We start from the raw sequence: 71,182 nt of genomic DNA on the forward strand, positions 1-71,182 counted from the left end.
CCACGAGATCTTGTTTGATTACTGAAGTTTCCCAGGGGACTTCTGTGATTTGGGAAAAGTTGTACAAGACTGTTCAGAGCCTCGCAATCCTCCACAAAACATAGCTCTGTAGTCACCTAATAACTTGGCATCCAGGAGTGGATAGTGCTTCCCATCTTTTAACTGTGTTTGAGGTTCTTTGGATTCCTTGCAGTTGCTGGGCAGCCCAGAGCATCCCTTGTGTGCTGGCTGGCCTGTGGCTTCTCTTTTGATTAGGATTACTAATTAATATTACAGCTCTTGAAGAAAACCTACCTCCTCTGAGCTTGTGCATGCAAATGCAGTTATGGGATTGATCCTGTCTATCTGACGCTAAGTGCAGGAGGCTGCAAGGTTGGACTGCAAGGAACACGACCTCTGAAGATGCATCAGGTGGCAGTTGCATATGCCTGTGCCTACGTCCTCATAAATCTGGATCCAAACCTTTACAATATATGGATGGATGTTATCAATACATGGTGTTGAAGTGGAGCATATTGCAAGTGTGAAATACTCTGAAATCCTTATTTACCAGAAAGGTATTTGATGTTTAAACAGAGACTAGTAAAATATAGAAAATTACTCAAAAACATATTCAACTAATTCAAGAACTTTCATTCCATGATAAAGTATATGTAGCTATTACAAGGTATTCATGTTACCCATACGTAGAATTATTTCATTATAGATCTGGTGTCTGGCTAACGCTGACTCCAGTAGTTCCTCTGAGAGAAGTTTATCTAATGAAAAATTGTGTATTTTTAGCTGATATCCAACCAATTTGCTGAACTCATTTTGACTACTACCCAGAGGTTCTGAGAGTAAATTGATAAGTGAGAATCCATTTGGATTTGAACAATTAGGAAAGAAGCATGCAAAAACTCAGAAACCCAGAGGCAGTAAAGACCATGAGGCTCCTACAAATCGGGAAGCTCAGATCATGGAGTTAAGAAAACAGGCTGACAGACTTTTCCTGGTGGGTCTCTTCTGCTTGGCTTTTCAGTATAGTCCTTGTTTTCCAGCAGCTGCTCAAAGCAGTAGAACTTATTTCCTCAAATGCACGTAGAAATTGCAACTGCTGCTGCTGCTCAGGGCCAAGCGATGGATTAAATATTGTGAAGAACAGTTTTGAAACTGCACACAATCCAATGTCTGCTCTGCTCCCAAGAGCTAACTGGTCAGAATGGTGGAAGCCCTGAACTTTGAAATGAATCACACAGAAATGTGAGGCTTTCATGTAAGTTAATCCACTAATAAATCAAAAAAAGACTTCTTATAAAGGTACTCCTTCATTGAATTATCTTCTTATTTGAATTTAATAATCTCATGGGGGCATGATTAACTGTATCAATAGGTACATAACTTGTACATTCGGAGAGAGATCTAATGTCTTCCAAAGAAAAAAATATAAATCATTTAGACCTGGAACAGTGATCACAATGGAAGTTTCATTTGCAAAGGATTTATTGAGACTTGAAGTGAGTATTATGTTTTGAATAAATGCACCATTGACCAGTATCAGATTTCCCTATGCTTTATCTTGTTTTTTCTAAGCAACTGCTCATAAACTTTTTTAATATCTTGATTAGCATGATGGTGCTACTTGCAAATCTGTTCGTAGAGCTATTAAACTATGATAGTGCAATCTAGAGAAAGGAATCACACTTGCTTGGTTGTTCCTTTCATTATTTCATTTTAAAAAAAACATAAATAACAAGGTAACAGGGTTTCTTTGTGCTTCTTTCTTTCTGCTAACATGTTAAGTATTTCAGGAAAGGTTTGTCAAGACATGACAAAAGTAGGCCTTAGTTCTGGTCTGAACTTTATTGAACCCTGCTTTCATGTAATAGGAAGGAAAAACAAGTGGTAGATTTGATCAGCCTGAGACTATGACTCAATGGCTACAGCAGACTCCCAGTGTGTTTAATTCCTGTGTCGTAGCAGTACTCAGATGAATTTAGCGGAATCAAACATATATAAAATCTGAAGGGAAAGGAATCTCCTGTTCTCATGAAGAAGAAAATCGACTTCTGGGGCAAGTTCAACACATGGCTCACTCCCTCACATGTGCTCCCTCCCTCCTTTCTTCCCCCACCTCTCCCTGCAAGCTTCATGTCTAGCTGTCCCTGCATAGCTCGCTCTCAGCATGAGCTTTGCGGACAGGTCTGTGGGTGGCAGTAGGGTCAGCAGAGGCTGCTGCTGAACAGTGACAGTCACCAATGTGAAAACAGCAGAGTCCTGCAGTGACATGCCGATGAGAACCGCGCAGGCATCTGCACAGCCCAGTTAGGCTGTACTCCATTCTGTGGAGGGCACCAGGGCTTCTCTCCCTGCTTGCAGCAGACATCTCTTGAGCTGAGGCCCTGAAGCCATGGAGTTTTCAGATGACCGTTCACCCTCGTGGCCAGACCAGACATCCCATGCAGTAGCATGTGATACATACACAAGGGAGAGACTGGCTGTAAAGCTTTGGTTTTGGTAAAAAAAAATATATTGAGTGGGAAGCCTCAGAATAAAGAACTGGGAAAGCTCATGTTTTGGTTGGAGCTACATTTTTTTTCTGCCTGTTGCTTCCAGCCAACTAGATGAGAAAAATGAACTTGCTTGCCTTTTGTGTATTGCTGCAATCCACACGTATCAGTACATATAGTCCAGAGGGAGGAGAGACACGTACCTTTATGTAGCTGCAGTTAAACGAAGGACTGGGTATGCTCAGTTACCAATGAAGCTGAAAGGCTGGGCCAGGGGCTGAGGGCAGTGGAATCTCTTCCCAGGCTGTGGAGGAGCTATTGCGTGTGCTGTGCTAATGGGGCTGGGAGCAGGGACTCGTCGTGTTGCAACAGCTCTCCAGCTCCAGCCCTGCCACCCCCTCACAGGTCACACCACTGGCAGATCACACGGAGCTGCGCTGCATAACGCAACAACCATCTGCTTTTCTTTGCTTACCCAAGGTCTCCAAATACTCCACAAATACTGCTGGAGTCCCCCAGTGTTCTGGCAAAACTACTGGCACTTCTTCCAGTCCTCCAGAGTGTGCAGAGGGCATTAAGCAGAACCCAGAAGCTTTTGTTCCTCATCTGCTTTAGGCACCAGGCATGTTGTTTTCATTTCTAGTCCGCTGAACTCACTGAACATCCATAGGCAAAGAGGATGTGCTTAGGTTTCCCCACTGCGTGGTACAAGGCGTTAGACCCTGGTGGACTGAAGTCCTTAAGCACTGATTTTGGTGGGACCACTCTTGCTTTAAAGCACCCTTAGTCAGGTCCTCACATGCATGAATCCCCCTGAAGTGTGTAGGATGAGAATAAAATCCCGTGAAAAGGGGTTTAGATCCTCAGCTGAGCATCAGACCAGCCTCATTGGAGCCCCCCTATTTGCCCACTGAGGAGTGCTGGTCAAGAGAGTATCTTTGCAGAGCGCTGCAAAAGGGCTTTGCAAGAACGGAGTGAGATTTGGACTTTGCTTGCATTGTTGAAGTGTTTTTCTTCAAGAATGAAGTTGAAAGATAAAGGCACGGATGCTTAGTGTTTAGGAAAACACGTTCATGGCCACTCTACTGGAGAAATGGGTAAAGGAGAATTCATCTTCTGTCCCTGTCCCGTAACATCCAACAGTTAGCGAGACCTGAGGCTGCTGGTGGCATCAGTTTCAAACTGCCTTTCCTTACCCCTCAGGTACCAAAAATCCTGCAGTGCATGGCTGGGGACAGCAGGTCCACTTCAGCTGGAGTTTTCCTAACGCTTTTGCATGTGTAAATATTTGGTTTACATTTGCGATGCGCACCCGTATTCAGAGATGGCATTGCAAGTGGCTCAAAGAATTATTTGGATTTGTGTCTGTGACATGTACTGTTACTCATCTGTTTCTATATTATTATATTTCGAGTTCAGTGTGCCTTTATAGTGGGATCTGGAGTCTACAACCGGGGAGAAATTAATTCCTTAGATCTCAGTTACCATACATACATTTATAATGTACTAAGTTTTAGAATCTTTTTTTTATTTCCCCCTCCTGAAATAATAATTTTATTACTTTCAAAACCATTAGAGATAATGCCAAGAACTGAGCATATTACCTAAGATCTTCCCCACCCCTCAATTTCTTTTGTATGTAAGTACCAAAATACCTATAAAAATCCTATATAACCATTTTAGGTGCTCCATAAGTATATCCCATTGTATATCTGGGGCTTTTAAAACGTCACATATGCCAGATCTGAAAGATGTTACTGGTACCCAGCTGTCTCCGACCTCCTGTTCCCCACCCGGCCGGCCAGGGCCCTGTGCAGCGCCGGGGTTTATGCTGAGCCTCGCCTCAGCACCGCGCTCACAAATTCAGCGGCCCAGGGGCGGCGCGGCAGGGTCCCGCAGGTGCGGGAAGGGGGGGCGGGGTCCCGCAAGTGCGGGAATGGGGAGGCGGCGCCGCGGGGGTCCCCAGGTGCGGGAAGGGGGGCGGCGCGGCGGGGTCCCACAGGTGCCGGGGGGGGGAGGGGGGCGAAGGGCGCCGCCGCCGGCCGGGTTGAGCGCGGGGTCAGGCCCGCAGTCCCGGCGGGTGCGGGGCGGGGCTCATCAATTTCCCGAGCTCGGTGCCCGCGTCCCGGCGCGGCGCTAATGCGGAACAAATTGAGACATATCCTCTCCGTAATTAGTTCCAGCGTTTTAAAGATTTACGGTAAAATGATGGCCTGAGCCCCGGCGGCCGGGTCCGGCCCTCCGCGGTCCGCCGCCGCCCGGGGCGGGGGGCCGGGAGCTCGCCCCGCCGCGGCTCCCCGCCCCGGTGCCCGGCCGGGGACGCGCTGGGAGCGGGGACCCTTCAGCCGGCGGAGCCCCGCTCCCGCAGTGGCGGGGCCAGAGGAGGAGACGGGGCGAACTACGGCCCCCCCCGATGCCGAGGGGCTTGTCCGCCGCGCAGCCCCGGCGCGGCTGTTCCCGAGCCCCGGCGCTGGCCGGGGGGTCGGCCCGGGGCCGGCGTTCCTGGGCCCGGAGGGACCTCAGCGCCCGCCCCGCGTGTGCCCTGTCCCACTCCGCGGAGCGCCGGGGAGAGGGCACGCTCCTTTCCTCCTCGTGCCATCGAAAAAGGCTTTTTTCCCCCTCAGCGGATAAACCAAATCTCCTCTCCCCGGCTCGAAAGCGTGCCAGTGCCCCCCTCAGCCCAGGCAGGGAAAGCCGGGCCCGCCGTGCCGGGGGCTCCCGCAGCGCTCGGCGGGGCGCGGGGAGGCAACGAGGAACGCGGGACGGGGCCCGCCGCGATGGGTTCCTGCCCCCTGCGCCCCTGCGGGTGCTTCGCAGCTTTGTTTCGGCTGCTTCGTGGCACTTAAATAATCAAACTCTGATCGGCTCTGTGAGTGAAAGGAGACAGATCCCCCTGTGTGCTGTGAGCAGCATTGGAAGGGCTGGGTTTTTTATCTCTGTTTAAGTCAAGTCTCCCAGACCTCCGATCGGCGAGGGGGTCATTTATCATTTATGGGTTTAGTAAAGTGCAGAATTACCGGGCCCTTAATCGGCTAGCACGGCAGGGGAGAAAGCGGAACGGGGAAACGCCGGCTGGGGAGGTGCTTCAGCGCTGCTCAGGTGGGAGCAGGTTCCCGAGCCCGTTTTGCCCGGGATCGAGCCGTGCTCTCAGTAGAATAATCCTCGCCCAGGAAATATCTGTTGTTTAATCTTGCAGAGTACGCCTTCGGGCACAATCGACGTGACAACATTATCAAGAATCGCCATAGCTTTGGAGTAGCGGGCAAAATAACAAAGCCTGCTTGCTGCCTGGCGGAGATTGGGTCGGGGAGAGGGCAACGAGTTCTGGGTCTGCCCACCGGCGGAGGAGGTGCTGGCCCTGACCCCCCATCTCCCCTTTCAGCTGGGCACCCAGGGTCGGGCGCCCGGTTTGCCGGGCGTGGGGTGGTTTACGCCCGAGTGCGACTGGTGTCGGGGTCGGCATCTCCAGGGAAGAGGCCAGCAAACGTCCCAGCACGAGGGAGCAGCTCCTCTCGGCACGCCGTGGTGTCCCGAGGGGACCTGCTGCCAGCGCTGCCGCCGGGGCTGGAAAGGGGGTGGGGAATTTTTCTCTCTCCCTGGTGCTGGCTGGAAGGGAGCGGCTGCGGAAAGTGGCGCTGGCCGCTTCCCAAAAGTGCCTAGCCCGTCCCGGGGTAGAAGCGTCCGGGCTTCTCTTCTCCTCCTGGGGCTGCACCGCGGAGGGTTTCTCCTGGGTCACCCCCTCCCTGTTTGCGGGGAGGCCGCTTCGTGCCCCGCACGGCTGGGGTGGCGGGGGGGGCGCGGGGCCAGTGCAGGGCGCTGCGGAGGGGCGGGCGAGCCGCCCCGAGCCCCCCGGCCGAGCGGGGCCGACCCCGGCCTGGCTGCGGGCGCTGCCCACCCGCGGGGCGGGGGGATGCCGGGGGGGGGCAATGGTCTTCTCATGTCGCCGCGGGAAAGGCGAGAGAGGCGAAGGTTTGGAAGGACCTCGGCAGTTTCTCCTCCCAGGTGGAATAACGCAGACCTAGGCGATCAAGAAAATATCCTTCCCGTTCAAGAAGATTGTCAAGCTAGGTTATTTCAAGAAAAGAAAAGGGGGGAAAAAAACCCAAAAAAAAAAAAAAAAAAAAAAAACCCAGCACACTGGTTCGGAAAATAGTCTGTTGTGGGAAAGGTTTTTTCTGTTTGTACCAAGGGAGGTCTAGTTTTCACGGGATATTAGATGCCCCCCCGCCCCTTAGCCAGAGAGCCCTGCGTCTGTTCGTACGGTGTCGATGCCAGGGCAGGAGGTGCAAGGGACCAAGCTCAGGTGTGAGTCCGTCCCCGAAATGAGCAAACCCAGCTCCCTATTCTGCACCATCCCGCGGCCCGGCCCGGCCCCCGGCGGTGCGGGGTGGCCGCGGGGAGCCCCGGGGCTTCCCCCGGAGAAGGGGAACAGGGCGGGAGCGAGCCTGGGGGGCCGTCGGTGGCAGCAAGGGTGCGTTGGTTTTGCGTGCGCTCATCGAGCGGCGGGTCCTGCGGGTTTGGCCGGGCTCTGATGTCGGCGGAGAGAATCGGCAAATCTTTCGCTCTTACGTTACACGTAGATTTCCGTAACAAATAGATCTACGCATCAAAGGAGAGATTTTAAAAGGGGAATTCTCCGAAGGCAGTTTGTGAAAATTAAAGCCGTTTCACTAGTAACAAAACCCGACAGTTCTGGTTAAAGAGTTTAAAGATAAAATGAAATTATACTTAGCCACTCTAATAACGAACTATTTTAATTTCTTTAGTTGTACCATTTACCCTTTGAATTTTAAAACATCGTTTCAAGATTGGCGATGCTTGCGGTAACCTTTCATGCCGCGGGGGGGGGGGGAAGGAAATTTTCCGAGGTGTTAATTGTCCCCAGGAAGACAACGGGCTCGGTCTTTCCAGCCGCAGGTAAATGTTGATGGCGTTTCTTTTATTATTTTCACTGCAAAGGGAGGGCGAGGCGGGCGGGGAGGCTGCGGCTGCCGGGGAGGGCGCCGAGCGGGGGTCCAGGTGCTGCGGGGTGAGATGCGGGGGGCAGAAGGCGCGGGGTTCCCCGCGTCCTCGGCCTTCACCAGCATGCTGCAGTGGGGCGCAGCCCCCCGCAGCTGTCCCACGCGTGCTCGTAGAAGCAAATCCCCCCTCCCAGCCCCGAGATTAATAATCTCGGGGTGATTATTAATTAGGAGTTTGGAAGGAAGACGGCAGGATCCCCCTTCTTGCGGTCGGTGAGAGCGTGTCCCGCGAAGGAGGCTGCGGGCTCGCCGCTGCCCCGGGGCCCGGCAGGCGCCACGTCCCGCGGGGCTCTGCCGCCCGCCCGGGACTTCTTGCCGGCCCCGCAGCGCCGAGACCATGGCATCCCTCGCTGCCAGGGCCGACCCCAAACCCGCCGTGCCGCCCCGAAGGACCGTCCAGGGTTAACGTGTAAGGTGCCATGGGGGTTGTCCCGCCGCCGCCCCCGGGCTGCATGCTGAGGAGTTGCCGTGCGGGGGGCTGGGGAGGGAAGGGAGAGTCCGGGGCTTCCCAGGAGCAGCGCCAGGTGAATCTCCCCAAAGCAGGTTATTCACGGCGCTGCGGTCCGTGTGTGTCGACCCCTCATCCCTCCCCGGTCCCGTCCCCACCGCCCCTGCCTGCCCAGCCGCTTCCTTCCCTCTCAGAGACGGGCAGCTCGGAGGGACGGGGCTGGGACGGGGCGAAGGGCGCTCACCCCTCCCCGTCGCCGGCGGAGCCCTCGGTGCCCTGTCACCGCCGGCTCAGCGCGGCGGGCCGCTGCCTGACGCCCCCTGAGGCCCCGCCGCACCGGGACGGGCAGCGCCGGTGCGGGCAGGGGTAGGAGCCCGGGCAGGCGGCCGGGACCCCGCGGGAGCTCGGGGACACGCGGGTTCCTCCCACAGCGGGAGAGGCACCTGGAAAAGCACTTTCCCCTGGCAGGGACGGGGTCCGCCCGCCCCAGGCCGGGTCAGTTCCCCGGCTGCTGCAAGGGCGGGGGCCTCTCCGCGCCGCCCCCGGGGCCTGCGGCCCCACCGCCCCCGAAAGTCCCCACGGACATGCACGGAGCTGGCGGGAAAGCCGTCCGGCACGTACTTACTGGCCACCTGGATCCCTCTAACAGCCTCGCAAGTCTCTTAAAGCGAAGGGACGTTAGGGTGAGATTTAGTGGCGCTTGCACCAGAAGAAGGGTGGGAGTGATGCGCAGGGGAGATATATTCTCCCACAGTAACCTCTCCTCCTCCATCCCCGGCTCTCCCTGTCGCCCCCCTCCCCCCCGTGTCTGCTCCGTCCAGGCTCGGCAGAGCGGGCTGTGGGCAGCCCCTCGGCAGAGGTTGTGTGAATGGAGGATCGGCGTGGCTGACTCCTCCTCCCCTGCAAGCGCCTCTATTTGAGCTTTGCAAAGTTGCGGGTGAGCAGGCATCCGAGGTGAGGCGTGCGAGACGGCTGTGCCCCCCTAGCACGGAGAGACGGACACCCGCACAGACCGACAGATACAGACGGACAGGCAGACACAGGCGCACCGCGCCCTGCCCTACCCTGCGCTGCGAGAGGGTGCAACCCCAGAGGCGATCCTGGAGAACAACCTTTCCCTGTCGCTGTTGCCGGCTCCCGCAGGGCTGGACCCGGGGAGCTGCGTGGCGGAGCAAACTTCCCCCAAAGGGCTGAGCTCGCCAGCCTGGTGCCTGCAGCCGGAGCCGGCCTCCGGCTTGGCGGGCAGGAGCCAGGTGTCCTGGAACAAGTGCGGCCCGGGGGGAGACTGGCTGCCCGGCGGCAGGCAGAAGGTCTGCGAGCAGATGGGCTCCGACGTCCGGGACCTGAACGCGCTGCTGCCCTCCGTGCCCTCCCTGCCGGGCAACAGCAACTGCACCATGCCCGTGAGCAGCGCGGCGCAGTGGGCTCCCGTCCTGGACTTCCCCCCGGGGGCCTCCTACGGCTCGCTGGGGCCGCACTCCTTCATCAAGCAGGAGCCGAGCTGGAACGGGTCGGACCCGCACGAGGAGCAATACCTGAGCGCCTTCACCGTCCACTTCTCCGGCCAGTTCACGGGCACGGCCGGGGCTTGCCGCTACGGGCCCTTCGGCGCTCCGCCGCCCAGCCAGCCGCCCTCCGGCCAGGCTCGGATGTTCCCCAACGGGCCCTACCTGCCCAACTGCTTGGAGAGCCAACAAGCCATCCGCAACCAGGGTAAGGGCAGCGCTGCCGGGCGCCCCGGGCCCGGGGACGGCCCCCGCAGGCCCCGCTTAGCCTTGCCGGGCTGTGCTCGTTGTAAGCGCCGAGCCCTGCCTTTCTCTCCGCAGCGGCCGGGCACGGTTAGGCGAGCCCGGCCGGACAGGGTTAGGCGAGCCGGCCCTTCCCTGCCGCCTTTCCCTCCCTCTGCGGCGGCCACGTCGCTCCAGGGAGTTTTAGGAGCCATGGGTCACTCGCCCCCAGCCCTCCTGCGGGGCAGTGGGGGCTCTGCCGGGCGGGCGGGAGCCCCCCGCTCCCGCCCCGCCTCGGAGCGGCCTCTGGCCTCGCAAAGGTTCCTTCGGGCCGGGGACGCCGCAAGCCCCGCGACGGAGACGGGGCCGGTGCCCCCGGACAGCTCCCTCTACAAATTTTGGGGGGCGGAGGGTGTTTGTGTGTGTTTACCTCCAAACCTCCTCCCGAATCCGAAAACCGCTCTCCGCACGTTTGTGTTTTCAGGCCCCTTGCCGCGTTAAGCTCGGGGCGCTGAATGCCCCCAAGCCGGGGTACACAAACGGGGGCGCCTCGTAGTTTCTTTCCAGCCTCTCGGTGGCCGGGACGGGCTGCTGTTTGCACCGCCCTGAAAAATTCCCGTGGGCTGCATGGCCGGGCGGTGGGTCATCCCCCGCGCGTGGCATCGGGATCACCATCTAATCGTTTTTCTTCCAGTGGCTGCCGTATAAACATCTGCCGGTGCAAAGGCGAGGAAGGAGGGAGAGGGGGCGAGCGTGCGGAGACCTCGCCCGAGACCTTTCGGGTCTCGTTCCACCCCCCAGCAGCCGGCCCCGTAGGCGCGGGTTGTGGAGCGCCTGTCCCGCAATCCCCGGCCCCGTGCGAGGCCCCGGGGGTGTCCGGCCGAAGGGGGGGTCGGGCCGCGGCGGCCCCGGGTCTCGGACGGGGGAGCGGTGGAGGGTGCGGGGCCGCTCGCCGGGGTCTCGCCGCTCTTGGCGCGGGGTGGCGCGGTCCCAGCCCGCAGCTCGGGCTCGCTGTGCGCCGCGGGGGCACCCATGTCCCCACCGAGAGGAGCTGGGGTGGGCCGCCCCGGGAGGCGATGGGGCTGCCCCGGCGGCTGGCGAAGGGAGGCAGGGCGGGGGGCAGACCGGAGGCCGAGGCCGAGCCGGGCGGGCGCGGGCTGTGCTGGCGGCTAGGGGCGGCCCGGGGCGATGCTTGCCGTGAGGAGAGGCGATGGCGGCGGCGGTGAGGTGGTTGTTCAGCAGCGGAACCGCGCAGGGGCCTCCGCCGGGCAGCGCCGGGTCGCAGTCCCGGGCCATCGCTCTTGCTGCCGCCGTCTCTAGGTCCCTGCCCCCCCGCTGTCCGCTCAGCGCCGGGAAGCGCGGAGCGGGGGGACGAGGCCGGGCCGCCGAGCCCGGCTGGGAAAGATGGGCAGCATCCTCGGAGATCGGGGGGAGGCTCGGCCGCGCCGGGCCGGGCTGGCGGCGAGGGCCCGGGGCCCCGGCACCGAGCGGCGGGGCTCGGTGGGGAGCGGCCCGCGGTCGGCCCAGCACAAAGCACGGCGGAGCGGGGAGCTCTGCCGGGCATTGCTCTTCAGGCGTCTGAAAGGATTTTAGACATTGGAGCGGATTTGCAATCGCTGGGCCGAAATAGCGACGGGAAGGTGAGGAGGAGGATGGGGGAAATACTCTCGGCCCCGGGTGGGTGAGCGGGTGGGCGAGGGACAACGCCCCTGCGCCGTCCTGTCCTCTGGCTTTAACCACCCCGAAGAGAAACGGAGCATTTAACGCACCGAAACACGGACCCCGTCTTGGGCTTCGCTCGGCCTGCGGCGCCGCAAGCCCCGCACACACACCTGTGCGGGCCCGGAGAGCCGGGGCCCGGAGAGCCGGCGCCCAGCCGCCTCACACCCCTGCATCCCCCGGCCCCGCCGGGGTGGATCGGGGCCCCGCAGGGGCCCGGAGGCAGGCGCCTTCCCGGGAAGCAGGGCCGTGTCCCGGGTCCTGCCGCGCTCCGCAGGCCGAGCAAGGCGCGGGGGTCCCCCCGCAGCGGCAGCGCCGCGCTTCAGCCGCAAATGGTGTCGGTGACACGCAGCGAGCTCCTCCGGCCAGGAGGAATTCGGCAAGCGTGTTTGCTTTCTTTCTTTTTTATTTTTTTTTTTTTTTCTTTCGTGGATGGATAAAATGTTCTCGCTTTGGCTCTCCTCAAGGTTGAACTCCTATCTTTTTTCAGCCGGTTCCTCCGACCGTGGGAAAGACGCTACCTTGGCTCCGCGATGACATTTCTGCCAAGTCTGGGATGGGGTGGGGGTTAGGGAGCTAAGGCTTTGAAACCTCTGCCCAATTTTCCTCTTCTCGTTCGCTTGCCTCTTTCATCCAGCTGGGCTCCTCCAACAACTGGATGCCTCCAGCGGGCCCCGTTCTCCAGCAGATGTACAACTTTCAATTATTTTCAGCACATTTTAATCAGGCCTGGCTCTGATAACGCCCTAATTAAAGAGACCTCGCTATCGGCAGCTCGGTTCAGAACTCAGCTTTCTTATCACATTCCTGAAGCTTTGGGTCAGGCAACACCGGAAAATGCGGCCAAAACCTCGTTCTGCTCCGAGCTGAGTTTTGAAGGTCACCGAAAGTCTGCGCCGGGCCAAAAGTAGCGTAGAAAGTGTCAGTGTTTTCCGAAAGTTAAAAAAGAGGCAGTGGAAAAATGGGGGAAAAGGGAGTTGAAGGTTGAGCCTCTACCCTGAGGGCTGAGGGAGGAGATAAGGAGCGAGCAACAGCTGTGGGCTGGGAGCCGTGAGGCACCGGCCTGTCAGCGCCGCTCGCCCGGCCGGGAGAGGGGCTCAGCTCCTGGGGCCGGGGAGAGGAGAGGGGCTTGGCCGGGGAAGAGTCGGCCCCGCTTCCATCCCAGCATCGCGGTCTCTGGGCCGGCTTAAAATGATCGCGATTTTCAAAGTCTTCTGGATTTTTTTCCCCCCTCCCCGTTGATCCCTTCATTCCTCCCATGCAACCCCGCAGGTCGATTAAGCCCTGTCATGTCGCTAGATCCAGGCTGTCTGCAGAGACAATAAGATGGAGAAGCAACACCCGGATCCCTTTGTTGCCGCTCCATTTCATTCTCTCTGCAACCCCCCTGTGATTATCGATCGGCCGTGGAGAAGCAGCCAGCGCCGAGCACTCGGTCCCGAAGGGAACTGAGAGAGGAGCCTGGAAGCAGCCCCCAGCGCTCCCTCTCGCGTATCAAAACCACCCTCCGGCCACAGCCGCGTCCAGAGGGGCTGTGGAGGATGCCCGTGCTGGAATAAGCGGGTTAAGGGAGCGGGGTGTGAGGGGGGGAGCGCTCGGCCTCTGGCTGGGGTCTTTTCCCAGCCTGCGTCGGACTTTTTATGTTTTGTTTTGGTTTTTGGAAGAGTGACTCTCGGAGGAGCTCGGTCCTCGGGGTAAACGCTGATGAGCCGAGAAGCCTCTGAGATAATATTACTTTGTAATTACTTTTTTAGCTGAAGTTGTTTAGCCAGCTCCAAGTCATTAATGAAAGTTGGTGTCCAAGCACCTGATTTACGATTTCGTGTCGGCCCGGGGTCAGCAGAGGTGGTCTCTTTCCATCTGAATCTGCTCGGCGTAGGAAACAAAATAGGCTGTTTATTATTTTGGAGAGCAATTTTCGCTGAAAGGAGGAGTTTTATTTTTGCATGTAACATTCCGCCTCTTTATTGCAGAAAGCTGCTCTTAAAAAAAAGAGAGATTAAAGGGTAACTTCTAAATTGGAAACGGCAGAGGAGTACACTGAGCAGATGGGAATCTTCCTCTTTAATATGAGCAACAATTAATGAAAACATCCTTTTTATTACCGAAGCCGATCTGTTCTCTTTAAACACGAACGAGACTTCCGACTTTCCGCCCCTCGGAGCGGGCTGCCCGCTCGCCTCTCCCCGGGGCGGGGGCGTCCCGCGGGGGTCCCGCCGCACCGCCGTGCGCCCGCAGCCTTGCGAGGGGCGCGTGCCGAGGAGGGGGCTGCCGTGGGAGGCTGAAGGAAGGGACACAACCTTGCAGTGGCTTTTTCCCCACCGTGGGCAGCAGCACCCGGGGGTTGGGGGGGGGGGGGGTGGGGAAAGACGAACCCGGTGCAATGAATGCCACGGATTTGGGCAGCCCGCGGCGGTGCCGTGGGTACGCGGCGGTGGGAGCCTGCGCTCTCGGCCGGGCGTGGGCTCCTCTCGCTCGACGGCTGCTCGGAGAGGCTTCACGAGAAGCTGGTGGCCGAGGGGGCTCCAGGCTCCTCCTAACCCCTCTGTGGTCTCTTCGGCAGGTTACAGCACCGTGGCATTTGACGGGACCCCGAGCTATGGCCACACGCCCTCTCACCACGCCGCCCAGTTTACAAACCACTCCTTCAAACACGAGGACCCCATCAGCCAGCAGCCCTCCCTAGGTAATTTCAACCTCCGCGGGTGCGGACGGCGCTTCCGGCCGAGAGGGCCCGTCTCAAAGGGCGCTGGCGGCCGGCTGGCAATCCGGAGCGGCTCCGGAGTGGCGCCGCTGCCCGCCTGCAGGCCTGGCGCAGAGCTGGAGCTGCCCGAAGGCGGGAGGACGGGTCCCCGCCGCGGCACGGGGCGGGGGGGAACGGCCGGGGGCCGCAGGGATTAACTCTCCGCCGCTCTCTCCGCAGGGGACCAGCAGTACTCGGTGCCTCCCCCGGTGTACGGCTGCCACACGCCCACCGACAGCTGCACGAGCAGTCAGGCCCTGCTCCTCCGGACTCCCTACAACAGGTACCTCCGCCGGCAAGGAGCTTCGCCTTGCCGCCTCCTGCGCGGGTTGCTGCTCGGACGTGGCCTCTCCCCCGCGTGTCGTTCAAACAGCTCTCTACTTTATACGGGGAGACAGGTTTATTTGTAACTTTCTCAAAAGCAAAAAGTTTCATACGTTAAAAAAAAAAAAAATCAAAACGAAACCCACCCACACCCAAACCCAAAAAGGCGCCGTGCCCTCGGCCCTGCTGTGCCCGGAGCTTTCCGGGCCGCTCGCCCTCCGGGCCGGGGAGGCGGTGGCGGAGCCCGGGGCGCTGGCCGAGCATCCCTCGCGGGGATCGGGCGCTCCGCAGCCGCCTCGGAGAACCGCTCCCCGGCGGCAGGTGCCGGCCGCCTCCGGGATGCGGGACCGGGCTGCCCGGCCGCCTGGAGCATGCCTGTCCCAGGCGGGATCGGGGATTTGCCCGGCAGGGATTCACGGGTCGGCAGAGCCCCAGGCTGCAGGCCTCCGCCGGCCCAAACCCTGCTCCGGAGCATCCCCTCGCTGCCCGAGGCGAGCGCGGTCCCCGCCACCCCCGGCCTGTCCCCGTCCCCGTCCCGGCCGCCTTCCCGCCGCTGGGAGACGCCGCAGCCGCCCTTCCAGAGGCCGGGAAGGTGCGGGAGCGCTCTCTCCCCGCAGCGCTGGGCAGAGCATGGCACGGGGGTCGGGCAGCGACTACACCTCAGCTCCGTCCAGGGCCTTCCTCTAGCAGACCGAGAGCCCTCCCTGCGGCTCCCAGGAGCGGCGGGGACCGGCCTGCAGGGAGGTTGGTTGCTGTAAACGGGGCAATAAACCCATCGGATTTCCGTGCTAGGAGAAAGGTGCACCTGGAGCTTCTCCCCGACCCTCGTTGCCAACAGAGGGGTTCGCTGCGAGCGCGGCTTCCCGTTTCCTTCGGTCCGGCGTGGGGGCTGGGCGTGTCTCTTGCAGTTTTACAACGTGTTTAGTGAGCAAAGTAGTTCCCCAAAATTTATTCTTCAACTTTTTGTGAACTTGGAGCCAGTCCCGTACCTTGGAGTTGCTAAGTAACTCTCGCACACAAAACATGCCCCCGCGAAGGAAGCCGCGAGCGGCTCCTCTTGTAGGCCGGTTATATCATCTCTGATTAATCAACACTGGACGTGGGACAACAAAATTCTGTCACTTCCAGAAGTCACTTCGCTAATGAACGTGAGTTGACGTCAAGGGAAGGAGGGAATGAGGTAATGAAGGAAGGAAAGAAGCCTATCCAGAGAGATTAGCTCGCAGAATAATTGGCGGGGCGAACTCCTGCGCTGAAGTGACAGAGATTGCTCGCCTCGCAAGGAAATCTATAAATATGATTTGCGGTGAGGCTTGAGAAGCGCAGCTCCGAGTCGCCGCCGCTCCGCCCAGCCCCGCCGGGCCTCGGGGCTCGCCCTCGCCGCCCCTCGCCCCGCCACGGGCCGGGGCTCCCGCCGGCACCGCGGGCGCTCCCTCCTGCAGCGTCTGTACCCGGTTGTACATTTAGTGGAGGGAGCCCAGCCCTGGGAGGTGTGATTCCGGTACGAATCCGCTGCCTGTGCCCAGAGGTCTCTCCTCCAGGTGCTTTCACCGAGGGAGCCCCGGAGAGGGGGGAGCGCAGCGTGGCACCGCTTCGGGACCGGACCCCGGCGCGAGTGGGCAGCGCTGCGCGACCGGGCCGGTTTCTTCCCGACCTTAGCGTCGGTCCTACTCCGCTTCCCGGGAGGTTTAGTCCTTACTTGGGTAGGATCAGTATTTAAGCCCTTAAACCTCACGCGAGCCACACTGCCGTGTGTGTGTGGGGTGTAATTCAGGGAGGGCAGAACTGGTTCCACGTGGAGGCAGCTCCGTGGCACAAAGCCCCTGGGCCCGGACGGGCGGTGAGCTCGATACGGCCGCCCCCTGTCCCCTCCCGCCCGTGTTCAACAGCGTCTGGAAAAAACGATTTTCCTACTACGCCAGTGTCCTTCCTAGGAAGTGTTGTCAAGAAAGTGGGTGACTAGTTACGGTGCAAAACCGGGCGTAACTCATTAGCCACATTTCTAACGGCCTGAAGACAGACCGCGCTGTCCTAGTCAACATTCATATTGATCTGGCGGCATCTTTATTTAACCGTATTTATTCCGTACCTCCTTTGCGAAGATTTATTCTGCTTTTCGCAGTTCAGGTCAAGCTTGCCAGCTCTGACAGCTGATGGCCGGGCCGCCGCACCCGGGCGCCGGGACTGGCAGGGACGGGGCGCTGGGGCTGTCCGCGGCCATCCCCGCCCCCACTGGGCGCCTCTGTGCGCGCCTGGGGAGCGTTGCGCGGAGCGCGCAGGGGCGGCGCTCATCCCCGACGTGACCGGGTTCGTGGCGTCTCTCGGCCCTCTCACGGGCTGAGGACAGCAGGCGCTCCCGTTCGCCCGTAGCAGCGGAGAGTGAGCACCGCGGCCGGAGGAACGGGAGGTGTTGCCTCCTTCCCCGGCGGGTTGGGGCGGCCGGTGCTTGCCTCGCACCGCCTCTGCTTTGAGCCTGCCCGGGGCGTCCGAGTGGCCCCTCGCCCACCCGCCCCGGCCGGGGCTTCGGCTCCCCTCGGCCTCGCACCCTCCCGCCGGGTCCCGCCGGGCTCCATCCCGCCGCCCGGGATCTCCGGCTCGCCGCCAGCGCCCCCGGCCGGGATTCCCGCTGCGCCCGGAGTAATTCCCCCGCGAGCAGAGGCGGAGCAGGAGAGCAGCCGCAGGAGATGCCGGAGTGAGCCGGCTCCAGCCGGTGCTCTCCCTTCTCCCTCCTCCCATCCGTCGCACCGGCTGGGTGCAAGAGACCGTCGCGAAGCCGCTCTCGGCTTCCCGGCTCTCGGCGGGGCGCGGCCGTAGCCCTCGGCCCGGTCCGCGGGTGGCGAGCGGGCTCACGGCAGGGCCCTGCGGCCGGGGGAGCCCCCGGGCTGGCCGGTGCCAGCCCCTCTGCAGGCCGGCGGGCCCGGGGCTCCGGAGCGTTCCCTTCCCTCCCGTACCCAGGCAAAGCAGCCGGGAAGTCGGCGGCTTGAAGGAAACGGCTAAAAGGTCGTAATTCTTATACTGGAAGCAAAAGTATCTCTGAAATCTCCGCCTCGGCAACCGCTTGGCCCCTGCCAAGGAGCCCTGCGCCGCCGTTGTCACCCGCTGGACACGGGTGACAAACCCGCGCGGGCTGCAGGCGCGCCTGGGATCACCAGCGTTTGCGGGTCCATTAAAACGGCGAGGTGAACTTTTCTACCTCGCGCTCTTGAATGTAGTAAACATGCTCCATGTTGAAAATTTACTGTGAGTCACACTTACAAAGCCTTTAGAAGCGGAGGAGTCTCGGTTCAGATTATAGCTGTTTCTGTGCAGAGGTCAAGAACTCGGTAATACCGCGGCACAGGCCAAAACAAACTATATGATCTACTACTGGTTTCCTTTTAAGTTCCCTTTTTGCTCAGCGTTGACTTCCTTTTATTTCACTCCAACTTACATTAATCCCCGTTGTATAAATGTTCCCCCCCCCCCCCCCCTTCCTCTCGTTTCTCTCTAAAAGCATCTCTGTAATGAAAATAAGTTATTTTTAGTGTCTTCTTCGCGGCCGGTTGGAGGGCCAAGGATTCAGATCGGAATCAGCGCAGGCGTGTCCCGGGAGACCCCGCTTTCCTCCCCATCGGTCAAACCCCATCCGAAGCCGAGATTTTGAGAGGAGCTCTTAAATCCGTGACCTCGCCTCGTGGTACTGTCGATGCGAAGCCACGGCGAGGCGTACCTGGGGCTAGGCACATGCCAGGTGCGAGGTGCTCCATCCCGTGGCGATGCCCGGTGCCCCTCCCGCCTCCGGGCTTGCCGGGGCCCGCGGAGCCCACGGCCTCCCGCCCCTGCGCGCGGTTTGGCCAAAGCTTGGGCAATCCCCGTTTTGGGGATATAAACCTGGCAGGTCGTGGGCTCAGCATCCCCTTTTGGCAGAGCTCACACAGCCGCCCTCCGCAGCCCGTGCCATAGGGGTGGGGGTGCCCCTCCGTGGGCACGCCGGTGCCAGGGCATAGCCCACCCGAGGCGTGCCGTGAGCGCGCAGCGCATCCCGCGGGGACCCACTCAGGGCCTCAAGTCAAACGCCTCCTTCTCCCCAAGTCGCGCAGCTGAAACGCGCCCCCGCTCGGCTCCGGCGCCGGCCGGGGCTGGTGTAGGGTCCGAGCCCTGGCGTGGGGTCCGAGCCCGGGCTGGCGTGGGGTGCCGATCCCTGGCATGGGGTCCGAGTCGGGCTGGCGTGGGATGCTGAGCCCTGGCGTGGGGTGCTGAGCCCGGGCTGCCGTGGGGCGCCGGTCCTGGGCGCCTCCTCCCCCCGGCCGTCCCTCCCCCGCTCTTGCCCCAGCGCAGCCGTAGCGGGAGGAGAAGTGGGGAGCGGGAGGAGAAGTGGGGGGCGGGAGGGGAGGCAGGGCAGCGGGTCCCCCTTGGGGCCGCCCCGAGCCAGGGGTACCGGCCGCGGCAGAGCGGGATGGAGCGGGGGGAGAGGAGTTTCCCTCGCCCGCTCTCTCCGGGAGCTTTGCGCGACGCCCAGCCCGCCCGAAAGCCACTCCGGGCTCCCTTCAACGGGAGACGCCAGCTCGGGCTCCGCCGTTCCGCTCTTGCCGGAGCCGCAAAGCCAGGAGTGAGGCGCGGCTGTAAATCGGGGGGCAGGAGGGAGCGTTCTCGGGGAGCTGCCGCTTCGCCCCGCCGCTGGGCACTGCGCCGTTTTCCGAGGGGTTTGTTTTGGGCACTGTCACCCAAAGGCGGCATGAAATACAGTGGCTGCGAGCTAGTGACAAGATGAATAAGTGTATTGCTTTATGAAAAAGCAAAGGAGGGGAAAAAGTGGATATTGTGGGGGAGGCTCTTATAAATGAACTGTCAAGCGAAAGAAAGTTAAAGGGAAATCTCCTGCTGTAAATGCATCGGGCGGGCACTTCTAATAAAAATCAGGGTCCTGGAGGAATTAATTACAGCAGCATTACAGGAAGAATTCGTGGAATTGCAAAACGTAGTTGGCACAGACCAGCACGGACCGCTGTTGCAAATGGGGAAACTGCAGGAGAGTTTAACAATTCCTGAGCTGATATGCAGGACATTGTAGTAGCATAATAGCGCTTCAGACACACTAATGAATAATAGTGTCCAGTGATACTGACAAATGATATTACGCATACCTCGAGATTGAAGTCACTTAATTTGTTTTTATATGCAAAAGCTTCCCACTGGAATCTGACTTTTTTAGGTCGCTTCTACCTGCCACGAAGAAAAAAAAAAAAACAAAACACCCGCTTTAACAACAGAATGGTCTAAATTCAGTGCATAAGCCCAGCGAATTTAGGTGTAATTAATCAAAGGGGAGACTCGCGTTTATTGTGAGCGGCTGTTCCCCGGCATCGATCAGAGCCCGGCCGAAAGGCCCGGGGGCTCCCGCCTCCCCCCCACGCCCCGGCGCGGCGGCGGGAGCTGCGCGGTGGGGAGCGGAGCCCGGAGCGGGGGAGCCGCGCAGCCCCTGCGGCCAGCGGGGGGGGAGAGAGGGGTGGGGGGGCACGACGGCACGTCCTCGCCGGCGGGGCCGGGGTGGGGGGCACGGCCGGGAGAGCCGCTCCGCGGGGCTCCGCCGTCCTTCGGTTTCCCGCGGCCGCGCAGCGCCTTCACCGCCAGCCACGCCGCTCCTCTCCCGCTTGTCAAGCCCCGCCGTGTAGCGACATCCATCACGGGTCACCGTAGCTGCTCCAGTCCATTAACCACGTGGTCCCTCACCCTCCTGGTTAAAATAGTTACCAGATTTGCCTTTTTAAAACAAATAATCTGCTTCGTTAGCCCGCCCGGTTGCCTATATTCGTTTCATTAATTTCAATGTGTCAATATCAATATCGGATATTGCTTTTCTGTAAGGAAAAAGTTTTATGTCTCCACTTCCAGCTATTTACAAATCCACTGGCTTGCGGATTCAGAGACTTTTCAACCCGCAGCTTCTTTTCTCTTTTCTCTTTTTTCTTTTCTTTTCTTTTCCTTTCTTTTCTTTTCTTTTCTTTTCTTTTCTTTTCTTTTCTTTTCTTTTCTTTTCTTTTCTTTTCTTTTCTTTTCTTTTCTTTTCTTTTCTTTTCTTTTCTTTTCTTTTCTTTTCTTTTCTTTTCTTTTCTTTTCTTTCCTTTTCTTTCCTTTTCTTTCCTTTTCTTTCCTTTTCTTTCCTTTTCTTTCCTTTTCTTTTCTTTTCCCCTTTCCTTTCCTTTTCCCCTTTCCTTTCCTTTCCTTTCCTTTCCTTTCCTTTCCTTTCCTTTCCTTTCCTTTCCTTTCCTTTCCTTTCCTTTCCTTTCCTTTCCTTTCCTTTCCTTTCCTTTCCTTTCCTTTCCTTTCCTTTCATTTCCTTTCCTTTCCTTATTTTCTTTTAATTTCATAATACATCGATAAAAGGGATTATACAAAACAAATGCACTTTCTGCCGTTATATATCTAAAAACAATAACAGACAATGTTGCTATCTTGACGTATCGGTTTTTATTTGATCACAGTAACTTGGTTCTAATTCCACATGTTTTCACAACAGTGACAATTTATACCAAATGACCTCACAGCTTGAATGCATGACATGGAATCAAATGAACCTGGGATCCACACTGAAGGGGTAAGGCGCTTTATTCTTTTCTAATCTTTTGCCCTAGTGAAGTGGTATTACGGAAATAACGTTATCTCGTATTTCACGTCACGAACTGACGGGTTCCGACAGCGGCTTGTCACCTGGCTATCGCTTGCCGCGTTCGTAACGGCGCTGGTCACGCCGCCAGCCAAGCGCCCACGGCTGGCTCAGGCCGAAGGAGCCGGGCACCGGGCAGGTCCCGGGCGCAGCCCCCGGCGGCAGCCCGCGGCCCCCTGCCCGCCCCGCGGGGCTCCGCCGGGAACGGGCCGGGGGCTCCGCCGGGGCCGGGCCGGGGGCCGGACTCCGGGGGGCGGCCGCGGCCCCTCGGCGCTCTCCTCCTCAAGTCGTCGCCCCTTCCTACCATCCCTCTTCCCCTTCCCTCCCTTCGCCGGGCCCTGCGTCCTGTGTCCCGGCCCTGCCGCCTCCCGGCTTCCTTCCTCCCGGCCATTGTCGCCCTCCCACCTGCCGGGAAGAGGCTCCGGCCCGCCTCCCCCGCGGGGCTTCCTGCTGCCGGGCGGGCAGGAAGGCCCCGAGGCGCCGCGGGGCCCCGCCGGGGTGGCGGCCGCTGGGGGCGGCAGCGCTCCCGGCCCCCGGCCTGGGCGGCCATCGCCCCCGCCGGGCCTCCCTCCCGCCGGCCCCGGCCTCCCGCTGCCCCGGGCCCGGCCCCTGGGGGCGAGGGCGGGCGGCCGGGGCGGCGGGGCAGAGGGAGCGAGCGGCGCGGAGCTCGCGGGGCCGGGGCCGGGGCCGGGGCCGGGGCGCTGGGCAGGCTCTGCCCGCTGCCCCAGTAGCCCCGCTGCGGGCTGACAGGCCTCGGGGGGGCCGCGGGAGCACGAGGTAGGACCGAGACACGCTGGCTCGGCGCCCTGCCGTAACTTCCCCTTGTTGCATTCACAATCGCTGCCCTGAGCAAAAGAGCCACCTTTTGCCCTTGGCCAAGATAAAGCCTGAGATGGCCCACTCTGCTCTGAGTAGGCAACTGGCTATGAAAGCTCCCCTACCGAAGGTAGGTATCACCAGCTTGCTTTGAGACGTTCTAGGCGTCGACGCATGTGCTAACAGTCTCAAGTGAACAACCGGAGAAAGCTAGAAAAGCCCACGTAGATCTATGCTAACATGTAGTTGACTGTAAATGTGAAAACCTTGCTCAGTATGGACTTTGTGTACAGTGCTGTAGCGAGATAAAGCAAAAAAATATTATGGGTCTACTTCTAGTTCATTCACAAATGGTGTTTGAAGGTTAGAGGGGCAAGGTAGTAGTGTAGTAAACTATCTGTATTGGAATGAATGAGAGAATTGAGCCTGAAGAGATCTGTCGAGGAGCTCTCCTGTGGTTAGAGAAGATCCCCAAATCCTACAGTTGTGTACAGTTCAGCGTCTTCTCTGCCAATCCTCTTTTTAAAGGTTATTTCCTACTTTTATCTTCCATAAGTGTTTTTGATTTCCTCTTTAAACTGTACCCTTTAAAGATCAGTCATTGCAATATTAGACACTGTTTTGTCTCCTCTGAAGAAAATATCCTGCAAAATGGAGAAACACATCAACCTTGACCGAGGTCCAAGTTATTAAAGCAAGGAAGAGGTTATTCTTTGGGGAACTCGGTGAAAAAAAAAAGAAGACACAATAGAAATATTAAAGGAGTACTGAGCAAAATAAATGGCTTCTTACTTGTCCAGGAGTCAGACTGTTAGCAGTGTAAAGTATGTGACCTAGGATGCATGAAAGGGGTGGGAAAAGAAATCAAGATGAATGATCTATGGTAAAAATAAGCTGAAAGTTTTGGTATAGGCCAAGATTGTAGAATCTGTGGAAAATCAGTGCTAGACATAGCCTCATCACTGGTAATATGAGCCAAAATAGTTATCTGTCTTTTCTGGCCGAGAGTTACAATACACAGTACCTCCAATCTCAGTTGCCATGAACATAAGGTATTCTTCCCAAGATTTACATCTTTAAAATATATGAACTGTTCATAAGTGATTCCCAGGCGTTTAGTATTTCAGATGCTTTTCTCAATCTTGTAATTTAAGAACTTTGGAATCAACCTTTCTGCTGAAATATGGAGCTTCTAGATTCTGTCCAACGATGACAGTCCTTGTTTAGCTCCTTGCCTTGAGTTCTCCCCAGCCCTTCATCCTGGCTTCAGTAAGACTTTTGCACATTATAAGAAGGAAGAAAACATTACCAGTAAGTTCTGCAATAAGTTAGAGGACTCTGCAGTTATATAAAACTTATGGGCCATGCACTTTATACTTGACAGTAGACCAGTTCAGTACCTTGTTTTCTGGGTTCATGTTCAGTGTAAGTTTAGAATACTGAAATGAAGCTGTTGCCGTGCGTTTCAGGTAGAGTTAGTTAGCAGCCTCTATGCTTAAGTTATCTAGTGGTTTATCTGAGACCATTCTGGTTTTAGCTGTTTACATTCTTGCCAATATTGGACTGATCACCTCCAGAATCTCCTCACTTCAGATTAGAAGTTTGAAATTTGGCAAGGAATGCTGTCAGGTGGCCAAAGCTGTGTCCTTTTCAGTCACTGTGAAAATCATTCTCTCTGAGTTGCAAGCTTATGAACAGTCCTGTTCATGTGTGATCAGCAGCAGGGGCCTGGCATCTAAACTGTCGAATGATTTTATCTGCCCAGAGCCTGCCTCAGCCTATAGCTTTAAGGCCTTAGCAGATGTTTTTTCCTGGATGTTTTTTCCTTCACTGGGTATTTTATTGTCAGATATTGGAACTGAGAGGAAGAATTTTCTTCATCACGGTGGGTTTTAGTCTTTGAGTGCTTTCAGTAGGTGTAAGTGTTGGGGAACTGCAGAAGCATGACCTGAGCATCAAGCAGAGGTGGACAGTAAAAGGTATGGAACAGAGTGCCTGGCCAGTCTTTGCTGAGTGATGGAGAGAGTCATGTAAGGTGAACAGAGGTGTCTTCTGGTGGAGCACAACAACATGATAGACTGGCAGGGGAAGGGGAGAGAGGTGTAAATGGGGAAGCAGATAGAAAAGGTTGCAGCCAGACTACTCCAGAACATGGAGTAGGTCCTAAAAGTCTGTTTCTAGACATCTGTACTTGCTGGCAAACCACAAGGAGGTCTAATGGCCCAAAATGAGCTTCTCTCTGCAAGGAGTTGTCTCTGGAAGAAGACAAGAACCCCTACTGCTACTGTATAGTCTGAGCGACTTGAATCTGTAGATTTTCACTTAGGTTCTGAATGACAAAGATTGAGCTCAAGTTGTGCTTATAACTCATCTGAGGGAATAACAGCCCACAGCTGGTGCCTTGTGAGTGTTGATTATGTGTTGCCTGTTTGTCCAGGGACTTCTCTGTCACTTTCTGAACTTTGGGTAGACAAGAGGGAGGGCTGGCTTGTTGTCTGCGAGAGTTGTCACACAAACTGTCAGCTTTGAGGATCTGGAAGGAAAACTTCATGGTTAAGGCAGTGAACATCACTGTGGGACTGCATTTTATCTCTGCAGACTGCTGATGGTTCGCTCCTCATTTTGTGGTATTTTGTTTGGAGCAGCTGAGATCAGATTTATTCTGTTGCAGGAAAGTCAGTGCATCCTTTGCTTATTACCCCAAGAACCGAGGTCCCAGACATCTCAAAATGGATGCAGCACATTACTGGACACCTTTCTTTTCAGTTTCTGTCCTTCATATTTTTGTGTTGCTTTCTTATTTGTCCAGTGTGGAAAATACTGCTTCCCTTCACAGTGTTGTTGTAGAGGTAGACCTCATGACTATAAAAACCTCCTTGATATTTTGATGAGTTCTGTATAAAAGTGACAAGGAAATTATTTATATCAAGCAGGAAATGATATGGCGTGGTAGGCAAGAAGTGTAGTCACACACCCAACAGCGAGGCTTAACAGAAATATTGCATAGTTGTCCCTTCAGCTGCTTGAGTAAATAGTTTTGATCCATATTTCCAACAGTCATCTGAAATCGAGTGTATACCAAGACAAAAGTTGTTGGTTTTTTTTTTCTTCTTTTTCCCTTTTGGTTTTGCTCGGGTGTTAAACAGCGTGTTCCATGGACATTCGTATATACTGCTGTTTGCTTGGGCTCACTGGAAGGAAAGTGAGGTATGATCTCTGTAGTACACTGTAAAACTGCCTTTAAAACAAGACAGTGAAAACTTACTTTGTCTAGGAGTGAATAGCAAAGGTTCTTCTGTTCAGCTATGATGATATTATTAGTAAAATTTGGAGGTGCAGAACTTCCTTCCTGGGTTCAGTTCTGCAGCGAACATGAGCTGGAAATGGACTGTGACCTATTGTCTCTAATACAGAATTTCCCCTTTCCCACTGATAGCGAGGGTCTCATTTTGAAGGGAAGTGTTGGGCGAAATCCTGATTCCACTCAGGTCAATGGTAAAAAACCCCAAAGCAAAGACTATTGAAGTCAGAGAGACTAGGGTCCCATGAAAATCCAGTGCCTTCCTTTCGTCAACCAGCTGGTTTTCTCGTTGAAGATGGCAGAAGGGCTGTAATCTGCGAAATCACATTTTTTTAATATTCCTTTGCTTTGGAAAGTGCAGATAAAAGTGCAGCTTTATACTCCACCCTCCGTAATAGTATTAGACAAAAAACAGGCAGAAACCTGATCTTCTATATAACTAATCAGACCCTTTTTGCTGTCTCCATACATATTTTTCCCAGGGTGCTAGGATGGTAAATATTTTAGCAGAGGGAATTAACTCTACTTCTCTTCCTTTATGTTCTGTTATCAACGCAACAAGCCCACACCCTCACTTTGCCTCATTTTTGGCTCTGTTTCTAAACCCTAAAATTCCTGTTCCTGCATTGAAACACAATTAAATTGAAGCTTAATGTGGTGCCTGTTTTATGTAATCTTGCTTTCTGGCTTTTTTTATTCTTCCAAGTCTGAATCTCATGAATCAATGTGTATTCATGTTTCATCTGAAATTTTCTAACTCTCCTCAGTATGCCCTAAAGCTTCCCTTTTTTGGTTTATGAAATAATAGTAAAAAACTTAACTCTTCAGATTAAGTTGTAACTGCTTTATACATTAGACAATTTCAGTTTAACAAAGTAAAAATGGTGTGAGAGAGAAATTGCAGCTTGATTATTTTTTAAAATATTCAGATTAGAATGTCATCTTTTATGAGGTTTTTTTATAACCACGTAGATTGATACAACTTTCTAAAGCTGCTCTGTTTTTCATCACACATTCTCATCTGTAAAACCTTCATTTTTATTAATCTTTGTACAATCTGTACAACTTTGAGATTAATCATTTTAAAAGAGCTACTCTCCGAGTGTTAAGGATTTGCTGGGCTAATGGTAAATGCAAGCGCTTCTAAATACAGCCCAGCGCTTGCTTAGCGTTTTATGTTGCAGAAGTATCAGTTTTTGTTTTCCCGTTATCTAGAGTTACATTTTATGGCTATGTTGCCAGGTCTCTTTCTGGCTGCCTAGAACCGGAGAACAAAATATACCGGGTCCTTTTTTCACCAACTAACTCGAATTCTAAAAATTTATAGTCCAGTTCTGCCTTTGTGCTGTTCCCAGTGAAGTTAAAGGGAGTTGTATGTTTACAAGTAAAGGCAGAACTAGACTCTGAGGCCAAATCCTTCAGTCCTTGCTCAAACACAAATTTCTGTTGGATCCTGGCAGGCCAGTTTGGCTGCATCTGCCCTGGCTCAGTTTTGATCCCTTTTAGGACTTGTGGAGGGATCGGTCTAGTGTCTCTCCTAACTATAACTCTGGTCCTTACTGGAGATTTTTTTCTTCTTCTTCTTTGGTTAATTCAGCTGTTCTCCCGATTATCCCCCTGCCCTTAGCTGAATTTCTTCTGGGGGCTACTCAGCTCTTGGAGCAGGGGAAGGCACAGCATCGGTGCTTTGGCTGTGCTTTCAGCCGTGCTCTGAGTGCACTTGCAGCAGGGCAGCGAGTGGCTCTGTTGGCAGTTCTCCAGGCTGCTGTGGTGTTGCCTGAGCAGCCCGTCCTGCTGGGAGCAAACACGTGGGTCCTGGTCCCAGAAGCCCGTCTCTCCTGCAGCGTCAGTGTTTCCCTACTCTTGACTATCACTGTTCACCTGAACAGTGCAGCATAATCTCTGATGTGTCTTCTTTTTAATTTATAATGCATATATTGCTTGTGGATGTGGGGTGTACAATGCACGCGTTGCAGTGCTTTGGTGATCTAGGCTGTTATCTAGTCCTGACAATCTAGTGGGACAATTTTTCATTATTATTCTTATAGGTTAAGTGGCCTAAGAGTATGAGGCACTGTTTCTTTGCCTAGTTAAACGTAGGGTGCCTGACTAGAAAAGATGCAGGTTAGGGAGTCTCCTATTCTCTTAGTATTTCCATTTACTTAGTGTACTGCACCTATAACTTCATCAGTGACTGGTATTGCTCATGTATGTGGGATTGCATCTGATCATTATCTCTTGTATGCAGTAAAGCAGGTGTTTGAGTTTCAGTAATATATTTAGATTTCTATCGGTTCTTCTATCGGTGCTTTTTTTTTAGTACATAAATTGCAGCAATATGAAACAAGCTGGCTGTGCAAACTGCGGGGTGCATTTTGTGGCATACACCATGGACGCATTGAGTAAAGGGGCTGGAACCAGGAAAAAAGTTGTATTTCACAGTGAGGTTATTATCGATGCAGAGTGAAGGTTGAAGTTCAAGAGAGCAGCGGTGTAGGGATGGTTTGCGAAAACTCCTTCAGTGTTCCAGTTTCTCCACTGACTGGAAAGAACATTCACCAGTTAATTTTCATGTCCCTGAAGGTCAGATTATTCCATAGCACTTCATAGTGAATAAATAGTATTTTAACCAAGAAATCTCACGTGATCCATTTTGCTGTCATCATCCCTATGACCGTGCTGAGTACCAGCCAATGTTGATGGAAATGTGCCCAGTGTAAAATGGGAAATAGGGTTCCTGATTATTAAAGCATCTCTCCTAGGGAGCTGGTTAAGTAGATGGCTATTCATTACTTAGTATATTATGGGTCAAGAGGATCAGAAAACAGGTTTTAATCTTCAAGGCTTTGCATTTGAATGTACAGTTTTAGTGAAGTATAACTAGAAATAATGGGAGGAAATATAGAAAAGGCTGAACGTTGAGGACAGCTTCCCAACTGTGCAATAAAAATTGAGATGGAGATCATTTGGAGGATACCTCCCATTCACAGAGCCATTCCTTAGGGCACAGACAGGGTCTTTGTTCTGCTGCTTATTCCTGGGAGGAATTATTCCAGAACTGACTAGTCTTTGCAAAAACGGTTATCACTGAAAGATGAAAACCATGTGAATTTGGAGGGAAAGTTAGGCTGTGTTTTATGGTATAAGCTTTTACTGCGTATTCCTGTTCCTCCTTCTAAAGTTTCTGTCCTGGGAATTCTTATCTAACTTTGTGTCTCTTGTTTATTGTAATGTGTAAGGTCGCTAGCACAGGCGTGAATGAGAGGTTACACAGTTACTCAGGGTGACTAATGCTGCAGTTCGTATTTACCCTTGATTTGCTGCTGCGTTACAAAGCAGGAATAGGTTCTACTGCAGAACTTCCTCCTTATAAATTATAGTTCTTATTTCGTTTCTGTTTTAAAATGCACTGTTTAGTTTGTGATTAATGTGGGTATCACCATGGGTTGGGTGCGTTTTACCTTTTTTATTTTTTTAATATCTATGGACTTGCTGCTTTTCAATAGAGAGGATAATTTGATGCTGGTGGGGAACCTGAATTGAGCAAATGGTCATTTGTTACTTGTATTAGGGAACAAAAGGCCACATCTGGGCCCTGAGCGGAGAGGAGACCCTATTTTGTAGCCTTTGGTTTGAATAGCCAGGTGGAGCCAGGATTTGAATCTAGTACTTCAAGCAGAAAAGGACTTGATCTAAAGAAACACATCTGCCAGGTGTCAGCCCGCAAGCCGCTATGGGGACAAATAATGAGGAATGCGATCCACACTCTGCAGTAAGAGCTGCTCACAAATACTGCTCCCCTCCTGTTTAGCGAGGTTCACAAACCATTTAGACATCTACCGCATTCCAGTTCCACTGGCTGTTCTGCAAATCACTTAAGAGGTTTAAAACTTCCTTGTAATTCTACTCTGCACATGAACTTTGAGAGAAGAGAAAAGAAGGACCAGTGAAATGAGAGTCTGGGCCTCAGGGACCCCTTCAAATTGCTATTGCAAGCATTTGGCAAAGACTGGGATAACATCCTATGTATCCATCTTTGTCCCTAGCTGTGTGCCCTTGGGCTTTGTTCTGGGCTTTCTAATTTCTAGTGCAGTGTAAAATATGAACTCTTACTGTTGCCAATGTATATTAATACATGTGGCAATGTACACGCTGATGTAACATACTCATTTAAAAATAAAAAAGAAAATATATTTGCATAATGTTGACATTAAGAAGGTTGCGAACAGGAAGCATAGCAATGTTCCTAACATTCTGGACAGGAGAACATAGGATTTTGAAGAATAATTAGGTAAAACATATATGATAACATGCCTAAAGCACAGCAAAAGTTACAAATTTTTAAAATTATTGTGATGATGCTGCATGAGGAATCTTGAAAATTTATACCCAATAGGGATAGGCTGGTCTTGTTTTTTTTGTTTTATTTTTATAAAGGGTTAATTTGTAGTGCGTCCTACAAGCTGATATGTGGGATAAATAGTTTGGACACTGTCTTGTAATCTCTGTTTATGAGTACATGACTGCTATTCTTATAAATGTCATCACTTTCTTGGTAGTATCTGGTAATATCTGAGTCATGAAGTGCTGACAAAAATCCACTGCACTTAATGTGAAACTTGAGGCATTTTGCTCATTCCAAAAGATATTAGCAATAGCCAGCCCCACATTTAACTGATAAATAACGTGTACATGTGCACATGACACAGTTATGCTGCTATGTGGATTTTTTCCTCTTACATAAAATCTTTGTGGAAATACATCAGAGTTCAAATCATGACTCTTTTTTTTTTTTTACTGAACTGTCTTGATGGATACTAATAGGTGTATGTATGGAGTCAGTGCATTGTGCCAGCAGGAACAGATCCATATGAAGGCAGAGCAGACTTCCTTTGGTGAATTTCATTTGAACTTCGATATCCTGGCTGTAAAAGCGAACTCTACATACGCTATCACCCATTTAAGAAATGAAAACTCTCACAAGGAGCTGAGTACTGAAAAATATTTCATTTCTCTATTATTCCCCTCTTTATTTACAGCCATACTGCAGGATATGAAAATGAGAACCACAGCGCTCCCATGTTATACAGCTGTGGGGCCCAATACAGAATACACACCCATGGAGTTTTTCGAGGCATACAAGTGAGTATCCTAGGGCATTCTTCATAGGAAAGTAGAACTGCTCCCTGTTTATAATGCTTATTTACCACTTGACTGGTATTTATAAACCCATCCTGATTTGTGACTTCCCTGTGTTATCAAGAAATGCTTTACTTAAGTGTCTGGACTTCACTGAAGCCACTGAGGTATGATGTAAGCTTTCTTTCTGACACAGTAATTTAAAAATGTTTCTTCTTCTAAAATATATCTGTGAGGCAATATTCCTTACCAGCTTCGTAGGATGGTCCAAAATATACGACCCAGTTTCCAAAATCTAGCTCCAGTCACTTTGGCTGTGTGAAGCTTCTGTGGTTACAATGGACTACGTCCAATAACTATATATAAGAAAATGTCAGGTGACATTTTGCTTTTACAGATTTCTGAAACTTACTAATTCAAACATATATCCTTAAAATAAAACATAATAAGTGATTGTTTCCTAATGACTAAGTAATTAGTGAATATTTGAGAGAAACTTACCATTCATGGGAGTTAATTTCCTCCCTTTCTGAAGCAGTCATGTAATCAATAAATACCACTGTAAAAGATTAACCTTTTTAAAACTGATGGCAGAGTCATTACATAATATTTGTCTCTTCTGTGTTGCTCTGTGTTGTCAACATACATGAATGTTTTTAGATAGCATCTTTTCTCCTTTTCCTTTCTGTATAGTTTGACAAGTCATTATTCAGTAGTAAACCCTCAGAAATAGGCTTGTGAGCCAGCTTTTTCTTGAGTCAATAAAAGCAAGCAGTTGACATTGTTTAAGGAAGTTAATTATGCCAGAAGGAGAAGATTATCTTTGGTGGAATATTGTGACAGTGGCCAAAATGCATTAAGGCTGAACTATTCACCAGCTCCATCTAGACAGTCTTTCATGTTTCGTTTTTTACCAATTTGTATTAACCCAATACATTCATTTCCCTGTCTTTTAGCTTCATATAAGTATTTAAAATAGAGACGAGAATGGTACTCTGGCTTATGCTCTTATCTCTTACACTGGTATAAGCCTAAAACTATTTCATATGCCAGTGAATGTTCTTCTAGGATTACACTTGAGGTCAGAAAGTGGCCCATTTAATCTTGTGTATAAATCTTAGTGAGAGAATTTAATAAGTAGAGTTCACTGTATTTCACCTTCAAACAATTTTAATACTCTGCAAAGAACAGATTAAGGTATACTAAGGTTGTACTTCATTAATGTAGCATAAAATAAAATTGCTGGTTTGCAGTATAATTTATTTATTGTGCAGCATAATATCTCTTTGTCGCGGAGAAATGCCTCTGTCTTTGAATATGATAAGTAAAAGCTTGAGAGCATACATGTTGCATTAGCAAGTCTCTGTCATTGTAGGATGTCCGGCGGGTGCCAGGAGTAGCTCCAACTATTGTCCGATCAGCAAGTGAGACAAATGAAAAACGTCCCTTCATGTGCGCGTACCCTGGCTGTAACAAGCGATACTTCAAGTTGTCCCACTTACAGATGCACAGCAGAAAGCACACTGGTAAGTGTCAGCATGGATTGGTATAAATCACATTACAGAACTGGAGAGCAAAGTGGGTAGGGTGATTTCGAAATAGCAGAGGGTGCAAGAAATGATCTGCCAGGACAGGGGCCACAAGAATCTGTCAAATGAGTATGTATGTGCTCTGTCATCTGGGCAATCCCTCTTTTGGATGGAGAAGACCATCTGAATCTAGTGAAGAAAAACACAGAGCAGCACTGACAGCAAGTAGATCACCCCCCCTCTCTTACTGTTACAGGGCATCATTCAGGGCTGTCTTCCTTTCCTTGCACCACCCCTCATCTGGGAGCATCAAAGCTTGCTCCAAATCTTTACTTTGGTTAACTGTTAAGAAGTTTTCTCTGCAAGAGAAACCTAGACATTTAGCATCCTCATGTCCTCCTGTGTAAGCCTTTTCTGGTTGGGGTGGAGGCAGGGGTTGGCAAATGAGCTTCCTTGCTATGGGATCTTTCCATGAAGAACTGAGCAAGTTATCCATTAATATGACAGAAGGTCAAAGGGATGAAACAGACAGGAAGAAGTCAGTCCATACTGCTGTGACCTAGCAGATTGTCTAACATTTCATTAAAAATAGTTACAAACTGTTCCTTTTGGAGACCGTGTCATAATATTAATTGAGTAAAATATTTATAGGTGAGAAATTAAGATTACAAAGCATTTTTAATTTCTGAACAGGTAAGTCACAAAGATTACACATTCAAGATAATTTAGATTGTAATTGGAATTTAGTCTTTAGAGATTAAGGTCTACAGAAATGCTATTCTATTTTCTGTAAATAAATTGGAAACAAGAAAATTTGGAGATATTTTGGGGTCCATTAGCTGCAGTATTTTTCTCGAGTAAGCCTAAACATTTATGAAATTTTCTCATAATCACTATTTCTTTAACTCCTAAATTGATTTACTCTGTATTTTAACAGTCATAATTTGTTTGCTTTGGTCCTGTGTTTTATTCCATTTAGTTGCTTGGCTTTCGCAATATTATTTCTGGATGCATCACAAGGACTTCAGATTACGTGGTTTTTTTTTCCTTAACTGGAGAAGATTTTCAGAATTATACCACCTATAATCTAGGCATGTGGAGGCACAAAAGCCCCAAAAGACATAGAGGATAGGACCATGGCCCTCTAACATCCCTAGGGAGACTTCTCCCATTGTCTTTGAGGTCATAGATGCCCCTCCTTTAGTTTATGCTATAGTGGAACAGGGTAGAGGAAAACCATTTTTTTCCCTTCAAACACCTCTCTGTACAGGTGGGCCCAGATCTTTCTGCCACTATATTTTGATGTGTTGACAACAAAACTTATTTCTCAAACCTTTGCAAGTTACTTTCAGTAAGAATCCAGCTTGATTCCCAAAGCTTGTATTTGCTGATACAGACATTGCCATTGATAAGACCATGTAAGCTTTTGAGGTTGCTTGAAGCTAAAGAGAGGAAGCAAGGGGTAGTGCACTGCTGGTGTGAGAACTGCTTGGGTAATTTGCCTGGCTGATGCATTCAGATTTAGGATCAGAAGGGAGTTCTTCCCTTTATCAGGCTGGCAGGGTTTTGTCCTCAGCCTGGTGTATGGGTACTAGCCATTTCCTATGATTATTGCCTGGAAATTTTACTTACCAAATTCCTGGCTCTGTAGAAGCTTAGAATATAGTGCTCTTAATTCCCTGTCTCTTCCCGTGGTCTGTGAGTCCTAGTTTTTGGGAGTGCTTGGTGAACTATACTGTATGGGAATGGGTTGTCTACAATACATTTGGAGTGGATAGTCTATGAACACTTCTGAGGTGCCATATTTTCCTAGCTGCTTGGGGCGGGGGAGGGCCTGGACATGGTGGCCGTAATGGTCATTTTCAGTCCCATGCTTTTCAGGAGTCCTGGGCAGCTGATCTGACTGTTGTGATGCAAAGCCATTTCCAGACTCCTTTGTAACTTCATGTCTTTGTCTGTCTAACCCTGATTTGTGCCCCTTGAGTGTGGAAAAGCTGACTGTCAAAAGTAAAATTTGGAAACCAGTTTTCTCCAAGGTCAGATCAATCGTCACTGAAGAATGCATGTGTCTTCTTGGTAACAGTTATGGTAGCTGCAGTTCACACTTCTCTGCACCTTCTTTCTTTTATCCACCTGCTTGTTTTTATATGTTAAGGGATATCTTAAGGGGCCAATATGATTTGAGTGAGGGTGTTGGTTTATGGTTCTGTCCCTTAGGCTCTCTGATCATCCTTCTGTTTGTGACCCAATGAACTCCAAAACCCCAGAATTCTAGAAGAGTTCTTTACTAGGTAAAGAAATTTGGCTTGGTGGACTTAGCACATTAGACAGAAAGTATTTGGCAACACAACACCTAACTCTTACTAAACAAAGGGATGTGTCTCTTCTTCTTCTGCTTCAACATTTTGATGGGGGGAATCCTGACGAGCCAGTGTAAAGTCGGGAGAGCTGTCAGATGTCAGCTCAAGCGGAGGACAATTTGGCTGTGTTTGGTATACCTCTCTACAGCCAACGTAAAATTTTACTAGTCCTCCTGTAAGGTGGTTCTGGATTCACTCATGGGTTTGAAGCTCTTCCATCTTTCTTAGTGCAGTGGTAGGTCAGTTTTTAAAATTATGAACACGTGATTTGAAATCAAGCTGTTACATATATCTAATATTAAACCAGCAGATAGTATCTTTGCAGAATAATGTTGGCTCTTGATTATCTTTTTTCTTTTTATAATAGATACTTACAGAGACTGGCTCATTCATCAAATCTTCCATTCTTCACTGGTTGCAGCATTGCAAAATCAAGCAGGGCCCTGAAACACAAAGTGTGAATCTGTAATCACTTTTGGCCAATGTTTCAACATAGCTTTAGTTGAAAATATGTTGGTATTTTGTGCCCTCTAAGACGGCTTATCCATTGTTAACAATGCCTTTATTGAAACATGTACAGCCAAAACCGTTTTTTTCTTATCTTGGCGTATTTTGCTGCAGTAGATAAGCCTCTGAAAGGAAATGCAAAAATACGTATGACTTTTCAACAGTACAGCAAATAATGTGAGTTGTCATCCTGTGGCAGACTTGAGAGATGACTTTGCAGAAACAAATTGATGTCTAGACCTCCATAAATTTCATTTATGGTGGAAACATCAGCATTCTTGCCAGAGACCCTTTGGGTTCAGTGCCACACAGTGGAAAAACTGGATTTGTCTTAATGGAAGGCTAAGCATCTTTGCAGAGGAAATATCCTCTGCCTGTTTGCCAGGGATATTCTTCAGCTTAAATGTGCTCCTTAATTGCAGTTATGAGCTTCTACAAAGAAGCATGAGAATCTGTAAATCAGGAAGGTTGTCCTTTATGTGGTGGGGGACTTGGGTCCCGCTGTTGAATTTCTGAGGTTCTGGGGGGTGTAAGTAATGCAGTCTAATAATGATTTTTATGCCAATCATCTAACAATGATTTCTTTGCATTGACAAAAGCCAGTATTCTTTTGCTATGGCGTGTGCCACTGTGCTGCTAAGTGCTTTAGAGTCATTAGTACCATTCATCATTACAACACCTTCAAAAGACAGACCTATGTCCTCTATATACAGAGATGATAAATTGATAAATGGTTATAATTGTGCCTGAACTGGGAACTGCATAGGCTCTCTCTTAGGAGTGTAGTGTGATAACTTCTAGGATAGCACTCTTTCATTAATGTTGTTTTGTAACACTGACCTTCATACTTAACCCATGGAATACCATTCTGCAGAATACTGTGGAAGGTGAAAGCTTACATGCGTTCAAGAAACAACTGGACAGATTAATGGAAAGAGACTCCATTAATGACTGTTAAATAGAAAGCCGCCTTTGGATTAGAAAGGTGATACCTCATGAACTGCTGGGTATTAGGAGAGTGTCCAAGGAAAGCACTGTTGCATCCTTGCTATCTTCTGCTCTCCTGCAGGCATCTTCGGTGGGCCATGGTGGGAGACTGCTGGGCTGGATGGACCTTTGGCCTCAGCCAGCACAGATTGGTTTTAGGCTTTCGTTTCTACGGCATAAAATAAGAACACTTTTATATTTAAAATACAAGATTAGTTTCAAAACAGTAATGACATCTCACACCTGAACTACGGTGTGAAGATGACAGAAAGCATTACCTATAAAGGCTCCCCACTAAATAAAGAAACATACGTTTTACCTAAGTTTGCTAAAGCAAATTATGTTGAATAGGAAAATGTTACATTAGCGAGGCAAGGTTGTGATTGTGGGGTTGTGCTCGTTTGATTAAGTGGGTAAACAAGAAAAGGGGTTTAAATTGGTGAAGGGACTATAGACAAGCCTTTAGAATCTCATTGAGACTTGCAGTGTCTTGGTTTCAAAATCAGCCTCCTCTCCTCACGTTTTCTTGTTAGTGGCGGGCTTTTGCCCCTGCAGCACTCCTTAACTAAATGCAATGGTTATGAATATTTTGTGCAACGGCTACAGCAGTAGGAATTTCTGTTTTCCCATGCACCTGGGCAAGTGAATTTTCTCCAGAGAAAACATGCACGCTTTCTCTAGTTTAAGTTAACTATTTTTGAGCAAAAAGGTTTATTTTATTAGAAGCATTGATTGCAATATGTGCAAAGGCTGATTCATACTTGTCGAGTTTTATTTTTTCTAAATATTTTCCTAAAGAACTGCTATTCCCTCTGTCCTCTTTCACCTTCACTATTTTATTATGCACTAAGTTTAGCATTTCTTTTGTGTGCCCTCTTTCAGTAATGAAATTTAAATAATCATGGAAGCCTCCGAGTCACAGGTGGAAGGACTGGTGAAGCTTCATCTTTGTCTCCTGTTTTGTTTTGAAATTGTATGTGGTCACATAGGAAGGTGACAGCATTATGGGATATTTTTTCATACATTAAGAGACTTTAGCCTTTACTGGAGGGGCTTCAGTAGGCCTCTGGGAAAAACAGACACTGCTCTAACCTCTCTCAGTATAGTGGTCTAATGAGGCACTAACAACTTTTTCTAATCTGGGACATTTCTGTTGTCCTGCTTTGAGGAAACTTATGGGAGTTAACAGGTATGTGACGGTTGGCTGTAGCAGGCATTTTGCTTGGCACTAGCTGACATGGAAAATGTAGAGAGAGAGGGAATTCAGGATTTCTGTCCAAATATTGTGCTTCTTTTTGCTTGTTTGCTTTTTGTTTGTTTGCTTTTTGTTTTCTATGCAGTGTCATCATACCTCTGTGTAAGCATCTTGGATTGATTCCTTTAATATATGCATTGGTTAAATTTGTCCTTAATTTAATGAAGATTGTATTTCAAAGTACTTAGAGAAATATTTTTTTGCCATCATGCCTGCTATACTGTTTTATTCAAATACCTCCTTAACCATCTTCTGCGTTTCTATTGCAATTAGCAGACAATCATCCTGTCAATGCATTCTGCTCTGCTGACATTCCCCCTCTTAAATCTGCCAAAGGGCTGAATTCCTTGGAAGTAAGTGGTTTCTGAAAAGCAGGCACCCCCCAGGGAGTGCTTGCGGTCAAAGTGTATGGAACTATTTCAAACACCTGTGGCAACTTTAATCCCTTATGCTAATAAATTAAGCACAGCAGACATGGAAATTGTCCACACCTAGGTTTGAGAATCAGTAAACTCCTTTGGGTTACTGTCACAGGAAGTTAGTTTGTTCTTGCAGATTTAGTTGCTTTTGTGAAATTTTGATCTTAGCCACACCAGTATGAATTTGGAATGCTCTTCTTAATATGCTATTTATATGGTGTTAGCTAGATCAGAATGCTTCTGCTTTAAACCGAAATAGTTTGCACTGGTATCTCAGAATACCAGTGCAACCAGAATATGTTTCCTCAACCTAATAAAATCAGAAATGCAGGCACTTGCAATGAAGATTTATGAAAGTGATATGTGTTTAAAAATATATCCAGAGAAATTAAGCCCACTGTCTGCTTCAGCTGATGTTTTTCTTTAGGTCCTTCCTACTGGACCTTTGTTTTACATCTCAGCTTTCCGCTGTAGACAAAGCAGGTCCCAGGCAGTCTTGTGTGTCCCTTCCAGATAAAGCCCAGGATTCTCCCAGCCTTGCAGTGAGAGATGTTTCGTTACTTCTTGTTCTGAGGCCTCTGAGCAGGGCTGTAGCACTGTAAACAGACTTTATGTAGGTATAAATGTAGTTATATCTGAGGCTCTTGCAGGATTGCAGTGTTATGCAAAGGGGCCTTAAATTAGATGCGAACCAGATCTGGAAGATCATACAGCTCCTCCTGTAACAGCATAAGGATTAGGGTTTTTTGTGCTTCCCGAATCTCACTAACTCTGTGGTATGCTACATGCCAGCAGTGTTTCCTTCTTTCCTCAAGCTCCTCAAATGCTGCATTTCTTTTTGCGTGTTTATGTGGTTGGTGAAGTCCTTTGCATTGAAAGCCATGTTCATCTGAGAAGCCAGCTTGTAGGGATTAAATTTTTTCTTAAAAAGTCAGAATCTCACTTTTTGTCCCAGAAAAAAACCCATCCTGAGGACCTCTGCTGAACTGTATGAGAGGTGGAGGAAGAGTTTATATTTACACGAAACTTTGCAATAATTCATAGGCTTGCCTGCGAGAGATGTGCAGCTACATGACAAATTCTATTTAATGGCACTTTATGGCAGAAATATCATTTGGGTTTTGGGGAAGAATTTAATTTTCTGTGGTTGAATTTTGCTCTTCATTTTCTTTTAGTCCATCTAGTATGGTTAAAATTACCACCACCATGGATGTCATTGGTTTAGTTTTTGCTTCAAATCCAATTTACAGCAAACTGCAAGTTGTTGCCTTGTACAAATTTTATATTACTGAAACAGGTGGAAAGGGCTTAATATGGTTGAGGTTGTTTTTGAAAAATATAAAACAAGAGATTTCTGTTCTTTTCCAGCAGAAAACCATAAAAAAATTTCACGCAACCTGAATTTTTTTCTAGCTTTAACTTAATGGACTTTTTTTTTTTTTTTAGAATGAGCAGATTCAATATCGGTGTCATTGCAGCAGAATTATGCCAGCCTTTCCCCACTGATTCCAACACAGTTCTGTGGCTTTATAGCAAATGAGTCCGGGTGTACCACTAGACTGCTTTAGACAGGAGAAAAGTCTTTTAGTGTAACATGTTTCATCTCCTGATTCTGGTTGACACTTTCCTTCATTTAGCCACATTTTCTGATAAATTGTTTGTCCTTTACAGGTGAAAAACCTTATCAGTGTGATTTTAAGGATTGTGAACGGAGATTTTCTCGTTCAGACCAACTCAAACGGCACCAAAGACGACACACAGGTTTGTTGACAACACATCTCTGCTCATTAGAGTTCATCTTTATGAGAATTGCAATCCAAAACTTATACTTCTAAACTGTTGTGCCTGTTCATACACGATACCCGCGGTGCCAAATTCTTTAAGTTAGCTTTAGGAGAGGACTGGATGTGAGTTTTTCTATTGGCACTTCAGCACTACTATGGTTGTATAGGTGACACTTTGATCCTGCCACCATCTTTTTGAAACAGCTTTCTTAATGAATCTGTTTGCTCTATACTGTATACCCAATATAGGGAATATGGTATTTTTAAAAACCAAACAGTTCTGCAAGAAAAAGCTGCCAATGAGTAACCTGATAAATGCTACTGTTGGTATTCTGATGTTTGTGTGGCAATGCTGATAGGTGAATGCTGCATGTGCATAACCTGAAAGGCTGGTGGAATTACTATACATTTATATGTGGAAAGCAGGTAAGTAGAGAAGGAAAAGCCATATCAGCTATTATGCTTAAGACCATAATTCAGCAAACCACTTAAGCTTAGATTGGAGCCTTTTTTGAATTCTGCCAACTAAAGAAAGATTCTAGGAGCAGCAAGGAGAGAAACATCAAAGATCTGGCTGGTTGGATTGCACAAATAGCCTGGAAAGTGCATAGCAGTTCACAGAGAGCAGAGAGGGCAGCAGCAGTCATGAATGGGTCTGGGCCTTAGCTAGACTTTCTCTGTGAATAATTTACTGAGTGAAATGTTCCAAGACAGCCAAAACTACTTGTGAGTTCAGTCCAAATTCAGCGAGTTGGTTTTTGCACATACACCATTTTCTGGAAATGTCAAGACAGCCCATTTCAGCATTTCAGGAGCTCTTGGAGGTCTAGATTAGATTAACAGGGGAGAGAGGTTCCCTTCTCAAAGTCACAGAAGAGGAGTTGGTGGTGACTCCAGCCTCCTAGCTGGGGGTGGAACCATGAGGGCACTCTGCACCGAACATGAGAAAGGACTTCAGAGTACTTCTCTGACTGTCACAGCAAGAAATTGCATTTGGGTCTCCTGTATCTCAGGGAGTGGCCTGACAGTTGTTTTACTCGCTGTTCTGTGGTGGATTCCTGCCTACTACATTTCTTGCTAAAGATGTTCTATCCCACTTAAACGGTGTTAATGAGAAATGTAGGAAGTGTCTCTGAAAGCTGGTGGTAAAAGTGTTGGGATGATATATTTTTAGCAACTGCTAAAATAGGCATATATAAAAAATATATTTCTAGCAAATGCTAGAACATATCTGTGTTAAGCAGTCCCCAAGATTTATGTGTAGTGTGTGAAGTGAACAGTAGAAGTGTAAAGTAAGTTAAGCCCATTGGGGGCGTATAAAAATACACCTCTGCACCTCTATTGTTCTCATGTCATATTTGCTTATACATGATACCAATAGTGCCAAGCCACGGGGTCAGAATTAACAAGGTTTGCAGATCCTCCTTAGTCCAGCAGTGTAAGTGGGTGTTTGTTTATGATGGTGCTGTTTGGATGCTTCAGACCCAGACATTGGAACAGAAGGTTACAAAGGACTGGTAGCCTAATTAACGACTTTCTGTAATGTGTAGGCATGAAGCTGGGAGGAGCAGTTACCGTAACTAGTACAAAAAAATCCAGGCTTTTGAAAATTCAGAAATAGCTGATTTCTTTCACTCTTCCAAAAGGTGTTGGGATATAAGAATAGATTTTTTCTTTGTCTCTTCAGGAGTGAAGCCCTTCCAGTGTAAAACCTGTCAGAGAAAGTTCTCCAGATCTGACCATCTGAAGACTCATACCAGGACTCATACAGGTAAAACAAGTGCGTAAACTTTTCTTCACATTTATATTTCATTATTTTTAAAGTTTAAATAAATGTTATTGTAAATTACATTATTAGAAAGTCTCTTAACCAGGAGTTTAATACTCAAAACAGCAGAAAGAGTTTCAGAGTGTGCTGATTTTTCAGTGTGACCACGTGTCATAGTCACTTTTCACAAAGGGACTTAGGTGATTTTGGAAACTACGCTTTCTTCCTTCATGTTTAAAGAAATTTCAGCTTGGCAAAATATATTTTGTCAGCTATTGTGAACTGAACATCATGGTCTCAGCCCGCAAATGTCAAATTGATCTACTGCTTTTACTGAAAAAACCCTACAAGATAGAAGTTTTTATTCTAGCTTAGGCGAAGGTCTGTAATCTAAAGTATTCATGCCTACTCATGCTTCTCCTAAGTGTCAGTTGAGCCTAATGCAGGATAGCACGGCAAAGCTCTTGCTGTTGCTGCTTGTACTGTAATCTCTCCAGAAGATAAAAGGAGTGCCTTTTGCAAACTCACACTGACAGACACTAAAGTGAAAGTTTACTCAAATATTCAAGGACCTTTTTGTAGCGACCATAGTATTTCATATAAATACAGAGGAAAAACATAGGAGGCCATTTTAGTCTGCTCTGCCCTCACATAAATGTAAACACCATTAAGGAGCAACTGCAGCAACCTCTATGTTTTAGTTTTAAGTGTTAGAATTATTCCTATGAACTGGCATTTTCTATTATCTTCCACTATGTATACAGTATTTTTACCAAATAATTGATTACTGAGCACTTTGACACATTATTAGATGTCACAGTGATTTCTATGCTGGTGTTAACCTTTTAAATCCAGTCTCTGTACAGATGGAAAAGGAGCCTGAAAATCATTTTCTCCCTGCTAAGGATTCTTTTTTCTCTTCTGGATCATAAAAACACATATTTGAGACTTTCAAAAATAAAAGATAAATTTTAATAAAGGAAATGATTCACCTGAGAACAATGGCATTATCTGTGGCACTGGCCAAATAAATGCTTCAAGTAATGGCCATACCTGCACTTGCAATCTGCAAATGGTAAAGGGCATGGCTGTGTTCCTGGGTTCTCCTCAGAGTCTCATGCTGAGCTGCAGAGCCCGGGGTATGTGTGCATTTGCATGAAGAAAGATATTTTCTTGATCAGCAAGAGGTAACAGTCTGGTAGAGACACAATGGCAGCGGTTGACACGTGCTAGTAAGTCAGGATAAATTACATTCCCCATCACATTTCATTGCTAACTGATCTGCTAATTCATGACTTTCATGACTCCAGTAATTTTTTAACCCAGATTAGCTAAATCAATAAAGAACTTGCTCTCTTTTTTCTAGTGAAACTCATCTCCCTGCTCTAGTTCCTCCTTGCTCCATGTTATCCAAGCCCACACTGCACTCATTGCTAAAAGCAGCCTCACTTGAGCACTGATAACCTCATAGCACAGGCCTTTGCGTGGGCTTACTGCCTGCCACTGGCTCAGGTTCTGCGCAGGCTCTGCAGCCCAGCTGTGTGCTGCTGTGATGATGCTCCTGCTGGCGGTTTTGGATGTGTCATGCTCCTTTGACTGTAAAATATACATAGCCTGAGAGGAATGAGCAGAGTGGTGGGTGGGGATTTTTCACTTCCATCTTGCCCTGTAGCTTCATTCCTCTTTCTTGTGCCCTCTAAATTTTGTAACAAAACACCTAGCTCAAGTTGACTTTCTCCATGTTAAATCTTGATGAAGCAAAGCACAGGTGACTTCCATTTAATTCCATCCTAATTTTAAGTCAAACTACTTTTTAAGCTACAAACTATTTGTTAAGCTACAAATTCAGGGCTTTTTGTCTCCACAAACAACTGTGACAGCAGTCTTTGCTGTAGAAAGCAAAAAAAAAAAAAAAAAAAAAAAAATCAAAGGAAAACTCCATACATCCATATACACTTTTTAGCAACAGAAATGTGATTTCTGGTATCTGTACAGTGAAGCTGTACAACGTAATTTGTGCCCAGCATGAAACTAATAAAGATTGCTGCCCCCTGTTGTGAGAGGGCGACCAGAATTGTTTGTGAAACAGCAAAACTGTGCTGCTTTTACTATGATAGTTCAGTGAAAAACTGGCCAGTAATAGATAACCTGCATCAGTTCACAGGATGGTTTTGCTAATGCTGCTGAGCTGAAAGAAGACCGCTTTATACAATCTGTGATTTTTATCAGTAGCTCTGACCGGATCAATTTTGTCCCATACTGTTTTATGCACTCATGTGAGACAGTTGATGCTTTTGCCAACATGTATGTTAAGTGGATAAAGTAGATTTTAAAACACACCCCTCCCTTAAATATATTGCATGGGATTTTGCAAAGAGAAATACGCTTATGTCAATCCCAAATCCCCTTTTGCCTGATTTTGGATGTTTGTGAGACGAAGTGTGAGGCAAAGAAGAGGAGAAGATGTCTGGGTGAGCTCATACCACCCTAGTGTGTCTGGAGTTGGAGAGTATAAGGTGTGTAGACAGCACCGAAGAGCCCAGCCCCAGAGCTGAACCTACTTTAAAATATTGCCTCTATTTTTGGGGAAAAAAAAAGAAAATGCAATTCTAAAAGAAACATGAGTCACCGGGCACTGCTCTGAGCTAATGAAAGCATTCCATCAGCATTCCTGTGGCATCAGAAACACAGCCTGAAATTCCACTTAAACATTGTAGAAAATGGAGAGACCAGATTAAACTGTAAAAAGGTGATGGCATTTCTTGTTAAAATTGAATGTGCTTTGCTTGGGGTAATTTTTAGTGAATATTATGCTCAGGGGCATGTTAGAAAAATACAGAATGTTTTGAGCCTTTAACGTCTCCCATAGATGTGAATCTGCTTTATTTAGAAAGCAGTGGGAAACTTTCAGTCTGGCTCAGCAGACTTCATGCCGAACTCTTGCTTCTACCATATTCACTTACACTCACCAGTTTCAAACAACTTCAGCCAAAACTCATTGAACTAGCTGGAAAAGCTCTCCTTGACTTGAGGTCAAGCTCCAAATAGTCACTGACAATTTTCACAGTGACTGTCTCCACCACAGTCCAAGGTGTGACTGAAGCTTGTGCAAATGCCAGAGTGACTTTTAAACTAGTTCATTCAAGAGCTGAGAGTAGCATAGACATGGCAGCACAGTGTTCAGTAAGGGCCTGTCTTTGGGAATGAACCACTGCAGAATGTCCTACGTCATCTGACAAGGCAGTTGTTAAAGATCAGCTGAGGGAGATGTAGGAAAGCACTGAGTGCTGGTGTGAGCGGGTATTGAGCGCACTCCCACACCCTCTCAGGACAGCCCTGGATGCCTTTCCTTCTGACAGGGGCTCTGCCTAGCTCCTCACAACCCTGCAGAAAGAAAACAACTAGCAGTGTCTCAGGCAAGCTGTATACCCAGTTAATAACAGGGTGTTTTGTTAACAGGTGAAAAGCCTTTCAGTTGCCGGTGGCCCAGCTGTCAAAAAAAATTTGCCAGGTCTGATGAATTAGTTCGTCATCACAACATGCACCAGAGGAACATGACTAAACTGCAGTTGGCCCTTTAGGCAGTTCAAACAAGTGAATAAACCAGATGGGACATTATGAGCTACTGCAAACTTTATCAGCCATCTTCGATCACCTCTGTCAGAAAGCTGCAGCTGTCTTCGCATCCCATTTGACACAAGTTAACTAAACTGTAGGATTCTGCTCAGCCTTGTCTGCCATTTGGACTTACACAAGTTCCTATTCAATAAGTTCAAGAGGTTTTTATTTGTAATTTTGTTAAAGAGTACACAAGATCGTCACAGTTTCAAGATTACTATAAACTGTGCTTACCTTCCACACCTGTCTCCAGTTTGGTTTTATTTTCACTAAAACTTTTCTAGGTTCATATTGTTGTACCTTTTTAAGTCCTGCAGTGGGTAGGGTGATTCCTCCCTGTTGAAAGTAAGCTTTACACTTACTGCATCTGTGCATATGCTGAGGTTTCCAAATGCTAGTGCAGCTATCCTCACAAAATGAGTTGGAACAATCACCTGAGATACTTTTGGTAAACTTTGTACTTGTACTGCCAAAGGGCAAGCTTTTAAAGTTGAAAACATGCTTTTGAATTTCACAAATCAAACCTTTCTTTAAAAGGTCTATTTCTAGAACAGCTAAAGCTAGATGAACCAGAGCCTCTCTATACAGAAAATAAGAATCTTACCATTGAGTTAACTTGTTTTTTAAATAATCACGTAATTGATCCCCAAAACTGGCTTTGTTTGTCAAATAACTCTCTCCCTTTCTCCCTCTTTTTTTAATGTATTGGTTTAAATTTATTCTATCATAAGATGCATAGATCTCCTTTACACAAAACTAATTCCAATCATTGTAGACATTTGGGATTTGTTTACAATGTAAAGCCACACTGGTTATGTGGCTAGCAAGCTGTATAAACTTAAAACTGAACTTTTAACGGGGCTGGTCCAGGATCTCCATTAACAGATTACTCTTAAGATAAGTAACTTAAAAAGACTCTTTGTCAAGTATATGTGAAAAAGACATTATTAGTGTAAGGAAATATATTGTTTCAGGGTTTTGGGAGGAGGGGTTTATTATTTACTTTTAATTGCTCGAAATTGTGTGTATATATATATATCTGATAATGTATTGCTCTTAGACATCTTAAATTAGAAAGTGTATAAATATTAGATGCATCACTGTTCTGATGTTGTTGCTGTTACAAACTATTGATAACACTAAGAATGTAACCTGCATTTTTCACTGAGCTTTCAATTAAAGCCCATTCAAAGAGAAACAAATGAGAGTCCAACAGATGTCTTGTTTCATGTCTGGTATTAAATTTCAAATGCCCTGTCCAATAGTATCCATTTTTTTTTTTTTTTGTATATAAAGGTACCACCAGCACTGATGACCACTAGTTAACCTGTCCAGGTCTTGACCACAATTTATCCATCTCACTTGGGAATCATACTGGCAGCAGCAAACAGTGTCAAGTTTCATATTGTGCTATAAAACAGTTGCTTCAATCGTTCGTCTTCTTACCAAACTATTCCTTCTCTTTGGACCTGTAAGATTTGTGTAAGAACTTTATAGAACAGTAAAACCCAGTTTATAAATAGCAGTACTGGCCTTCTGTAGAACTGTGCTGAAACTATAAGCACAGATAACTTCTTAGATTAGGATGTTGTACACTGACTTCTAAGTAAAAGTTAACTTAGAGTTGGGGTGGCTTAAATCAGTTCAGCAGGTTGAAAAAGACAGTCTTTCTTACATGATGAAGTGTGAAAATGAAGATAAAAAAATATTACTGTTTCTTTGTCATACTGCCTACTTTTCCTTGCAAGTAAGTACAGCCTGCCTCAGCGCCCTTTGACCTTGCAAAATATTTGTATCTCTTTAGCAAAAATCTTTAATGTATCTTGCCAAGCTTTTTTCTCTAATGTACACAATGGAGTTCTATGATGGGTTGAGCTTTGTCTCTTAAAGTGCAGCTGCATCGTCAAGAAAACTCAACAGTTAATTCTTCAAGTCCTCTTTTTCGCATGGGTATTGCATCACTGTTAATTACTGTTGGGGTACTGTGACTCATTTGTATCAGTCAACTTTATCTTTTGCTGCCAAAAGACAGCATCTCTCTGGAGAAACTCATAACAAGTGTGGCAAACATCAAATATTTGGAGCTAATGGTGTACATAAAACTGCACAGAATTAAAAAATAAAGCAACTCCTCCTGCTTTCTTGAGAGAAAAGTTCAGTCACAATAACAACGTCCTCTGATTTACCCGGCAGTCTTCTGCAACTACAAAACAATCTGTTTTTCAGTCTGTACCCAAAATACAGAGCTGCCACGAGTGTTTATACTAAAAGCCCAAAAAAGAAAAATCAGCCTCCAGTTGTGCCTGCGTTAGTCAAACATAAATAAAACTATCTTTTGTGAAATACAACCAAAACTCCACTGCAGCACAGGCCAGACTTCCAGTGACCTGTAAATAACTACAGCCACGGTTTTGCTGCTTAGTGAATTGCATGCCAAATAATAATGGTAGATGGCTACAAAAAATGAAGCGTGCGTTGATGAGTGACAGAGCATGTCCTTTTGTTTTTGCTGTCGTCACTTTTTAAATGAAAATACTTCTCACTACTCTGTTGTTTGGTGATCATTATGTCCCCCAACCCGCCGAGTACAGTGAAGACAATGGTAAATGCTTACAAGATTTTTAAAAAAAATTTTATTCCTAGTTATTTTACAGTCTTTGTCATGAGAGGCATTTTATGTCTCTCCCTTTTATTTCCCTGTTTTCAAGATTCTATCAGCAAGGTAAGCCACCTTTATTGGAGTGCTTTACTACATGAATTTCTCAGAAGCAGCCCCCAGACGCTGCTTCTTGCAGCATGCAGTTCCTCATTTTGCAGCAAGCAGAAACTGCACAGCAGGCCGAGTTTCTGTGAGCTTGACCTCCATGTGAAAGATGAGGGGGCTGCACTCTATTATATCTTACAAGTGTCCTTAGCTCTCTGGAAAATTTTCAATCCCACAATTAATCGAGCAAATCTTTTATGCCTCTGCCCTCTGTTCTTAAACTGAAAATAGTGACCAATGTTATTTTGGCTGATGGTTAATGTCCTGCTGTGACTGGCATGCTATTCCTGTCCCGTAGCTTCCATAATCCCCCAGAATGGTGAATGTTAATTATATAGGTAACACTTCTACTTTTTCTTGTCACTTCATCATGTACAAGATGTGTTGGGTAGGAAAGGGAGCCTCTCTGATGGTGTGAGCTGAGATTCAAGGCTTTACTTGTGCCAATTTTTTTCAAGGTAAGTGAGTCCAGCAAAGTGTCCCTTCTACTTTAGGAAAACATGAGAGCCTAAACTGTACCCACATCATCATCCTTCTGGTTCATGTCATATTCTTTAGGGGTACGGACTATACTGACCAAACAGGAGGTACAAATCTTGCTGCAATTAGGCAACCAACCTGACGGCAGTCCATCCTTCACACAGGTGCTGATTCCTGTAAGGGAACTGGGGGCCTTGCAAAGAAGTAGCTTTTTGCTTCTCTTTCCATGGTGGGTTAGGTGAGTTGTTCATTTTAGAAGCCACTCCAACCAGGCCTATCTGTTTCAGGATCTCAGTAGGATTCATTTCACTGCTTCACCAACCAACCTTACAGCAACTGGGAACAGTTCCTGAAGATGCAGGTAGGAGCTTTAAATCAGTGTTTCTTCCTCCTTCCCTTTCCCCAGGCAGGCACTGAGAGAACCCTATCATGTGCAGTCATTTCCCATCAGCAGTGTGACCTGACAGCAAATCCAACATGGTAAGCAAGCTGATCCCAGCGCCTTGTCCAAAAGCCTGACAAGGCTCTGGAGTGGATCGAGGGGCTCTGGGGAGGTGCCTGCAGCCCCACACCTCAGAGGTACCTGGACCTAGCGTGAGGTGGGTATGCAAAGGCAACAAGCAGGCAGAGGTGAGCTGCAAGAGGGTGTGTAAAAGTTCTGCTCGGTCCTGCTCGAGCCCTTTTTGTACCTTCCCTCTGGGGCAAGTACGGGCAGGGAGACTCACTCAGCTTTTCAGTTGGGGAACTCCTATTTGCTTGGGGAAAATTCTCCTCCCCCCTCCCTCCCCTCCAATTAACAAAAAAGTAATTAAAGGCAGTGTATGCAGTTCAAAGTGGCACTAATGGACAAGAAAGCCCAGCTCTGATATTTGGTAAGATCCAATAAAAGATTCATTAGGATTCTTTTAGTTATTGGAAGTCCTGATGACACGAAGGAGCCTAATGAAACAGAAGACCTGGTCACAAGAGCGATGAGTTAAAAAAAGCCCAAACCCACATCCCAACCCCACTGACACCATTCTAAAAATTAGACAATTAAGAGTAAAACCAGGAATGTAGCCAGAACTATTCCACCTCAAATAATAAACACAAGGATAAGTTGCCAAGTGAGGTCAAAGAAGCAAATGGTAAAGTGAGTTTAAGAGACAGCTAGACACTTTTATGGGGAGAGAGGGGATTGAAGGATACAGTGACAAAACTGGGGGTAGAGCTGAGATAAACCCAGAGGACAGGCACGGTGGGCCAATAGCCTCAGAGAGCGCTTTCAGCCCCAGTTGCTCAGTAGAGGAGCAGAGCGGCTCTTGGCATTCAGGGGAGACTTACCAGGGCTGTCAGCAGAGCCCTGTGAGGGGTGAAGGGAAACTGCCAGAACAGTTTGAAAGGAAGATGAGCCTGGCAGACAGAAATGGGTGTGCTCTCAGATGCACTGGTCATAAGCGCTGCCCTTGGTTTCACTAGTGAGGTGCTCTGGCAGACTTGCTAAAAAGCAGGTTTTTGAGAAGCTTCTACACAAGCAGCTTGTCCTCTTGCAAGTTACCAGTGCAAAGCACAGCAAGAGGCACCAGAAGAAAAACAGAAAGAAAAAGCTTTTTTTTTCGTATTTCATGAAAGACCACGTGTAATGTAGGAAAGAACAGGGTTGGCTAGGGTATAATTCGAATGAGGCAAAGACAAAATATACTGAGGTTACGTTCTCTGCTTGTACGAAGCTTTGCATGCTTTCACGTTGTCAGCACAGCCTGTGTTGATTCCCATAAAAAAAGCTGGCAGAACTTCTGTGGCTTCAAATAGCAGCATGATGAAGCCTAGTTTTAAGTGCTTGGTTTGGCCATCTCTGCGCTGATGTCATTCCACCAGCACAGTAAAATGGTGGTCATGAAGAAACCAAGACCAGCACGGCTGCTAGAAGTAAGCTAGAGCATCAAATAAATAAAGTGCAGTTTTCTATATAGATTGTGGTCCAAACACAAATGCCAGCTTCTGCAGCTAAAATGTTACTTTTGAGACTTCAGAGGGCTCTGAGCAGCAAGGTCTGAAAGGTGAAATTATCCTATAAGACACACATAACATGGACAGATCTCATACCAGGCACTGTAGAAACATGGAGTAGCGGGAGAAGAGGTTGCAAGCCACAGATAAGTCTTTAAAAGGCAAGTGTTTAAAGGCACTTAAAGTTGTGAATGAGAAAGTATAGTCCTAGGCTGGGCTTTTCTATTCCTGATGACTAAATGCTTATCCCGTAGATATGATTTAACAGCATCACTGTTTTTTATGTGAAACAGGCTAGCTATGTTCTGATGAACTCTTGCAGAGCCAAAATCTTAATCTGCAAAAATAAACTGAGCGGTAGTGGAAGGACTTGGCTGATCATCCTAGCTTGAATGACTAGATAAATCTAATATAAAACTAGTTGCCCTTCCCCAGCATCAAAAAAGCCCTTTGGGTGCTAGGAGGTTATAAAATCACACAGGGCACTGAGACGCTTTAGTATGGAGGTGCAGGAGAGAAATACAACTGTATTTATTCTCAGGCTGTTTCTTTTAATGGCTCATTCCCATCTGAGTCATGCCCCAGAACTCCCATTCATTTGAATGAAATGTTGAAAAACATAACTACAAAAAAAAAAAGTAACCTTACGGCCCAGAAAAAAATCCTGTCCCAGAGTTTCCTGGGAAATGGCGTGTCCTCGTGCACGCGCTCTACTCATACAATAATCACATCTGCTTAATGTTTCCTCCCGGGAAGGTCTCTGACATTTTTAACCATATCGCTGAGGTTTTTAGGTTAAGTTATCAGCCTAGCTGCACAGTAAAGGTACATTGTAAAGGCAAATAAAGAGGTTTTTATCTACTGTATGACAAGAACTCCAGGCCAACAAAGACCTGTATTTAGAGCAGGAGAGCTTTTTCACTCTCAGCCACTAGACGGCTCAGCCTAGAGGGTTTGCTTGCAGCTGTGTTTCTGGGAATGCAATGCAGCCAAGCCACCCACTGCAGCTGGAGGAATTTCCTAACTTGCAACAGAAAGTTACAGGACTTACAAAGCAGCAGTCAGAGCTGAAGGCTCTCATGTCATACAACTCAAAAATGTAGTTCAGTAGCCGGAGTATGGTATTGTGCTGTTATTGTAATTGCAGCATTTATCCAAGTGGACTTCGGTAGCTGTTGAGAATTACAGACTTTTAAAAATCTGGTTGCCTGGGGCCTTCTTCAAAGGCCAAGCTCCTACTGCCCTTTAGGCTGCCTAGGATGGTGCTTCATGCTCTGAAGAGAGGTGTGCTGTAAATCACTCACTGCACGTTACCTCAGAAGTGTGGAGAGGCATGTTTCTGTTATTAGAAGGAAGAATTCACAGAGAATCAAGAAAGGAAAGGACACATGGCAGCAGGATTTGAATTGCCTGCAGTGGATATTGCCCTGGTGAAATTCCACTGGACCATCTGAAATATAAATCTCAAATTAGTTTTTGCACGGCCGTGGAATGAATGGAACCCTCTAGTGACTGAGCTGCTTCCTCACCCCACTCCGAGCTGCAGAACTTCAGCGTGGCCTTGCTACAGGCTTCCCTTTGTGAAGCCGGTCTGGGGAGGACGAGCTGCAGTTTGCAGTGCTGAAGGTCATCACACAGGACAAACAACCTAACAACGGTCTAATATTTCTAAGCTGCATGAATTCCTAGTGTCTGCTGCAGGCAGAATCCAAACACTTGTGTCAATTCTGTACCATGCCCCAGACTGCCAAAAAACATTAATATAAGCATATTTATCTGGGCTGCAGTGTGTTACAAGAATTCATTAGGACAATATGTGATATGGTGCTGAAACAGAAGGCTGGGCTTCTCTGGCCAGAGATGAGGAAGTCTAGTCCCTGCTGAACTTTTACTACTGATAAAGACAATGTCTGCTGGCAGCGTTCATTTTTTACTAGGCCATCTGCATCTAGTCAAGGATAACTTGACTTTCTGAAAAAGCCATTCATCAGAATCAACCCTGTACAACTTTCTCTTGATGAGTAAAGCAACACAAAGAAAGACCAAGATGGTTAATAAACTTCTTTGGGAGCAAAAGGTCAACTCTGGTGTAAACAAAGCAGTGTCATAGTACTATACAGAAGCATTGAAGTTTCCTGCGTGTTTATATGGCTGATGCCCCATTTCTTTTTTATCAGTGTTTGTTATCATTTATTTTGCTCTGCTTTAGCCGATCTATAAATCTCTATAACAGTGTTCTTTATTTTCTTAATTTTGTCATCTCTCTTATCGGCTTTTATCACCTGTTTGTGTCCAGTATGTTTGCTACTCTCTGCCGCTTGATGGCTGCCCACGATTAGTTTTCTTAACCCTTTATTTCTCATCTGCCACACTCAGGTCTAATAGTTAAGTCTTTCAGAATGTCCCTTTGTTTCTAAAGCTGAATCAAACACTAAGACATTTTCTTTGTCTTCTTAACAAATCATCAGCTATTAAAGGCAAAAAATGAATGAGGGTACTGATGGGGAAGAATTCCTGCCCCAAGAGATAGAGCCTTGCTGTTAGCTATACAACACAGAGACTAGGCAGTAGCTGTGTATTTGTCACTTCAGGTCTTTACCACTGTACTTCAAATCCAAATAGGAGAGTCCTTGACTTGCACCCCGTGGGGAGGTAACAGGTTGCTCTTCCTGCCCTCCCAGTCTTTGACTTTCATGCTTTGTGGCTGCGCGTGTGGAGAATGCAGCCACTGGAAGCTGGACTGAAGTCCCCGGGCTCCCTTCACATCAATCACTGATCATCCAGCCAAACATTTTATTGTGAGCTTGGGCTAAGTCAGACACTCAGCTAACAGGAGAATATTCCATACTCGCAATGACAAACATGAAGCAGCTGATACCTTGGTAATGTTATTTAGCTATTCAGTGATACTTGCTTTAGAGCCACAACATTTAAAGCTTCACAGATAGGTAGGTGACATTTGCCTAGAGAACAAATATTTTCTTGAGAGGGCTACGATTCTTCATTAAATAATATAAAAGAAAAAAAGAAAGTGAAGTTTTTTTAGTGAAGAGCCTCTAGGGTTCACCTTTTTGCCTTTGATGTGTTCTTTTGTTTCATGTAATTAGATTACAAAAAGTTTTGTACAGTCTAGATATCCAAAATCATGTAAAAGAAATTGGATTGACCCAAACCAATTTTGGGGATGGCCTCAGCAAAATATATACTGCTCTTTTTAAGAGTTTACATCTTGAAATGTTTTGTTTAATAGAGACTTACGCAATGTAATTTCTAATGGCACCAGCATATTTATTGGAACTGGGTACTAGAGGGAACCAAAAAAACACTAAAGACTCTGAATTTTGCAATTAACTATGAATTTTGAGACCAGCCAGTTAAAACACTAATCTCCCCTGTGAATAAATGTAATATAAAGTAATGCACTTCTAATAGTATGAGCCTCTGCTGACTCTGCAATCTTAGACTCTTACTCAGAAAAGCCCGTGTTCCTGAAGTTAATATGAGTAAGACTTCCACCTGACAAAAAGTTGCTGGATTAGGTTCAAAACCCACTGATTATTCCAAATGTAGTATCCCAGTTATTCCACATGAGTATACAGTTAGAGGATATTCTGTCACATTGATATCAAGACTACAGGAAGGTCTATGTATTGGGATTATATTCTGTGTATCATGTCGTTCAGCTGCATTCCAGTACCTCTGATATGTGATTCTGCATTTAACACTAGAAGATTTGTATATTATTTAAATAGAATAAAATTTCAAGTGAGAGAAACTTAGGGCAAGTTTTTTTGGTTTTTTTTTTTTTTTTTTTTTTTTTAACTTCCCCTCTGTGCCTGGAATGAGGCCTTTAATGTTAGAAGATAGGGGTGAGCTAACCTTAAGACCCAGTTGAAATACTGGCCCAAAATGTGAACCCAGTTTAGGAGCAATGTAGTGAATAGTCATGAAATGTATAACATTGTTTTTATTCAGGGAAAATTTTGTCACTGTGTGTTGTTTAGCTTGGCCATTTGCTGGAAATAGCTTAGTACATTCCTGGCTCTTTTTACAGAGATCCATCTTTAAAGGCAGGGTGGTTGTTTTACATTTCAAATTTTTTTATTCAGATGTATACTAAACTCAGAAAAAAAAAATCATAGGTAACCCAGCTGGATTTTTCAACTGGACTTTTACATCAAAGATTGTTGTGATTGAATTTTTTAATTCCTGTCTTTGATATCAGTGCATTTAGATTTCTGACCTTTTCTGAAAACATTCGTAACTGGTGAAAACAATTTTCCCTTCTAGTGGAAACTCTGGATTTCTGTACACTGTGCAGATTGCTTGAGCTGGCTGGCATGAAATTTAATTTAAATTAATCAGCCACGGGCAAGGGCAAAATGAAATGAATGAGACCCATGAGAGTAGGACTTTAGAGTATTTACAAAATTATGCTTCTGCACAGCATGGAAAAGCAATGGCTAGTGTAGGGCACGTTCTGTCTGATTCATGAAGTGAATCACCCTAATCCAACCTGGTTGTCAGAAGAATTTGGGCTGCGTTCCTTGAGCAAGAAGCCCTTCAGCTGTGATTTGACAAAGAACATAGGGTGTGAGACTGAGGGAGAATTTGCCATAGTGAATACAAATGAAAACATTCCAGCTTCAGCAGGTGTATGTGGCTCAGCCCCAAACACCCACCTAACCAACCATCAGTGCTGATGCCGCGCTGAGCAAAGCCCGAGTGAGGCGACGCCCCAAGGGACTCAGCCACTGCTGCACATTGTTGCCCATAGCAGTTGTTACCGTTGACTAAACAGTGACTAAATCTTCCCCTCCTGTGTGCTGCAGCCTGTAATGGGGTGTGAATTAAGCACTTCAGGGATTCTGCAGTACGTATGTTTGAGGGCATAATTTTGACTTGCATGAGCGAGCCTTTGAAATCAGAGTTTGAAGCCTCTCTGTGTGAGATGGGCTGCAGAAATGTTATGTCTGTGCAATGGCTGGGACTCTCCTGAGCTCTTCGGCTCGAAAACCAGAAGGTGGTTAATTTAGACCTGAAGTTTTCCACCATATCTCAGTGCTAAATCCAGCCACTATTTATACTGCAGGTGAAAGTACCTGCCTGACTAAGCTGTTCCTTGAGAACTTTTTCAACCGTACTTGGTTTCATTTCTACACTTTCCTTAGAGGCTGCACCAGACATGGAGTTGGTAATGAGCCATGGATAAAGAGTGTTTTAAAGATACAGAATGTAATTATGCACTGCCAAAATTATATATACCTTTACTTCCAGCTGAGCTCCATGAACACTTAACACAGCTAAACATTATGAATATTGTTTATCTCATATGATATTGTATTTGGTGCTGCTCAGTGTAACTGTACAAGGAAAAATATCACTGCTGTGTTAGTATGAGGAGATACTAATTTCCTCCATGATATTAATTCATCTTAGTTTCTTGTGTGGAGTTAATGCATTGTTATTATATTGATGTGGCTTTGAACTCTGAAACATTGCAGTATGAAGCACATTACCAAGTTAATTAAGGATATGAATTGATTTTTCACATGGGCAGCCAAACTTATGTATCTGTCCCAAATTTCAATTTCACTTGGCCACATTTATGTTTAATCTTTGGGGTCTTTTTTTGTGGAGATAAAATGCTGAAAACTGCTAAGTCAAATTGAACCAAATATTTCTCTCAAACCCTGAACTGAATGTTTTGCTTCAGTATCTTGTGAGAAAAGCAAAGGGATTAAAGGGTACAGAGCTGCTTTAAAAAGAGGTCTTGTACTCAGCGCTATGCAATAGGAACATTTGGGCTGCAGAAAATGCAAGTTTAATTTTCTCCTTTGCCTGGTGTAATTCCAGTGAATCATTTTCATAACAAGCACGTACAACACAGAGATTTCCATCAGGCAAGCAAATCACATTTTTATCTACGGGTACAGGAGTGCTGTTCTTTTTCATTGCACCAGATAAATCAGAAAAACTGATCCTGGTGGCACTGGAAGAGGTTGGTCAATGATTACCTATGACAGACCTGGCAGGCACTGAATCTGTCAGGTAACAAGACAGGACACACTCATGGTATCATTAGTGAAGTATACCTTAAATCACTTAGTTTTAATTTACTAGTTGAAGTCTCAGTCAGAACTAAGATGAACAAAAATTGCCGCTGTTAGTAGGTATGCCTGAAATGAGGCTTTTAGTCTGTGCTGAGTTCTTCACAGCTGGTTGTCAACACAGTGAAAACTCCATAGCTGAAGAACTATAGAAGTAGCCAGAATCTCAGTCCATTTATACCTGCAGTTAAGAAACTGTCTCAATGTTCAAAATATGAAAGGTATAAAATTTACAGCCATGGAACAATAATATTTCACATTTCAGAGGTCTACTGTTTCCTACTATAAATGAACAAAAATTGGTCGTGGTAAAACATGGATATGTGATACAATGGGGAAAATCTCTACTAGAGAAAACTTTGGGTATGGGCTACTAACTTAAGGGAAGTGCTTATCTCCTTTATTTGTTTCCATTATGTAATTACCAGGCAAAATAGCATTCCAGTATCTCATTGTACCTTATTTTTTTCAAAACATGGCTGAGAGATGTGCATATATGTCAGTTCTCTGCAGGAAATTTATTTTTCTTGTGTAGGGAATATATTGCTTAACGCATACCGACATTTGAATAAAACATAAATAGACAATGATCTGAAAGGCTGTTTCCATTTACAGACTAAAAAGAAGCCACAGAAGCAAACAATTTTTGTAAATGCCATCTCTCACTGCTCTCTGCTCTGGTAATTTATAAAGGCTCACAGTCATCGTTATTTCAAAAGATTAATTCTGTTTAAATAGTCAATTGAGCAGAACAAGACGTTAGAGGGATAGTTAGCTATGTGTCACAATATTCTAGATAAAGGATTATGCCCCACTTAAGAATTAATAACATTTTAAACCTCTACATAAACTATTTTTTTATCAATAAACATGTCTCTGACAGAGGGCCAGATGCACTCACAGGTCTTAATTGTTCAATCCAGTGACTAATCCCCACTTGATCAAGATTTTACTGACTTAGCAGTTGTCTGGAGAGTGACAAATTTATGATTCAATTGCAATTTCATCTTAAACTTGAAACTGCATGATCATTTGTGGGAATTAGCTACCTGATAAGATAACGAGGGTGGAAGAAGTGCACATAATTCTGTGCAGCAGAATCAGAGTGTTGCAGAACTCTTTAGGATGCATTGGAAAGACACAAATGGCCATTAAGGGATTAGCCCATCACTGATTGAGTGGCTGCATAGAGTTGAGGTTTACTAAATCACTGGAGTGGTAGGTCATTATCCTTGGATACAGGAGACAGTTGAATCTGTGTCCAAACGCATGAGCAGTAAATTGGAGTGAACAGAGTGTGCCAAAAATGAAAAATAAATAAAAAATGCTGAACCCTTGTTCTTCAAGTGTTCAAATTTCCAGGTCATACCCCAAGTTTTTTTCTTTCTTGGCATAAAAAATATTTTTTTCACTGCCTTTAGTATCAGCATATTCTTGTCTCTGTAATCTCTTTTGAGTGTATTGCTTCCCCTCAATGCTATCAAATTTGTGCTTAGTTAACAAATGCTGAAACTTAGATAACATTTTAGAAACTGATTAGGAAAGCAGTGTTAGGAGTTTCCCTCTCCAGTTTTGATGGCTTGTGCACAGTTACCACTAAATATATAATTAAAATAAACAAGCTTTCCTCATGTGGGTTTTGTAGTGATAATATTTTGGTAAGTCTCTTTTCTCCAACTGTTTTATGTGCTATTGAACTGAATCAATAGTGTGCTGTAATAGTTTTGTTTATTTTGAAGAGTTTTTTCTTAAGAGAGAAATCATAAAATTCTGCAGGAATAACACAACACTCCTGCCTTCCTTGAACACGTGTTGATGCAGCTGATGAGTAAAATTAACTGCTGAGCAATTCCACTTCAGGGCTCTGTAACAATATGTCTAAAGACTATTTGGTAATTCAAATTAATAGCTTAAATATGTCAAATTTTGGAATTTTTGCTGTGCTGGCTATGGCCTTTGGCTAGCCAGAATAAGCCCAAGATCCCTTGGGGCTATTTCTCTGTGAGTTGAACTTAATGATCTCTTTTCCCAAGGTGTAGATGCATCTAATGTTGTTCAATTTATCTCAGTCTAGAGGGGCACATAACTTTAGAGAGGCTCGTTTCCTGAAACACTGCATTTCAGTAGAAATTTGTGAGCTAGTACATTGGAAAATTCACCTTCAGAGAAATCTGGTTAATTTTCATCATGCTATGAGCAATTTTCACTTCCTAACACAACAATAAAATACACAGTACAGCTGGAAGCCAAAGCTGAATATATATATATATACTCACCTGTAACTACATGTTCTTAACATAATTATACTTTACTGAGATTAACAGAGAAGGAAGGTGCATGTGTTCAGCAATAAGGGTCTTAGGCCAGGTAAGCTTGTGTAACCCCAAGCAAATGTCCCATTTTGCCCAGCACTTATCAGGCGGTAGCAGGAATGTTGTGTTATTTCGCAGTTCTTTTTTGCCCTCTACCAGTCCCAGTCTAACTGTTGAAAAACTACTGAGGTGCCTGGGTCTTTGGGAGCATGCTAATACCTAAAATAAAAAGTAGAAGAATTGGGCCAGTCCAACTCTGACTTTAGTGGGAACAGGAACAAGATAAAGCAGGGGCTAGCATAAGTTAGGGGAAAATGAAAAAAAGGAAAAATAAATATGCAAAAAAAAATCACAGAGGAAATGGCTGTTTTCTAGATTTGGACATAACTCTTAGAGCAAACCTGAAGGCTTAAATTAGCTGAAAAGCTTTATCTGTAATTTAAATGTTGAAATCCTTGGCCAGCTCTACTTTCTAAGATTTAACTGAGGTCCAGAAGATTTGGACAAGTAGATGGCGAGTAGGACTGCAAGAACGAATTAAGAGGAAGGAAAATGCAAAAAGAAAATCAATCTGCCAAATTAGACAGAGCAAAGGAACAGGAAGAAAAACAGGAAATAACCTAATAAAATATAGTGGAAAATAAATAACTTCCAGTGCCCCAACAATTTCCTCTCACAAAAAGTATTGGCAGTATAAAGCAAATTACAGGCACATTTCTGTCTGGCTGTGGAAAGTAAGCTATTTAGGGGTGCCATACGGCATTTCCCCCCCCCGAAATGTAGATAACTATCAGGCATGAGTCTGAAAGCCCTGCAGGTGAAGATGAGAGCACAAATATGATCCAAACAATGCATTTGAATAAAGAGCCGGATGGTTAATGACGGTGAACTTTGTGAGGTGGAGTAATGGAAATCTCTACCCATTTTGATGAGTTCTGCCTTAGGGACTGGTGTCATGGGGAATATAGGAAACCTGAAGGAGTCAGGGTAACCCCTCTATGTCATGGCATCCTACATGTCTGCAGGTCTCCTGGGCAGCCAGACACAGAGGTTCTTTGGGCCTAAAGCAAAGAAGGGGACACGTAAGCTAGTTTGTTTTATGAACTTACTAGGTTAGGTTGGGTACTGATCTCCACCCTATCAGGTAGCAGAGAAGCCAAAGAGACTTCTACTCTCCCCCAATTTGTGGGCTCTCAAAGATGGCATTTATTTAGGAATGATGCCACAGCACTAGCGGCTGAGTGCCACCAAGTTATTGCAACAGTTTTCCCAGCAGTTACCTATAAAGATACCTTACTGAGAACAGCAAATCCTCCCCCATTTGCAGGAAGTTTGGCAAGTAAGTAATGAATCTATTTTTCTAGTGGAATCCTCATTCTGCAGTGTTTACAGTTTTTGCACTCTAGAGTGTGATTTTAAAGAGGCTCAGAGCTTACTTCAGCTTATTAAAGTAAATATTGTAGCATTAGTTACTTGCCAAAAACAACAGAAACATAATTAACTTGAGTAACTCCTTACTGAGCAACCACAACCACATACATGATTTACTTGTTTCACTACCCATGGAAGCAGAAGGCATATTCAGCCCAGCTCAGTCATGTGAAAGTTAAAGTGTGTACTTTAAATGAACCAGTAATTCTTATGAAGGATTCCACAGGTAGATGAAAACACAGTGTTAATGGTGTGATTTATTTACATACGTTGCATCCTATGTATAGATACCATGGGATATAGAAGAAAGTAAATTAATCACAATTAAAGAGAATCCAGACAATGGAATGCACTTTATAGAATCACAATCTTTAAAAATACACATGCATATTCAGCTTTGAACTTATCATTGATTTAAGTGGAATAAAATGGCTATTTTTCACAGTACTAAAAAAATAAAAGAGCTGCTTTTTTGTTTACATAATTTCTAGCTTTAGAACGACAAAATGAACCAGGGCGTACCATGCTACGATTTCACCCGTTGACACAAACGAAAAGGATAGAACAGACATAATACATCTGGTTTACGACTTTTAATTGCCTTTGTGACCCAGTTCATACCAAATCCTCTCAAGGCAAAGTCTCTTTCTTTGTATGCATCCTGGGGCTAAATCTCTATCTGAGATATGTTGCTTAAAAAAACATCGTCATGTTAAAAAGTAACAATATTTCTTGCTCACATAAATCTTCAGTACTTGCAGGTGACCTGAGAAAGTGAGAAGTGGAGAGTTCAGTTGTCTGGTGAATGAGTATGTTAAACTTCCCAAATAAAAGCTACTCCTAAAGCACCAGATTATTTTGGCAATTAATCACTATACTGTTGTTTATTAGGAAGACACGCCAGGAATTTTTTAGTAACTCAGGTAACATTTCATGGTTTGATGGATACAAAAGATAATTGTGTCTACAGTGATTTAATGAGGGTCTCTGCTGTGACTACTGCGTTGGTGTCTCTGTCCTGGGAATAGGGAAGGGATATTGGAGGAGGGCATGTGTACAGAAGTACACTTATAAAAACAATCTATTGCTAACCAGTTACAAGAAGTATTTTCTACGTCATGTAACAAGCCAGAAGGCACTAGATCTCTCCCTCACACACAGCACAGATGCGATTCAACTGTTCTCTTTGCCTAGCAGTGCTGGTTTCCTAAGAGCAGCATCACTCACTCCTGCTGAGGCTATTGGAACATCAAATGTAATTTAATAAAATCTTACTGTCTTCTTGAGGCAGTCTCTTAAAATTCATTCTTATCTCCTGGTTTTGTAATGTCTGCATTTGGGTAACTACTGCTTTTTACTCAACTGTTCAAGTCCAGTCTGATTTTCAAAAATGGCAATGTAAAATTTCTTGTTCAAGGAATATGTTCCTTCAGCTGTATCAAGCAGCTTTACTTCTAAACACTGTATTTCCTTTGGGTTTTTTTTTGTTTGGTTTTTGTTTGTATGTGGGTTTGTGAGTGGGTGGTTTTCTTGTTTGTTTTGGTGTGTTTTGTTTTTTTTTTGTTCCTAGAACAGTTAACCCAGGGAAGACTGGATATAATTCTTTCTTGTACTGTGTGACAATAAGTATTTAGTATGTATGCATGATCTATAAGAAAACATTCCCATTCAGAAAACTGTTGAATATGTGTGTAGTCTACATGCTGCTTAGAAATGATGGATTTGCTGAAGTGCATTCCTGAATTAGAACCGGAGAGTTTGAAACGAAGGTGGTGAGCTCTCACATATGTACCTGAACAATTATCATCTGTGACAATGTGAAAAGCACAAAAAGTCTCTCTTGTAAATATTAAGATCCAAATGAGCTTGAGTAAAGAAAGATGAGGTTCCTATCTGCAAACTGAGCACTTTTGGACATGGAACAAGAGGCAGTCAGCATAAGAATCCACAGTGGTTTTATGTATTCCCGATTTATCCACATTAACTAGAAACTTTGAATGCTTCCATTTTTAAGTAGCCAAGTGGGGGCACATTGAAGATGTATTGCTTTGTAAAAGGAATATATATTGTTTTCTGAAACCACTCATCTGTCCTCTGAAAAATTGCAACCCTTTCGAAGTATTTCATATTGTAGAACCAAAATCAAGGTTCCCAAAGTCATGACCAGCATTAGGAACACTGGAGAAATTAAATTTTACAGAGGAAATACATTTTAGATTATTTACATGTGCTCTGAATTACCTTTACTTTAGCAACGTTTTCACTGGTAGTTTCTTCAGAAAATACAGTATACCTAAATATTCAGGATATATATTCAGAAGTGAAAACTTAAACGGCCTGCAAAGATCCCAAAATTCACAGTGCTAGTGAATCCAGGAAATGGGGCACATCAAAGTATTGGTATTTTAGAGACAGCAAGGACCAGTAAACCCACTGGGGTTTAGGAATTCCTTAGCTGCTTAGCCTTTGCAAAACATCTGTCCCCACTTGCAAAGGCACTATCTGCCAGTGCTTCAAACTTTGTCATTTTAGAGCCAAGAGTGCCAGTTCCAGATCTTAGTAGGTTAAGAATGAGTCTAAATATTTTGTAGCAAAAAAACATCTGAAAAAAATCTGGTCTGAGAGCAAAATTGACCAAAACACTGTGTCAAAAATGAAAGAAAAGAGACAAAAACCTTAAATGCAGTATAAAGTGAGATATTTCCTACTGAATGTATGACAGGATAACAACTGCTGACCATGGCATTTTCTGGGAAATGAAGGAGAATTTGAAGGTAAGGCTTTGTAAAATTTGCAGGAATTCCTGGTATGATTTTTTGATACTCCAGCACTAATAGTATCATTATATATTAAAAAAAAAAAATCATTGCTATCTTTTCTTTTTAGATACTTAATATAGATTTTCAGTGCTAAAGTATGATTTTAATTTAATTTCAAACAAACATGTATTTATCCTGCAAGATGGCAGACATCATCCATTTCCATTCATCATTTCTCAGAAGTGCTTGGAATCTCCCAAGTTTTGCTGCTTTCTTGTGGGAATAAAGTCTTTGCAGGCAAGAAGGTGACCTTGGGATCTACCGTTAGTGTCTTTCACATAAGCAGCAATACATGCTGAAGGTACTTCCAAGAAACGCTCATTACTTTGTATTCACAACCTGTACAACCTCTTTGCCCTATGCCAGGATTTATTCTGAGAACTTCTATGCATATGAGAAATCTCTACTCACATGCGTAAAGGTGTCACGTCCCAGAAGATCTCAATGAGTGTCCCTCCAGGCTGATGCCAATATTATGCGAGCGGGCGTTAACATGCAGGGGAGGGTTCCGCACACTACAGATAATGAAAATGACCATCAGTCATCACCATACTCCTGTAAGGTATGCATTATAATTTCTGTTTCACAGAGGAAAGCTAACCGAAGTCAACAGTCTGAGCAAGGGAAATTTCTCTTTTTCCATGTGAACTGTGCAAGTGTTACAGTAGTTGGGAACTTGTCAACGATGGATGAACTATTTGTACACAGGTCACCTTCCGTGTCTTCTCCAACATACTGTTATATGACAAAATGGTTTATATCTTAATTCATGAAATTTATTTTTTACTGTAAAACAAATGATAATGAGTAGCTCTTTAAACTAATGTTTTATTTCCAGTGAGTCAAAGTTTTGGCATTAGTTTCATGGAAAAAACATTAATCTTCACAATTGAAATAGAGAGCTGTTGACTAAATATGACCTGACAAAATTAATTTTCAAAACTGTTCACAGACCTTTCTCATCAAATATTAAGCAGCTCATATCTTGTTATTGAATGTTAGGGACTAATAATTATGCTTTCTATTCAAGTTCAGTTACTGTACCATTTAAAATATTCACTTCCAAAACCAAGAAGAAAGGCATGTTTAAATATCTACTGAGATGTCTGTATATGTATAAGGAACTGTCGGGTGTAATCGGAGCAAACATTTGTTACTTACATTTAACCTTTGGTTAACTACTGTTGTTGTGAGTTGTGGTTCACAGGAGGAAGAAATGTTTGTTCCCAGCTGTGTAATACAGACAAGCCTTGAGGGCTGTTGTGAAGTTCTTTGAATTATTTTTTCTCCTCTGTCCTGCTGGGAAATGTACAGAAATTGATACAAGACCCTGCTATCATTCATGTGGCAGCAGACTTGGAATGACTGCTAGAATGTCCGGGACATGCTTTATGTTTAGCGCTGACAATCTAAGCAAGACAAATATGATTTATGGGACAATAGTTCAGATGGGGAATGAATGGAGATGTCTTGGTGAAAATATCAGCATAAGTAGGCTATGTGAAGGAAGTAGGTTTTAAGAAGGGATCTAAAGGAGATTTGGCATGTGGCAGATGGGAAGTTATTCAAACTATAAGAGGCAACATGGAAAAAGAAGTGAAGCTAAAGAGTGGGAGAAAATATGAAAGGAACAGTAGGACAGGAGGGGCACTGGAAAAGTCTGCTGTTCTTTTCCACATATAACTAACCAAATACATCTTCATAGCCTGAAAAGGTGAGTAATGAACTTCTGGTGAATTCTGGTTTATCCCCATAGATAATAATAAAGAACATTTCAGAAAATGTCATCAAGTCTTTCAAGCCTGGATATTTCTCCTTAGTAAACCAAGAATTTACAATCTGAAAGAACTCAGAAATAATTATTTTTATTACTGTAGCACTTTTATGCAAGAGGCTGTCCTTGTTCAGGAGAGTTTATTGCCTGCTTGGACAAAGAATGGACAAAGGGAAATATTACCAACAGATTTGTGTTACAGAAGAAGGAGACCTACCAAGATAAGTGATTTCCCAAGGACATGAAGGAAGCTAAAATGGAGATGAGACTGAGACTCAGTATGTGAACCTGCAATGCTTCCATCAAGTTATAAGTGCAGCACCAGCTTCCTAACAGCTAAAGATCATTCATATTCATTCCTGTTTTGAACAAGGGACTCACTATACTCACACTATACACTTTAGGATGCCCTAGATCATTTTTGAAGGCTAAACGTGTACTTGCAGACTGCTCCATTTCCAGGTCTACAGGAAACTTCGTATAGTTTCACAGATTTCTCTAGTAGGCTTTTATTCTACTTCAACCATATTTCCTTACCTTAAAACCATATACAGCTTTGCCTGTCCCTTCCTAACTAATATTGTCCCCAGTCCTTTTCCCCTGCCTTGTTTTGCTGGTGATACAAGCCTTGTCAAACCATTTATTTGCTGCTTCTCCAGTTAATTTTGCAGGATGTGCCACGCTGATCAGAAAGTGAGGAATCCTTTCCTTGAGCTGACCACTGTTGTCCAGCACCTCTCCCTTCCGAAGCTCTCCTCCAACTTACCAAATAATGATAGTCATTAGGCCAAGATGTACATGAGTGGAAATTACATGTATGTAATGAAAAAAGGAAAGGAAGTTAACATCATTTGTATGTAAGAGATTACATGGTTACCACCCTTTTTGTAGTTATTTGCTTTTCTTGAGGGAGAGCTAAATACTGAATGACAGAGGTAAAGTACATAAAGGAATGAATACATTTAATGCCCATGTAGATAAAATCAGAGATGAAAATGTGAAGAATATAGAAGTTGAAGTCTACCACAGCTCCAGAATAAAGGCTGCCAGAATCCCCAGCAGTGGAAGCGTTCCAGGATTTACATCCCACAGCAGCACACGTTGCATACAGTAAGCACTTTGGTTCAGTTTACCCTATTACTTAAGTAACGGAGTAAGGAATCTTCTGGTTTGGGGTTAGTGTAGCCATAAAATCTTTCTCTGCACTATTCTGAGAATGAACTTTAATCCATATCTTATCTTCTGCTTGAAAATGAACATCCTTTCTATTCTTATCATGTTTCTGCTTTTTTTTGAATTTTTGAGCGTCAGCCATATTCCTCTTGGCAGTTACATGAAGTTGTTCCTGCTTGGCTATTTGTTGTGCTGAGTTACCTTTGAAATTCGTCCCTCTTTTTTATGACTACACTCCAGAGGCCATTTTAATAACCTGCCCAGGGCTAATACTTCCATGAAAACTGTGCTTGCTCAGATACACTCTCTGCTTTCTCATTAGACTTTACAAATCCTTCACTGTGATACAACATAGTTTATAGAGGAGAAAACCTCAGATAACCACGTACTACAGATCTGCTTCATGCTGTCGGCTAAACTAGTCTTGGATCAGGAGACAGCATGGAGACTATATACCTTCTTACCACCTAGAATAGATAAAACCAGTGTCTTTTTTCTTCATAGGCACATCAGGGATGTCAGCAACATTGTGTGAACTGGATTCATTAAGTGGCCAGTGTTGCAGTATAATGTACGGGGTACTGTGTAATAAGTCTATCATGAACAGTCTGGAACACACTCATTTTATTTATCTATCGGTCCATCATACTGACGATGCATGTATTTAGAACAAATTATCCTTTAAAATAAAAGGGCAGTCCTTCAGATTATAGCATTCTCATGATGTAGGGAGCTCAAATGCAGGACCTAAAAAGACTGTCCCTTTCCTTAAAACACACACTCAAAGGTTAAGACCTTTTCTCTACCCCTAGCTGTTTCTCAGTCCTCTGTCAGCGGTGCCTGTCCTCCCCCTCCCACCTCGGGCACCAGGTCTGTACCCATGGGAGGTGACAGCTTTTCTGAAAAAAAAGTTGGGTCTTCCTCATGAAAATGTTGAGAAACAACCTGTGGGTGACACTGGAAGCGGTGCCACAGGCGGAGGCACAGCCACAGCCTCAGAGAACCTGGTTGGCTGAGTCCCTTGCCTGGGACTGTGTCCTGAGGCGGGAAATGGCTGCCTGGACCCCTGCCCGGGCGGGAGGCCTCCCCGCCACTGCAGTCCCCTGGGGTGCTTTTCCCTGTCCTTGGAGAAAGGTGAGTGTTTGTGTTGAGCAGTGAGCACGTAGAATTGTTAGAAGAGAAAATAATTTCCAAAGAAAAAAATCTCTTTTTCTTTAGGAAAAAAAGAGCTGGATAGGTTTCGTTGCTTACTGGTAGAAAGCGCAGTTCTTGGCAAGCTGGGCCCTGTCAAGGATTTACTTGGAACTTCCAGCAGATGCTTTGGTTAAAAACCCTTAAATCTTTCCTTCAGTTAACAACAATGTACTGTAAGTAAAAAAGAAAAAGGGCAACGTGGATTTAAATGAGAAAAGTTTTTCTTCCAGATGAAAATCTTCACGTAACCTAGAAGTAAAGAGCACAGTTTACGTTCACCTTATTCTGAGGGAAGACTGTGACTAATTGGCCTATCTGTAATGTTTTTGGAGTGATTCCACTATAAATATGCTCTTTATAATTAAACTAACTGTCTGATTTATTGGACCTGCAGTTCAGATTCTGCTGTGCTGAAGGGGTTTTCTTGTATTTTTTTAATGACGGTCAAGGTCGTCTCAGCTGGTGAAATTTAACTTCGTCAATGTAGGGAGATAAAAGTTGCTTGCAGGTGTTGCAAAGTAAGAGTTTTAAAGCTTGACTCTGGTGTTGATCCTTTCAATTATTGAAAAAGCTTATACAAAACTGATTGTAAGTATTAAAAAGGTGTGGATTTTAAAATCTATTTGTTGTATCCTACCTGAATATGAAGCTTTAGTGGCTTTCAAAATGCTAATGGCTGGACTGTGGTCTGCAGTGTAGTGAATAGTACAATGAATTCAGTGAAGCTCTCGCAGGCTTCTGTGCAAGGATTCACACTGGCTTCTGTGGAATCTGGGTGGGGTTGTGCACATATGAATTTCTTTCATAAAGTTATCTGAAAAGTGGAATAAGTACTAGTAAGAGTAATGGCTGGATGGAGGATTTTTCTTGCTGGCATTTTAGTGTTCTTTCTCAGAGTCGTTATGAAGACTTAGTTACAATAATAGTATACATTCATTTATGAAATAGCTCTGTTACATAGAAAGCAGTTATTGTTTGAAACTCTGGATTAAAGTGAACTCTGGCTGCCTGCTTCACTGCTTCAAATCTATTTGCTTGGTGATTTTTTTTTTTAAAGTAGTTTGCATTTGGCACTTCAGCGTGGAAGGTTACCTCTTTTACCATGCTAATTATTTTTAAGCTTTTGTTTGAAATGGTGTTTAATTGTAGCAGCAGAGATTGCTAGTCACAGAGAGAAAGGTGGTTGTGTTGAACTGTGTTTTGCAAATAGGAAACTAAAGGGATTCTGGGTCCCAAAAAGCATACAGTCCTGGGTATCGGAGAAGGTGGTTTCCAGGCAGCCAACACAGGAAGTGCTCCAGCTGTATTAATCTGGAAGAACATCACAGTAAACTGTGACAATTATCTTAGGTTCAATATTTCCTTCCATATTTCTGCAGAAGGATCAATTTTGTCCATAAAACAACAAAGTTCACAAGGGCCAATGACTTACAAATTCCTTTCAGTACATCTCAGTGAACACTGCAACTTACCAAATCCCTCAGGATGGAGGAAAAGCTGACATTCAGTGTTTTCTTATAACACTTGAAATGAATCAAAATGCAGGAGCACATAGAGACTTACATGATACTCTCTGATGTCTTATAATTCACTTGATTTGCAGTATCGGTGTATTAACAGAATGAAATAATTGTATAGATGTTCTCTCCTCCCCACAAACATTTGGGTATTGCAGCTGAGGGGAAAATAGCAACCAGATTGCAGCTGTAATTACTCTTTGCTTTTTAGAAAACAGTTGCAGACATTCCATCAGGCGGCATGGTGAAATTGCCAAAGCTGTGTTTTGGAGTGTGCATGTGGAGAGGGTGGTTTTGATGAAGCAAATTTTCAATTTTTGGTAGATGCTTGTCTGAAGGCATGTCGGGGGCTTCTGAAAAGCAGCTGCCTCTGCAGTAGGCTGAGGGACCCTGCGAGCAGGTTCTGTAAACGTGTATCTTGAACCTCTCCAAGTAAGGTCACGAGCCTTGTTAGTATTACCCAACTGCTCCCCCTTGTGCTAGCTGCCAAGCGTTTTGTTCACACACCTTCGTGTTCGTAGCCATAGTCTAGAGGTACGTTCTTTCGGACTGTTTTTTGGAAGTCTTAATAGTTGATTCGTGCAATATACATAGTTAGTTTATTTTAAAATTCGTTGCCTTCAGTAGTTTCACATGGAGGGGATCATTAAGTAAATATACCTCAGGTTGAATGTAATGAAACATTGTTTGCTGGACTTTGGTTCTGTACACTTCGATTGACAAGATTCTCTGATAGAGAAAATGGTTTTATAGACACACACATATGCACGTACTTATTAAGATGCAGAGCATATTGAAAAAGACACTTTTCTTAAAATAGAGTGAAATGCCCCAAAGATGAGCATACCTGCCTTACTGTCTGATTCCCCAGCGATGCCAATAGAGCAGTTAAGTGACTTTATGTTTTCCTAGATACCACGAATAGTCTTGATGCAGTTAAACATGTTGAAAAGATGGTACTGAAGTTATTCAGGTAAAAATGCCTGGTAAAAAAATCCTCCTCATATTTAAAGGGGTGTACGCATGGGAAAACTATTATAAAACACTAATTTTACTACTGTAAGCATTAGATAAATCCTTCCTCTTTTTACAATATTTTATTGTAATGTCTTTTAGGAGATTGGATGTTTCTTAATACTGCATAAAATAGTTCTTTTTATTTTTCTTATTGAAGTACACAAGATTTTTATAGCATATTTCACACACTTAGAGTAGAATTGATTTAAACTTGGGCCCTCTTGTATTTGAGCTGATAAACATTTGTTAGAATTAACAAATGCTTGTGCATATGTTAGACCATTCTAACACATCTGAAACTGTGTTGATCTTTCTAAAGTTACTGGGTTTTCTTAAGATAACTTGTGTTATACAGGAACAAGTCACTCATGGTTTTGTTATATCTTTGCATTTTTATTGTTAATAGGCTACATGTGTATTATACTAAAACCCATATCCTCAGTCCCTAAGTAGTTTTATGAAAAATAACAGGTTTTTATTTAAATCAGCAGCATAATTTTTGATGATGTTTAATTATGTTCCTGGAGTTTTAAAAGTTATTATTTTTATTAATATAATAGTCACAGAATTGGTGATTTCTGATTAAAAGTAATTAAATACTTTTAACTTTAGTAAAATACTTTTAATAAAATATATTACCAGTTCATGCCTTTTCACCTCTGCCACCGCCCCTCCCCCACAAACACCAGTTATTTGGAAAGACCCTTATTCTTGAAATCAGATGTAGTTACAGCATCTTGCAGAAAATAGAGATGAGGAGGGATAGAAATGCAAAGAGACTAAAAACCAGTGACAGTATCATAAAAAGGAATATATTTTTGGAAGCGTAGAAAAAGTTTTTAAAGTTATACAGCTTATCAAACACTTCTCAAATTCTAATTAGTTAAGTTAAAACCAAGCAGAAGGTATTAATGAAATCAATGTTATATTCTTTAAATGCTCTTTAGATAAGACTGTTATAATGCATTCATCTGGGCTGGAGGCAGGACGTTCCTAAATGTTTTGTGTTGGTTAAGTAGTTACAACCAGTAAGGGGTAATGTTAGACAGGAGGTAGTGCAGATTAGCACAGGTGCACAGGAACCTTTGCACAGCTGCCTTCTGCAAGTCAAGGCAGATATGGATTCATACAGTGTTGTCTGCCATCTGATGGTGTGTGGTTAACAGTTTGGTTGCTTCCAGCTGAAGTAATTTAGTAAATGACAAACAGAATTCTTAAAGCTTTCAATGGATTAATGCAATGGATTTTTTTTTTTTTTTAAAGGTAAAGGGGATACTGTATCCATTTGGTGTCTTTACTGCTGGAAAAATAACCACGAGCAGAAGTTTTTTGTGTTACCTTGGTAAAAGATCCTCTGGAAGTCAAACACTATTAACTTTAACGAAGTAGCTTTGATGGCAGGGAAGAGACAGCTGATACTACACTTCCCTAACAATAAACCACACTGACAGATAAAAACAAACATGTGCACGATAACATATAGCATTTCAGAGAATGGAGCCAGAAACTAATGTAGACTGATGTGGTCTTTGCTTTCTTTTAAAGCCTGTTACTACTTTTGAAATGCTTACTGCTGAAAAGAACTAAAAATTCTGCTTTTATGACAAATATATTTCTTGCTACTGAAGTACACAAAAGCAAATAGTAAGGTGTGCCTCATACTTTGTTGGGCTATAATTTTTGGAAATTGGTTTTGATCCTGAAGATAATTTTGATTAAACACTACTGACGAAAACTTAATCAGAAGAAGCAGTCTATTCTTCTGTTGTGATGATGTGCTTATTCCTTCCTCTCTATGTTCTGCTCTCTTTTCCTGAACTTGCTTTCTTTTTGCACTCAATTCTGGACATACTACAATTGCTTTTCATTATTTTAATTCGAGCTGGAGAACCATTTTATCTTTCACTTATGTTTTTATACTGAGGACAAGCAGACGTAGCGCACTTGCTAATATAAATAATACTAAGAAAGGAGGAGGAAAATGTTATTTTTTGCTGCTAATAGT

At 45.6% G+C, this 71,182-nt stretch overlaps 1 protein-coding gene across 5 annotated transcripts; it reads left to right on the forward strand.

The window, feature by feature from the left end:
* Positions 1-8,959: 8,959 nt before the first annotated feature.
* On the forward strand, positions 8,960-47,122 carry WT1 (WT1 transcription factor). 5 transcript variants are annotated; one of them, XM_064452810.1, is made up of 9 exons: positions 8,960-9,671; positions 13,968-14,090; positions 14,328-14,430; positions 20,968-21,045; positions 30,271-30,373; positions 31,746-31,896; positions 39,099-39,188; positions 40,899-40,991; positions 44,439-45,823. In XM_064452810.1, exons 1-9 carry the CDS (start codon positions 9,281-9,283, stop codon positions 44,558-44,560), a joined length of 1,254 nt encoding a protein of 417 aa, XP_064308880.1. In that variant the 5' UTR covers positions 8,960-9,280; the 3' UTR covers positions 44,561-45,823. The 5 variants fall into 5 exon arrangements, with proteins under 5 accessions (XP_064308880.1, XP_064308881.1, XP_064308878.1 ...); XM_064452811.1 differs by having other exon boundaries at positions 40,899-40,982; XM_064452808.1 differs by lacking the exon at positions 44,439-45,823 and adding an exon at positions 45,894-47,122 and having other exon boundaries at positions 9,194-9,671.
* The last annotated feature ends 24,060 nt before the right edge of the window (positions 47,123-71,182 follow it).

Source organism: Phalacrocorax carbo, chromosome 5, assembly GCF_963921805.1.
Source record: "Phalacrocorax carbo chromosome 5, bPhaCar2.1, whole genome shotgun sequence".
Lineage (NCBI taxonomy): Eukaryota > Metazoa > Chordata > Aves > Suliformes > Phalacrocoracidae > Phalacrocorax > Phalacrocorax carbo.

What these genes read in the sequence shown, in the direction of transcription:
- WT1 (XM_064452810.1), top strand. Translation starts at nt 9,281, where the DNA reads ATGGGCTCCGACGTCCGGGACCTGAACGCGCTGCTGCCCTCCGTGCCC. An exon ending in CTCCGGACTCCCTACAACAG is followed by an intron (nt 14,431 to 20,967) that starts GTACCTCCGCCG and finishes TTTTCACAACAG; the next exon opens with TGACAATTTATACCAAATGA. An exon ending in GAGTTTTTCGAGGCATACAA is followed by an intron (nt 30,374 to 31,745) that starts GTGAGTATCCTA and finishes CTGTCATTGTAG; the next exon opens with GATGTCCGGCGGGTGCCAGG.